Here is a 72089-nt window from a genome sequence, read left to right on the forward strand (position 1 = left end):
ACGTCTAAGAAACGCACATTAAACAGGCAAATGAAGGACAAAGAAAAAGAAAAAGAGGAAGTCCGATTTGTTTAGGGACATTAAGTTTCAAATTCAGCCTAAATATACGAGAAGAATGGAGGCACGGATGTCGCTGTGAGATTCGCAACTATTGTACCAGAGCTGAATGAGGCGAGCGGATAAACGTTTGTCTGCACGTTGCTGCAGCTTTGGCTGAAGTTCCTAGGGGGACAGTATAGAGTATCATATCGTATAACATTGAGACGAGTAATCTTTGTGTGCGTGTGCGTGACTGTGTGTGTGTGTGTGTGTGTGTGTGTGTGTGTGTGTGTGTGTGTGTGTGTGTGTGTGTGTGTGTGTGTGTGTGTGTGTGTGTGTGTGTGTGTGTGTGTGTGTGTGTGTGTGTGTGTGTGTGTGTGTGTGTGCCGGTAGACTCGGTACAACCGCATCACTGGACCTCTCCTTCGAATATGTTTTGAGTTTGACTGTGTCAAGTGTCACATCCATAAATAAGTCATGTGTTGACTTAAATTTCACAAGAACCAGTAGACACAGAAGGCACTTCATAGATACTAGGGTGTCTGGGCCTGGGATTTTAGAAGGGACTGAAGCTGATCTGGCCTGCGTTCAACTGTGCCTCAAAGCGACAGCCGGGGGCCTTGCAGCCAGATGTCTAGAATCGCACATCTGTCACTCTTACTATCTGAATTAATCCATTTAGACCGGGAACGCAGCTGTGTGTCCTTTTTAGATTCCTTTGGGCTATTCAAAAATAGCAGATCTACAAGCTCATAGCGCGGCACCGAGTGCCGCGCTATGAGCTTGTAGCTCTGCTATTTTTGAAAAATCGTGAAAATGTTGTGCAAATCTTTGAATATATACTTTTAAAGCGAACATTTGTAACTCAAATCTTTGCTTCTGGGGATCTCTGGAACAACATATTTTGAGATTATTATTTTTTTAAATATATTTTATATATTTTTTATTTTTGTATTTTTGTATTTTTATATTTTTATATTTTTATATTCTTAAATTTCTTATGTAAAACAAAAAAAAACTATTAGGATTTAGAAAAAATAAATTGAATCGGCCTCAGGTCTTAATGGGTTAAAGCCGCTCAGGTTATATGGATTGGCGATAGAAAAAGACAACATGGGGCTAGCTAAACAGAGAGGGGTGCGCAGTAAAAATCCTCAGTGCTCATATGTCCAGTCCACCCGTATGATATAGTCCGTTTGATATACATTTTGTACACGCTCAGATTTAAAGCTCAGAATTTGACCGTGTGTTGGCAGCATTCCCCTTCCTGGAGAGTGTCTTTTATCCTGAATATTAGTACAAGGACCATAGAGGGGGGGGGGTGTAGTCACATTTTTAACTCAAGAGTATGTAAATCTGTCAGCGGGTTCTGAAATACAGCCCCAATCAGGGAACACCTTGATACACCGTCCATACGCCAGAGCGCGTAACTCAACGTGCGCTTGGTTGGACTCGACAAGGTGCACTGAGAGTGGCGGTCAATCAGCTGACTACCACCAGGGTTGCCAGATCTGCTTATTATAATTTCCCCGCAAGATTTCTTTGAAAATAGCCGATCTACAAGCTCACAACGCGTCGCGATGCGACAAAGAGCTGATGTATATGTTAAAGTGCTCATGTGGCCCATAGTCGCTTCTTTTGGGCTGGTTTTCCTAGACCTGGTTGCTTGTTTCTCTCACAGAATCTGGCAACACTGACTACCACTGAAAAGAGTGGCGGGGGGGGCTGTACACATAACCCTGTTAAATGAGGTATAACAGACACACACACACACACACACACACACACACACACACACACACACACACACACACACACACGCACACACACGCACACACACTTGTTGTGAAGTGAATGTGATGTTATGTAGTTGTTTTTGATGCCGTAACGGATGGGCATTGAAAAGACACCATAATATAAATACATATTTCATTTAATTCAGGTACGCATGGACGCATGCGCACATATTACACACAGACAGACGTACACACAAACCGGTAGAGCAGACTCATGCACTCTCTCTCTCATAAATACACACACGTAAAAAGATGAATTTACACACTTTGCATGTTAATTGATAAAATAGACACAGGGTACAGGCATACACAAACAAATAAAATAATTCACAATGAGTTGTATACGACTGAGTTAAGTAGATGAAATACTTGAATAAAAAGAGAAAGGCTGCCCTATGAAGTCACTCACACGCACACGCGCACACACACAGATTTTTTTGTGAAAGGCTGCCCTATGAAGTCAAACACACACACACACACACACACACACACACACACACACACACACACACACACACACAAAGTGATGAGATGATTATATGATCCCTATGAAAGCAAAAGACTTGTGAAGACAGAAGTTGAGTTTATAGGAAGCTAGTGGAGCTCTGCCTGTCAACATGTCTTTGATTCGCTCGACAAGAGAGAGAGAGATCTGGCCAAGACGCTAAAACAGAAACACTACTAATCCATGAGCTCTATCAGCCAAGGAACAATGACACACTTGTTTCAGTGGCTCTAATGACTGAACACCATCTGCCGAGGCTGTGCCTTTTTTTTTATTATGTTTCACCTATAAAGCATCTGCTTATGTTTATATCAGGAGGGGGTTATGCTAACTCATTAATTAATCAGGCCCAATGCAGACGACTGAAGATGCCGGGAGGGTTTATTTCGTGCGATTCATTCGCATTAATTTAAACTGCTGCTTATGTTATGAGTACATCCACACTGAATGGAAATATTATGCGGCGATAAAGCAACACATTTATTTTTTCAAAACAAGGTCGATTTTTTTTACCGCGAGTAAAATCATCCAACTGTTTCAATGAGGCATCACCAAATTAATAGTTTTATGTGAAATAATCGTCACATTTTCGTGTAGTCACTCCTGGTGTGTAACCACCAGTGGTGTAAAGTAACTAAGTACATTTACTTAAGTACTTTTACTTTAGTATTTTCAAATGTCAATACTTTTACTTCTACTCCACTACATCTCAGAGGCAAATATTATACTTTTACCCCACTACAATTAATTGAAAACTTTAGTTATATTTACCACTTCAGCTTCACTGTGAGCTTGTAGATCTGCTATTTTCAAAACATTTTAATACATTTTAGACATAATGATAACTTGTGAAACTGGACATTCTGACATACTTTTACTCAAGTACATTTTGATTAACGGACTTTTACATGTAACAGAGTATTTCTGCAATGCAGTATTGATAGTTTTACTTAAGTCAAACATTTGAGTACATTTTCCACCACTGATAACCACCTTTAGTGTCATAATTAAAAGCCTAGTTTATACTTTATACTGTCAACGGTATCTTATGGCAAAAAATAGCCGATCTACAGTACAAGCTCACAATGCGTTGCATTGCGTTGTGAGCTTGCACTGTAGATCGGCTATTTTCAGTGCACAATACTGTTGAGTTTTTATCCATCTATCTCTGAATATGGTTTAGCTCTTGACTCTACTCGTACCTGTAGCTCTCCTGTGTTTCTTTCTTACTGTTGTTGCTGCTATGACACCTGAATTTCTCCACAGGGATCACAGGTTTATTTGTCAAAAACATTATAATAATTTAGGTTTACTTCATCTAAGTGATTATTTACATCAAATAAAGTTTAGAATGATGATCTGCTTTTAAAAAAACAGTCTGATAACTAAACATAAAAGTTAGGCACACTTGTTTTGTTTGTAATGCCTTTTGTAAACTTTTCTATAAAAAATATTGTAAGAAATCGTTACTGTGTGTATGTGAGGTTAATGACTTTAATCAACTATTCAGATTTCTGGATGGTCAAGAAACATAAAACTCTTGACAACATAAGAAATAATAGGAACAATAAGACATCTGGTTTGTGTGCATCAATATGATGTTCATTTGTGATTCCATTGTTTGACCCTTGCTCATGTCAACTTAATGTCCCACTCAATAAGAACCCAGGTATGATGCCACCCTGACTTTGAGAACCTCAAATGACAAAGCTGAGATACAGTACTACACCTATTAGCAGCAGAGATACTGAGTCATGCACACATCATATTAAATCTAATTAAAGATCTCGACTCCCTACCCAAACTCAAAACTAACCTAAAAGAATGGCTGACCTTAAAATACAACGAGCTCTATGCACAGCATATCTATATTGGAAAAACTTTGGGCCCCTTCCTTACTTCCTTCACAGGTGTTACCAATGATACTAATGAAGGCTCTGTTCCATTCTGGTCAAACAGAGTCAGGGTGCTGATATTGTGCATGTTGGCTCACTGGAGACACTCTGCTACACCAGTGGGTCTCAAAGTGTGGTCCAGGGACCCTCATGGTTCCTTGAGGGGGTTCCAAATGGCCCCTTGGGTTCCATTCGTACTCTCTCAGAGTTATGAGGGTCCTTGAAATTGAAAAGTGTGTGAACCACTGTGCTACACTAAATGGATTTCCAATACGACTGCTGTGCATAGAGCCTATTGAGCGTAGTTTAACTCCTTGAACACCTTGGTCTTAGCATCCTCTACCCACCGCCCACACCCCTCCTTTCTCTGTAAATATACCTTTTGATGCTCCCGGGTATTCTACAGATATGTATTTTATTCAATTGCATGTATTACTGATGAATTGAGTACAATGGACCACAATGGAAACCAGTCCCGTGGGGCTTTTTTGTTTTCCTTTTAGCATAACCTTTGAATGTACTGCCTGTACTATTAGCAAACTTTTTAATAAAGTATTCAATCAATCAGTCAATATTGTCCATTTTCACACAGCTCGTCGGAGCAAAATGTACGGCTCTTTTTCGTCTCATGGCGATATTCTGAATATTGTTTATTATTCATATTTACAAGGACAGTATTCAAAAGATTGAAACACAAACAGCTTATCTCAAATGAGATTTGAAATGACATGAGGAAGTGCATTTTAATGAGCAGGCCGTGCATAGTGGCGCACAGTAAGTGCACAGAGGAGTTGGTGGGGAAATGGGAACAATTTCCTAGATTGAACAAATGAATGGATGTATGGATGTATGGATGGATAGATGGGTCCTGATGTGGCTTCAAACGTACTTCCAGCAAGCAATAAAAACACTCATACGTGCGCACACATAATCACACACACACGCGAAACTTAAACCGCTCCTGTGGTAAACTTGCCTTTTCTATCGTTGAGGGCTGTGGCGAGGGAGTGGGGGGGGTGGGGGCTTACTGCACATCTGCCCCCATTTGTGGATGGTGGCTGCATGTATGTGTACTGTAATGTGTATGCTTGTGTGCATGGGTAATAGCCCCTTGATACACTCTCTGATATACTCCCCTGTATAATTAAGAAACTTACTATGTGGTTCCTCTGTTTTAGAGGACCAAAATATACTGCCTGCATGCACCGTATTGAGTATCTAAGTGTGTGTGTGTGTGTGTGTGTGTGTGTGTGTGTGTGTGTGTGTGTGTGTGTGTGTGTGTGTGTGTGTGTGTGTGTGTGTGTGTGTGTGTGTGTGTGTGTGTGTGTGTGTGTGTGTGTGTGTGTGTGGTGGTGGTTGGGGGCACATTGAGGGTAAATAGCCTAAATTCATCATAATGGCAGCAAAACATAAAATAAAACTAAGGAGAGACTGATCTTTATACCTCTAGCAGTATTCACTTCCTCACTGCCATGCATGTGCACAAGTGTGTGCGCGCACACGCAAACGCACACACACACACAAACACACACACACACACACACACACACACACACACACACACACACTTACGCCCCTCTCCCCACATAGTTAAATGGCATGCTCCCTTTAATAAGTACAGCCTGCCTAAATGCTTCCCTCACTCAGGAGTTGCTACCAGATCTCTGTGGCGTGAGTGAGTGCAGCAACGTGTGTGTGTGTGCGTGCGCACGCATGCTTGTGTGTGCGTGTGCATGTGTGTGTGTGTGTGTGTGTGTAGCTTCACAGTGGTCTATATCTGCTGGTTCAACCACGGGGGTCCTAGCGGAGTTCAAACAGTCCACGAACACACCACAGGCAAAGAGGTGTGTGTGTGTGTGTGTGTGTGTGTGTGTGTGTGTGTGTGTGTGTGTGTGTGTGTGTGTGTGTGTGTGTGTGTGTGTGTGTGTGTGTGTGTGTGTGTGTGTGGTACTAGTAAGGACCTTGGGGGTCTTGCCTCAGGCCACATAATAGCTCCTCATCACTAGCTAGCTGCCAGTAATAGCAGCCCTCGCAGCGGCTAATGGTAGCATCTCTCTAATGATGTCTCCATTGATCCAAGTCTACAGAGAGCTATTCTGAGAAGGCTGTGGCTTCTTGCCACCCGCTTTCTAGCTCTTGTCTCTGTCTTTACAAAGTGCCATGACTTGAGGCTGAGCCACTAGAAGTGAGTGTGGCCGGGGTTAGAAGTGGATCTGGGGTTTGAAGAATGGCTCATGATAATGATGAAAATGCCCGGCCTAATTGAAGGCTTCTCTACTATCTTTGGTTTTGACAATGTGTCCTGTTGGTTGCCATTCTGCGGGCCGCCCCATAATCATTGAGTGAGTCCCTAGGATTTCTTTCTAATCTGTTCAAAACCAACCGAAAGACAATGGCAGTCCTGTTATCTGTGACCATGAAGTAGCCAAACTTAGAGACTAAGAAATCATACTTGGCCCGTAAGAGCACGGCAGCAAAGGGGTTTCTAACCACAGAATTTAACACACTTAAGCCCTATATATGAAATTAGACGATCTAAAAGCTCAAAACTCATCACGATGCGATGCATTGTGAGCATGTAGTTCGGCTATAATTAACTCTGAATTCCTTTTAAACTTTTTGATATATTTTTACGATTTTCACCTACAATTGGTCAAAATGGGGGCAACAGGTTGAAAGACACCGATCCCACTTTATAACCATGTAGACTTATACTTGTACAGCTGTTTCACAGTAGTGACCTCATAGCCAGTCCATCTCTCGTACAATCGTTTTCCTCTGAGGAACACCTCACTAAATACAACTGAAAGGCTCAACCATACAGTATAAAACCCTTTGCCTTCTGTCAGTTTACTAATTAATAGTAGATTGGACTGGATGACTACTAGACCGATATCTAGGCTAAATTGGGCCCTTTAATTCAGTGGTTCTCAAACTTTTTCATGTCAAGGACCCCCAAATGTATAAATATTTGGCCACAGACCCCCATCTGAAAACACGTTGTGCCAGGGACCCCCAGAAGCAAAGATCTGTGTTCAAAATGTTCACTAATGTTCAAGATTTTAGAAAAATAGCAGATCTACAAGCTCATAGCGCGGCACTCGGTGCAGCGCTATGAGCTTGTAGATCTGCTATTTTTGAATAGCCAAAGTATAAAAGGTTAAAGTGTTTAAAACGATTGTGATGCTACATTAACTACTTTTGCTGGGGACCCCCCCTAAGGACCCCTGGGGGTCCCCGGACCCCACTTTGAGAACCAATGCTTTAATTGACTTAATGTTACATCCGGGGTAACTTATTTTCTTTTTCATTCAAATTCATAACGAGGGCAACTACAAACAAAGTCAAAGGAGACATCTGGATCCCCACAAAAGGCATTGCATTTGTATTCCATTACAATGTTCTAAATTTGTATAGGTCGTCTGAACTTTGCATTGTGTTTCCACTCTTAGCGAGGAGTGGCCCTGTGGACACATCGCTACCTGCTGGGGTTGTAAAGTGATATTACCAGTGTTAGGGAACTGCACTAAACTTTTCAAAACAACACTTTCCCAACATTTATCGGGCTCCCTCAACTCAGAAGTTAACAACCAATTTTCTTACACCCCCGAGGAGCTTTCAGAGTTTTCCCTGCCAATTATTCTCCTAGGCATCCTTCCAAAAATCTAAATGTAAAATATTAACACTCAAACATCCTGTATTCCCCCCTTGAAGGGGTTATATGAATCATTTACAGCATTATCTGTTTTGTTTTTTTGTCTGCATAGGACACTTTCATGGGTTCCAATGAAATGCCTGTGTGTGGTTGTAAGTGTTCTCATTCCAGTGGTGTAAAGTAACTATAAGTACATTTACTCAAGTACTGTACTTAAGTACAATTTTGAGGTACTTTAACTTTACTGGAGTATTTCCAATTGTCTATACTTTTACTCTACTCCACTACATCTCAGAGGCAAATATTGTAATTTTACTCCACTACAATTATTTGAAAACTTTAGTTACTAGTTACTTTGCAGATTACATTATAAAACATACATTAACCACTTTAGCCCTATTTTATACCTAGGCTATTTGGATATAGACGATCTAATGCGACGCGTTGTGAGCTTGTAGATCTGCTATTTTCAAAAATTTGCTTTTGGTACTTTAAGTACATTTTGATACCAATACTTTTGTACCTTTACTCAAGTCAATTTTTAATTCCGGACTTTTACTTCTAACAGAGTACTTCTACATTGCAGTATTGATACTTTTACTTAAGTAAAAACATTTGAGTACTTTTTCCACCACTGTCTCATTCCCTCGGTGAGTTGTGAAATCCCTTCCCCTGTGTTGAACCTTCCACTCCTGCTCCCCCCTCTGAAGCACTGTTTACACCTGGCTGGCTATCACCTCAGCTGGCACACTTCCACATGTGCTACCAATGATCTCGTTTAGACCTTGACTGATCATAATACTTCTTTACATGCAGCTCTGTGACTTTTCATTTTAACCACTTTAAACCGTTATTTTATACTTTGGCAATTCAAAAATAGCAGATATACAAGCTCATAGCGCGGCACCGAGTGCCGTGCTATGAGCTTGTAGATCTTCTATTTTTGAAAAATCTTGAAAGTTTTTGCTAATCTTTGAATATTCATTTTTTAAAGCAAACATTTTTAACTCAAATCTTTGCTTCTGGGGGTCCCTGGAACAAAATATTTTGAGGTGGGGGTCCGCGGCCAAATACATAATATAGGTTTTTCAGAAAACGGTTAGGATTTAGAAGATATTTGTAGAATCGGCCCTCAGGTCTTAATGGATTAAGGACAAATATCCTCACTTTTTACCGGTTCAAGTTAATCAAATACAAATACAAAAAGTTTAGACTTTAGTTCGTAAACACTAATCTGTGTGTGATCTTAAACTTATTTTTCTGGTTTTGTTATAACAGGGCCATAGAGAGCTTTGTGTGGTGAGGCTGCCAATGGTGGATTTAACATAAAGATTGTAGGTTTGATGACTCTCAAAGACCCCACAATAATCTTTATTGGTGAACATGTGTTGGCCATAAAAACACTTAGGTGGGCCATCTGAGAGGTTACAATATAACTGCTGCATGTGCTGCTGCTGCTGCTCTCTATCTATTTGTTTAAGAACAGCACCACCCTGTGGCACTATTGATCGCCACAGAGGCAATTACACTAGACAACAGCATCCCCTACTGGATAACAATGGAGCTGATCTGGACCTGGATGGAACATTTACAGTGGCCTAGGAACAGTGGTGGAAAAAGTACTCAATGTTTTACTTAAGTAAAAGTATCAATACTGCAATGTAGAAATACTCAGTTACAAGTAAAAGTCCAGAATTCAACATTTACTTGAGTAAAAGTACAAAAGTATTGGTATAAAAATGTACTTAAAGTACCAAAAGTAGAAAGTACTCATTATTCAGAATGTCCCATTTTACAAGTTTTCAAATGTATACAAATCCTTAAAAATAGCAGATCTACAAGCTCACAATGCGACGCATTGTGAGCTTGTAGATCTGCTATTTTCAAATGGCCGAAATGTATTTAGGGCTGACGTTGTTAATGTATGTTTTGTAATAATGATTAATCATAATAATAATAATACAAATCTACAAAGTAACTAGCAACTTAAGTTTTCAAATAATTGTTGTGGAGTAAGTACGGAAAACAGGAAATACTCCAGTAAAGTAAAAATACCTCAAAATTGTGCTTAAGTACAGTACTTGAGTAAATGTACTTAGTTACTTTACACCACTGCCTAGGAATGAGAAGTGTAGAGATCCTGGATTGTGAGGTCTCTTTTGAATTGATTTCAGAGTTGATTATTTGTAATGGAACATTGAATTTGGACTGAATCATCCTTTACTATGAGTAGCACCCATACCTGGATACCAGAAGTGTTGAAGTAGGGGATCTCAAACTTGACACTGATAGGAGGCTTGCCTTCCGTGTGCTCTGCCTCGACACTGGGCAGGCCAAAGTGGGCTCACATCAAGTACTCCTTACCACCCTGGGAGAGGAAACAGAAAAATAGACATTTAAAACACAGGCTTTACAGCTGTGTGTTTCAGCAAAAAACTAAAAGGAGAATATGTGAACAATAACACATCAAAAGACTTCACGATTTGACATCAAACACACACACGCACACGCACACACACACACACACACACACACACACACACACACACACACACACACACACACGCGCGACAATAGAAAGCACACATCACTTACAGGGTGTGTGAACATGATGCCCCATTAAGACCTGAGGTAGATTCTACAAATGCCTTCCAAATCAGTACTTCTCACACGTTCAAGCTTTTTCAAAAATGTTCAAAAATAGCAGATGTACTAAGCTTGTATATCTGCTATTTTGGAATAGCCAACTCAAAGAAATGACACAGATGCTTTCTGGTTTTAATGGGTTAATGGAATAAATGAACTGGACAGTGTTCAGTTCAGTTCCATTCCCAAGTATATATATAAAAGGGAATAACATTGTGTTTGTTGGTGTTTGTGACATACCAGGAAGGACTTGATAGACCAGACTATTTCACTGTTCTCTGGGATCCACTTGACGCTGCCTACAGTAGTTTTACATTGTGGTGAATCAGCATGGGTGGAAAGGGCACTGGGATGTGTATCTCTACATTGTTAGCTGTGGTGTGGACCTCCTCTTAAACGGAGTCCTAGCCTGGTGGAGGATTAAATAGAAAGGAGGAGACAATTAACAGAAAGTGTAAAATAGAATCAAACTAGAAAAAGTGCTCCTCGGAGCACAGGTCTCCGCCAGGTCAGGTAAGTTATTGTGGCCTCCTGGTGGCGCTATAATAGGCCAATGTGAAAAGGGTGGCATTTCTTCCTCTGCCTAGTGGGAATGTGCGTGCATTCATGATTTGAGGCATTTTGTTGCAAAAATGTGTTTTGCTAAATTAGACCTGCTGGTGGCGCTATAACAGGGCAAGGTGAAAAGGGTGCCATTTCTTCCTCGGCCTAGTGGGAATGTGCGTGCAAATTTTCACGGAATGCGCACACTGCGTTCATGATTTGAGACATTTTGTTCAAAATAGACAAATCCTGCAAACTTTGGAAGCCAACCTTAGCCAATCAGGATGGAATATGAAATATCAGACAGATCCATCTTGATCACATGACTATAAAGATACTGTGTACCGATTTGGGTGATGTTTGGATAAAATCTGTAGGAGTAAGGAAAAAAGGGTTTTGCACAAATCGGCCTCCTGGTGGCGCTATAACAGGCCCATGTGAAAAATAGGTTCTGAATTGGCACCCAGGGAGTGTGTGTGCACAGTTTCACAGCGACCGGGCCAACGGTGCCGGAGATTAGCCACTCGCAGACAGATGGACGGACAGACGGATGGACGGACGGACGGACGGAAAAACATACTCTCTCGCCATACCTTTCGGCCTGGCGGAGACGGGTGCATTTCTCCTTTCCGACATGTCGCCTTTCCGACGTTGACGAACCCTATACCTAACCCTAACCCTAACCATAACCGCACGCGGAAGCCACTAGTCGGAGTGGTGAGATGTCGGAATGGAAGGAGCACCCCGGCGGAGACAATAATGGGAAATTGAGGAGTCCAGAGATAAAGATAGAAAGAGACCGTGAGTAAGACATAGAGCAGGGTAGAAAGAGCATTGGCTGTCTGAAAACTCTCAAAATCAACTAATGATAATCAATAGCTGATTTTACTGAGTGCTGAGGGGTTTACCTTGATCTGCTGTGTGAGTGTTTCTCTATCACAGACTCGATCCAGATCAGTGGCTTCACCTGTTGACAATAAGCATTGACAGGCATGCCTGAAGTTATAACCTGCTGAAAATGTCAACCACCATCACCACTGCCATCACTGGCAGAAAAGTGAATTCAAAACAATTTCAAGAAGTCAGCAAATAGCAATACAAGCTATGACATGATTTAAAAAAAAGTGTATTTCAAATATTTCATGACATGCAAAGCACTAAATACAGTGACTTGTTTATCCGAAAGAATTATGGATTCCCCATACACAGCAAAGTTCTGTATATCTTTCACGATGCTGGTCAAACTAGAAATAAACTAGAAAATGCATTACGGTTGTATGCCTCTGCCAACCTGTTGAAGTTTACATCCATGTCTGGCAAGAAGACTTAGAAAGTATGGTGAAGATTTTGAAGGAATTCAAGGAAAGTAAAAAAAATTAAGTTAATCTTTTGGCATAATGTAAGTTGTCACTAATATCGACATGTATGAAACGTGTTTTGTGGGGTCACACACAGTGACTTTGACCTTTGACCACCAAATTCTAATCAGATCATCCTTAAATCCAAGTGGATGTTTGTGCCAGATGTAATGTAATTCCCTCCAGGTGTCCCTGAGATTCATGAGATTCGCGTTCATGAGAATGGGATGGACGTGAGGTCACAGTGACTGTCACCTTTGATCACCATAATCAAATCAGCTAATCCTCGAGTCCAAGTGGATGTTTGTGCAGAGTTTGAAGGAATTCCCTCAAGATGTTCCTGAGATATAGCATTTACAGCGTTGGGACGGATGGACGTGTACTTACAGTATGTGCAAAGTGAAAACACAATGCCTCCGGCCACAGCTGTTGCTGGCAGAGGCATGAAAATAAAACGAGGATTCCTGATTAATGTGCGAGGGATGCACTGATCATACTATATGACAACAGATACTGATTCAAAAGGTCTGTTATTTGCCAATAGTCTGTATTAAAAGGACCACTTCACTCATTTACAACCTCTCTGCATATAATTGGTCCGTACTAATACTCATTACAAGATGACACCATTTCTGTCTACTCGTGCTGTGTCTCAGAGGAGGACTGGGGACAGGACAGTTAAGAAATCTTAAAACTACCTAGCCTACCAGTGACATCATCGGTAGGTTTGGCCATTTCAATTATTTTTTTCCCCTTCTTTTTGTTATGAATGCAAGAAAAATAGCTTCTAGACTATTTCAGCGTGCTAACCTTCCAGGAAGATAAAGGCTGTAGTTTCGATTAGCTTTGAGGTGGAGAACCACTGAAGTAGGTGGATCTCAACCTTGACACTGATAAGGGGGCGGGGCTTGCCTTCCTTGTCCTCTGCCTCGACACTGAGCAGGTCAAAGTGGGCTCTCATCATCAGGTACTCCTTTCCAGCCTGGGAGAGGAAACAGAAAAAACGGAAATGAATGAATGAATGAAGTAAAAAGAAGAAAAATTAATTAAATGAAACAGGTTGACATAATTTCACCAGCAGTTTGACATCGTTAAACAACAGCTTAAAATTAAAATACTTTTAGCTGGGCTGGTAGTTAGTCAGTCAGTAGCTCTCGTAGATAGATAGGCCGAAAGACAAAATAAAGTTGCCTATTATTATTATAAAGTGACATGCAAGATTCTGGAGTTCAGTTTAGCTGTTTGTTGTTTTGATGGGGATGTTGTCAACACTGAAATACACAGTAATATCCCCTCTGTCATTAGTAGAACTCCATTAGTGAATTGTATCAACTGAGAACATTGAACATAAAGAACAAACTTTATTTCTAATGAGGGCCTGCTTTAGAAAACAGTCATAACAGCTGATAAAACGTCGGGATAAGTTAATTGGAGGCTATGTTGCGTTGCCTTTTACCTTGCCTTTGAGGTCGAGCACAATCACATACGCACTTGCAGACATTTTTGGCCAAAAGCTCTACTCCAGCTAACGCTCTGGACTAGCTGTAGAATACAACTCTCGTAGACGTATTTATGATTCTGACGTTTTCAATCTACGAGAGTTGTAGGGTTCACCCCCCATGGACACAGGAACTTTCAGCACTATACCGCGTACACATTGAAAATAAAGGTGCTTACCCCCACGCCCCAAATGTTAACTCTCGCTACGGGGTAGTAGTTTAATGTAATAATTCATATATTTCAATAAAGAAGTGTTTTAATGCCGATTCTGTCGGAAGTTCCCAATGGGCGGTAGTGACGCGCCCATCTGGTGAAACCCGGAATTACACTCAATGTAAACGAGGGTGAAAAAATGGCGTTCGGCCACAGACGGCATTAAAACACTTCTTTATTGAAAGATATGGATTATTACATTAAACTACTACCCCGTAGCGAGAGTTAACATTTAGGGCGTGGGGGTAAGCACCTTTATTTTCAATGTGTACATGTTTGGAGTGTCTACGGGGTAGGCCTATAGTGCAGAAAGTCCTTGTGTCCATGGGGGGTGAACCCTACAACTCTCGTAGATTGAAAACGTCAGAATCATTAATACGTCTACGAGAGTTGTATTCTACAGCTAGCTCTGGACCAGAGCTAATTGCTGTCGGTGTATATTACATTTGATGAATTATCTACAAATAAACGTACACTGGCCGTTAAGCTTTCATGGGCTTTTTAATCTTATTTAGTTGACCTTGTATTTAAACTGTACTTTCATGTGCTTTTCTTTTAAACGTACACTGGCTCTACTCTACAGTACTCACCCTGGTGCAATTTGCAAAAAGAGGGCGCTGATGTTAGCAGGGCAAGCAGGCAGCCAGCTGGCAGCTGTGTTACTCCACTGACCTCTGACCTCCAGGCTGGCAGGTTCACCCATGCGTTCACCTATCAACACCAAAATAAGTGACCGACTTTCGGTCAGTGGACTGGACTTCAGAATAAGAGCAGAGCTACTGACGGTAATAGTAGCTCTCGCATTAAAACGGTATGGTAATAGCTAAATGGCACACATTTCCCCCAATACATATTAGAACTACCTTAGAACTGGACCAGGTGCTAGTTGTAATGTAGTCTAAACGATGAATACAAAATTATACATTGGTCAAAATGTAAAATAAATAAATATAAATTGTAGTCATTTGTGACAATTAATGGCTGACGATTACACGTCCACAAGCGCTTCAACTTTTTTTTAACATTCTTTAATGTCTCTTATTGGGAAAACAAATCTCCCTACACATGTGAAAACTATCTGCTGTGTGTAGAGCTGGTCCTGAACAATGTGGTGCCCTTACTGCCCTCTGCTGGTTAAAATTGTAAGCTATGCAATGAGCTAGAGACAAACCCAAAGTTGCACATAAAAAGAAAAGAAAGTGAGCAAAGAAAACAATTCTTTTTAAATTTTTAACATAAGGTTTCAAGGAAGAAAAACATCTCTCAAGGTGTTCAAATTCCTTTATTGTTCTGCATTGTGTGGTGTTGTGACAGGGAAACTAAACTGAAATACATTTTTGCCTTAATTATGACAATTTTGTTTTCTGGGATTTGTTTTTTTAATATATATTTACAAAAGCTGAGGACTACAACTAAAAGACTTTCACGTCATGAGAAGAAATTACATGAAACAGTATCACAATTATTATCTGCACTGAAAAAAGCAACAACATTCAAACTAAGACATGTCAGCCTAGCCCCTTCTTCTGTGATGCTAAATGTTTCTCTTAATGGAACAAAGTGAAAAGAGAATTATGAAAAGTGAAAAGAAAACCAGAGTTTAAAACCCTTTTAAATAGGGTTAGGGGGTCTGTTGTAAACAAGGAAGAAAAAATAAACCTATGCCCAACACGTAGCAAGGAGTGCTGTGTTTCACTGTGGCTCATGTGTACAATGCACTACATTCTACTAGTATGAATGGCATTTCATTTGCAATACTTATGCCAAGTGAACATCAAAACCTTTCACTGCCTGATTCAGACATGCTCATGTTAAAAAGAGATTAAAATAAATCCACCTCGTTTGGGAAACTCTTTAAACCTGCATAGAGCAAAAGACTAAGAGTCTTATTGAACTATTCCATTGGTTCCTTATCAAACAAAGTTTCAAAGAATGAGTGGAGCGCTGGTGTTTTGTTCAAAAATTGACGGTGAAAGAGAAATTTGGATCCGGGTGAAGGGGTGTGGCTTGACACATGTTGATGACATCACTCTGTAGGAGGAGCCTCCGTAGGTTCCCGATTCACTGCAGCATAAAGAGAAGACATTATTACAGTCACATGTTAAAGTAAGTAAGTTGTGTTATGATAGGATTATTGACATCCATGAAATCAAGTAAAACAATAGTAATTTCTGAATAGTTTTCTGGCCTTTGATCTTTTAACTCAAAGTACAGGTCTGATTAATTATACGTATCTGTAGAAAACCTATTTTAAGTTGTGCACGTATACTGTACATTTCACATTTAGTTGTCACACCCTGCCCTCGTAAAAAAATCATCTCTATGTAAATAAAGACATTACAGAGGAAATCAAATTGAACAGGGAGTACAGAAAGTATGGAATAACAGCAACGGATGGGTTAAAGCACAAAAGGGAACAACCATTTTTAATGGCTACAAAAACACAAAATAAATCATATTATGTACTTTAAGGTCAAGATTTGATTCATTTGTATTATCTATCAATTATTTATTCTAAGTTATCTATCTATAATATTTAATTTAAAAAAAATCAAATAATGTGGATCTTGGGAACAGCATGGCTCCAATGTGGATCTCAGACTTCAAGTGGGCAGCATGCAACGTCAGTCATCTATGATGCATGACAAAAAATGTGGGCACGTTTTAAGCCCGATTGGAGCTCCACTGACGTCCATTATGAAATGAAAGTTAAATATTTCAAAAAAACATAAATCACATGTGGGGAATGGAGATACTCGTGTGGCCTACTGGCATAGTAGATACCGTTATATTGTATATAACGGCATGTATATTAGAATGTGTGTATATGGGTATATGCACACATTCGGGTGTATATCTGTGTGTAATAGTGTAATAGTGTGTATGTAAGTATGAAAACATGAATGTAAATATTGAATATTTTCGACTGTTCGATTATTACGAACAACGTAAGCAGTCTTGAATGTAATTATGAAATATTTTGAGTGTTCATTCAATACGAACTTTAAAGCAACATATATGAAGGATAGGCATAAATAAGCTTTGAGCTTCAGCCTATGCCTTTTCGATCAACCAGAATGAATTATTGGATTACAGTGCGTTATGTTTTGTGATGCTGTTGATGTGGATAAAAATAAAATAAACTAAGTGTGAAAAATAAATGTGGCGCTGATCGTTCCAGCAGTTTGCGAGATCAGCTCTAGACAGACACCACACACACACACAAACCGACCCCCCTCTTATAGACAGCTAGCATCCAGCAGAGCCATGCCGTAATAACCGCTTGCCAGTCTAAAAAGGCAAAGCTGTCTTACCTTCAGCTGTACTGTTTGTGTGCATTTTACTATTTTAAAGCTACAATAGAAGAGTTACCATTACCAGGTGCAGGTGCTATACCTTCCTCCCGGGCTTTCATGCGGGCCACAAAGTTGTAGCTTTTGTTCCTGCGGTAGTTCTCATAGGGGTCGTCTAGTGATACCCCGACTCCTTTATACTGGTCCCACTTGTCCCTGATATCTCCCCCCTTGATGGGGTCCTGAATGCCCTGCTCCTTCGCCCCCAGACCACCGGAACCACTCCAACCTACAGACAGGACACATACAAGACAGGGAGACACATAGGGATCTGATCAGAAAAAAGCACATACAACGTTAAGTGCGGTGGAGATTTCCGCAGCACTCAAACGGGAAGGCGGAACCTAAAAAATAAGAGTATCCTCATGATATGAGGTAATACGATGCACACACACACACACAAAGAGCATACCCATCTTCATGAGCAGCTGATGGCCTTTATTTTCCTCCCCAAGCCTTGAATCAAGAGGCAGCTTAGGGGGCGCTGCGCCAAGTCCTGATGTGGTGCTGGAGAGACATGAAACAAAACTGGTCACTACTTAACACATATCTAACACAACTTAGGAATGATCCCTTGACTCTGAGAGAAGGAATGGACGGATGTGACGTCAACCCAAAAAACTTCACTTCCGTCCACTCCTATGTTACGATTTGTAGAAAAACACATCTAGCTCAGATTATTTATTTTTTTTGGTGAAAACTAGCCTTATTCAACGGGCAATAGCAACAAAATGGCCGATCGCAGTAAAACAAAAATGGTTCCGGTGGATAGAGGAGACCCTCCCGACTCCCCAGACACCCTTTGTTTACATCTGTGTACACAACGTGGCTTCCGCGGCTCTCCAAAGACTGTCTAATATAAGGTAAAAAAAAAATGCTGGCAGCAACGGATGAATTAATAAAATAATACCTGGCAGGGAATGTGTTAAGAACAATACATGTAGGCATCATATAAACCCGGTTTAGCAGACACTTGATCATTCAAGCTTGCAAAGTTGAGAGTCAGGAAGTAAGGTGAACAAAGTTATGGAGAGGAAGATGGAGACGGAAAATGAAGAGGGGAATGATAACATGAATCGTATGAGAAAAAGAGAGAGAGAGCGCGCGACAGAGACTTACGGAGGAGATGTGCTACGTGACTTGGCTCCGCGGTGTCTTGGTGTCTTGGTGGGCGAGCCCTTGGTCTTGGTGGGCGAGCCCTTGGTGTTGGTGGGCGAGCCCTTGGTGTTGGTGGGCGTGCGAGAACGGGAACGGGATCTGGAACGTGTGCGACTACGAGATGATCTGGATCTACTCCTGGACCTAAAGAGATGAGAGAAAATATTCACTTGCATTATTTCTCTCGCACCAAGTAAGAGCACACACTACAGGTGCAACTGTAACTGATTTTCTTTGTACAGTGCATCATATTTTGCCATGCACTGAATGACCATATAGTCCTATGGAGCTAAATAGGGAGCCAACGATAGTGGTTAGGGATTACAACCTTGTGTAGCTTTGGGTAAAGCAGGGTGCTAATGCACGGAGCCTGCAGTGTTGGGGGCTCCTTTACCACTGGGGTCACCAATACTTATTTTTTTTTAAAGATATATTTTTGGGCTTTTATGCCTTTATTGATAGGACAGTAGGCTGACAGGAAATGGGGAGTGACATGCAACAAAGGTCATCGGGCTCGGGACTCGAACCCGCGATGCGCTGTCAGGCTACATTGAGCCTAGGTGCCTGGACCGCTACGCCAACCGTCCAGGCCTGGGGTCCCATGGTACTATGAGGAACCTTTATATGCAAGTGTTCCTCAAATAGCATTCATATGCAGCATTGACATGCTTGAGTGTGTGTGTGTGTGTGTGTGTGTGTGTGTGTGTGTAATGACCTGGATCGGGAGTAGGAGCGTGATCGGCTGCGCGAGCGAGAGGAGCGCGAGCGTGACCTGGAGGACTTGGAGGAGCGAGAGCTGGACCGAGACGAGGACCTTCCTCTGCTACGAGAACGACTCCTGGACCGACTACCTCCACGCCCACTGTAGAGAGAGAGAGAAGCATGGAGATCAACAAAAACTCTGAATTGCTGCATCCCAGCGCTAAAAAACGAATATGTGTGCTTGAGTGTGAGAGTAGAGTTACCTGTTACGCTTCTCTTGTCCCTTTTTCCTTCTGGCTCTCATCTTGGCTCTGAAGAACTCATACAGGCCATTCTGCTCCCAGCCCTCACTGAGGAGAGGTGCAAATCATAGCCAGCATTAAGCCCACTTATCTAACACGACACTTTACTTGGCTAGAGATACTTCAAGGGATAGTTCACCCAAAAAAATATGTTTTTTTCTATCACTTAGTCACCCCATGGAGACTTGAATTCATGGATATTTCTTTGTTTTTGTCGCATTCCTAAGCCAATGATTTGATGACCAGCGGACCGGTAGGCATCGGTTTCGGTAGGAGACACAAAGAGACTCTTTGTGTCTCCTACCGGAACCGCTGCCGGTCATCAAATTATTGTCTTAGGAATGCGATAAAAACTATAAAAAATATATACATGAATTCAAGTCTCCATGGGGTGACTAATCGATAAGGAAAAAAAGTCATTTTGGGTGTGAACTATCCCTTTAACTGTTTATGGAAATCAACTCAGCTGTGGTCAAAACGCCCCATATATATATATATATATATATATATATATATATATATGTATATATATATATATATATATATATATATATATATATATATATATATATATATATATATATATTCTGCTTTCTACAACTAATACAGTACATTGCCTAGGTTAAATTACAAATGATTTGGATTAGTCCATATGCGTAGGCGTGTGTGTATGTACCTGTTGCGGGGCCTGTCATGGGACGGGGGACTGTAGAAGGCCTCTACTGCAGCTAGCAGCCTGTCACTGGGGGGCATGGGAGGAGGCAGTCGAATGTCTTTCGGATCCAATGACTTGTAGTCATTATCCTCAAGCTGAGCAACAGGAAAAGAGGAGAGAAGATTATCAACCCTAGCTACAAAACCACATGCTGATTATTAGTTTATCTTTATATGAGACACCAGATCTTAACCCATTCTATCCGGGAACGCATCTGTGTCAATTTAGCTATAACCATAATTTTATACTTTGGCTATTAAACAAGACCAGGAGACCTGGTTCTGCCAGACCCAAAATGAAGTCCTAGTATGTAACACACCTACAAACCACTTTATAACTGAAGTTCATGATGTCATGAATAGTTCGTGACGAAAGGGGACGTCACAAACTTTTTTTTGGCTGGGGCCGGAGGACAAATGGCCCCTGCCCATGTATGGACGAAACAGGTACAAAGCCTCATGTAAGCCAGACCCCTTGGGTCTGGCAAAAAGGGGGACAGACTTTTTTGGCTGGGGCCGGAGGACAAATGGCCCATGCCCATGTATGGACGAAACAGGTACAAAGCCTCATGGTACAAAGCCTCCATACATGGAGGAAACAGGTACAAAACATGCACTACGTCACGGCTAAGCCGGACTTCACATGACGTGTCAGCCTGTGTATGCCCATGTATGGACGAAAGGGGGACAGACTTTTTTGGCTGGGGCCGGAGGACAAATGGCCCCTGCCCATGTATGGACGAAACAGATACAAAGCCTCATGTAAGCCCGACCCCTTGGGTCTGGCAACAAAAATAGCAGATATACAAGCTCATAGCCCAGCAAAGAGTGCCGCACTATGAGGTTTTAGATCTGCAATTTTTTGAAAATCTTTGAAAATCTTGTTCGCTTTATATTTTAAAGCGAACATTTGTAACTCAAATCTTTGCCTCTGGTGGTCCCTGGAACAAAATATTTTGAGATGGTAGCCAAATACATATAATTTTGGGGGTCCCTGACATGAAAAAGTTTGAGCACGACTGATATAGAAACATACGTTTTTTTCAGAAACCTGTGCAACTGGCTTACCTTAACCAGTGGAGCCATGAGGCCGGCCGGCAGATCAAAGTAGGGCACGTTGGGCACCAGACTGGGGTCGTCATGGGCCGGGGGCTGCTGTCGATGACGCATGTGGGGCGACTGGCCATTGAAGCCATGGGGTGGCGGGCCAAAGTCTTGGTGCTGGTTTCCACCCCAGGGAGGATGGTCCATGTCCATGCCCGGAGGAGGAAGCCTTTGGTTGGGATGGTGGTGGGGTGGAGGCCCCATGTCTGAAGGAGGGGGACGTTTGATTGGACAAGATGTAAATTACAGCGAGTAACACTAACTTGATTTCAAAAGGTACTGGAAAATAGCAGTGGTGTAAAGTACATTTACTCAAGTAGTGTACTTAAGTAAAAGTTTGAGGTATTTGTACTTTACTGGAGTATTTCCAATTTTCAGTACTTCTACTCCACTACATCTCAGAGGCAAATATTGTACTTTTACTCCACTACAGTTATTTGAAAACTTTAGTTACTAGTTACTTTGTAGATTTGGATTATTATTACAAAACACTTCAGCCATATACATTTCGGCAATTTCAAAATAGCCGATCTACAAGCTCGCGATGCGACGCATTGTGAACTTGTAGATCTGCCATTTTCACATGTTTTTCATTTGAAAACTTGTGAAATGGGACGTTCTGCATAATGAGTACTTTCTACTTTTGGTGCTTTAAGTACATTTTTGATACCATTACTTTTACACAAGTACATTTTGAATTCAGGGCTTTTACTTGTAACAGAGTAATTCTACATTGCAGTATTGATACTTTTACTTATTTTTAAAAAATGTAGTACTTTTTCCACCACTGTAAGAGGAAAAGGTATAGTAAAAAAAAGTGTCACTTGCCAACTTCGCCCTCGCCTCCGGGATATCCCCCCTCAGCATAGTCAAAGCGACCGTGTGGAGGGTATGGCGGCCTGTCAAAGTGGTGTCTGGGAGGAAAGTCGTCTTGCATGAAGCGCGGCGGAAAGCGTCCAAAGTTGTGAGGTGGTGGAGGGGGCTGGTTGAAGGGAGGGGGCTGCTGGTGGGGAGGGAAGGGCCCTCTGAAATGGGGAGGCCTCTGTGAGAGAGGAGTCAAGAAATACACAAAATCACTTTTTGTTTCTTGTATCACGAAACCAACAAGTATCACATTTATTGATCTTGCAAAAGATCAATAAATTATTTTTTTGTATGAGAGTTGAGACTGTCTGAGGTTGACTGTCCAATACAAAATAAATGAAATAAAAGCCTGCAGTGTGTTGCACTGTGGCAAATAGTAGTATTACAATAACATTTCTCAGATTGTTCACTGTCTATGCACACCAAATATCATGCTGCACATACTATTTGTAATCTCAATTGTGCTGTGTATATGTTATGTGCACCAGCTTGCCAAATCAAGTACATGTACAGTAAATGTAGTCGCTTAATTCTAAAAATCACAAAATGGTGGTGAAAAAGTTAAAGTAGGGCAGAACGAGCCACGCCAAACATACACCACTTGCCTGCATGCGAGGGGGGAAAGGAGGTTCCCTCTGGCCCCAGGGTGGGGGCTGGTCCCCCCATGGAGGCTGCTGGTCATACTGAGAGTTCCAGGACGGGGGACCCTGGTCGGAACCGCCCGGCCCACTCCAGGGACCTCCTTCTCTGGGCGGGCCTCCGCTCCAGTTCCCTTGGTCCCGCTGATCGTTCCACATCCCCTCGTGGCTGTTCCAGGGTGGGCAGCCGGGGGGAGGCTGGTTGGGGTCAAAATTTGGAGGCTGAGGAGGAGGAAACTATTATGGGTTAGGCGACTCGGTTAATGAGGTCACAAGATGCAGTCCACATGGATTAAAGCAAAATAAAATCTCACGACTGATAAAAATGTTTGTTTCCAGGCCATTTCCTAATATGCAATTCGTGAAACAGCATGAAAGGAACACACGCACACGCGCGTTGTGTTTCATAAACAATTAGCACAATGTATAATTATGATGTTTTGGTAGCTATACAACCAACCAGTTGAAGAAATTGCAGATTGATGCTAAAGTCAGCCATACTAGCCCTGACAAAAAAAAGGTAATTTAAAACAAAATGCCAGACGCCAGAGGGTTAACCTTTGCTTTTATGAAATATCTGAGATCATTAGGATTTTCTGGAGGATTGAACCACTTGTTTGACCAGTTTGACCACTTCAAGTACTGTTTAAGCTGACAAAAAAAGGTAATTTAAAACAAAATGCCAGACGCCAGAGGGTTAACCTTTTCTTTTATGAAATATCTGAGATCTGGGAACGATGTACAAAAAAGAATTTCACCCACTTTTTTACCTTGTAAACCTGTGATGTGACAATAAAACTGATTCTGATTCTGATTCTGATTCTGATTCTGAGATCCTTAGGATTTTCTGGAGGATTGAACCACTTGTTTGACCAGTTTGACCACTTCAAGTACTCTTTAAGCTTAAAATAGCGAATAACCGGAAATAGACAATCTACAAGCTTAAAACACACGCAGTGCAATGCGTGGTAAGCTTGTCTATTTTCGGTGCATGACATGCTTCCATAGAAGACATGCTGACTTCTATGGAATCCAAATGACTGAAATCAGTCGTGGCGACTGAGAACTTGAATCCATGAGTCCAACCAGGATGGCATGTGAGAGGGCAATTAACGCTTATTTCTAACTTGGTCTTCAGACAAAAAATATATATTTTTGAAGGAAATGCTAAATGTCGGAAAATCTGGTCAGGCAGAAATCAGTGGGGAATTGCATCATGAAAAGCAAGGAATCGAGGGGGAAGACATTTGTAGTTGTACAACCTACGGTTCAAGAGTTATAGGCCAAAACATGAAGCGGGCTAGTATAGTGCCACCATGAGGCTGGTTTGAAACATTTCGGGTGGAGGTTCTTCCTTGGCCTACTGGGAGTGTGCATGCAACGTTTCACGACAATGAGACGGCATTTTTGTGTAAAACAGGCCCCTCCCGCAAACTTGTGTCACAAAGCTACTTACCGGCTGGTTGGGATTCCAAGGTCCCATGTGCTGGGGGTCATACCAGTTAGGCTTAGAGGAAGGGATGTCTGGGGGCCCACTTGTGTTGCTGGGATCCTGCTGTCTAGACGAACCCCCATCATACTCCCCTGGAGGAGGGACTGACATGGATGCCTTCACATCTCCTGTTCACAGCACACACAAAAATACACAACACACACAAACGCGTGCACACACACACACAGATGATCAGAAACAGACAGGATGTGGAATTCCACAAAACTGGTGGTTAAGAAGAAAATCATCCTTTTAAAAAGAACATAGCGTGTGCGTTCGCCACCACAACTATTAACCCAATCCGTCCAAGGGCTGTGCGTGACACTGACATTCTATTCACGCTCTAAACACATTCATGCCGCTCTGTGCATTCTCACCGGCTTGCGTGGTCATAGGCGAGGGCTTTTCGACCTCAGCGGCGGTGGCAAGTTGTTCCACGGCGGCGGCTTGTGCTGCCGCTGCTGCCACTGCCGCCACTGCCGCCTGCTGTTGCTGCTGCTTCAGGGTGGCCACAAACTCCTCGTGCTGAGTCTTCAACACCTGGATCTGCTGCTGGAAGGCCAACTGGACGGGCTGCACCACCGCTGCATACTCCGTTATCAGAGATGCCTAGAGAGAAAGACACAGAGAGAGAGAGCGGGAGATAGATATACAACTAGAAAAAGTGCTCCTCGGAGCACAGGTCTCCGCCAGGTCAGGTACGTTATTCTGGGCTCCTGGTGGCACTATAATAGGCCAATGTGAAAAGGGTGCCATTTATTCTTAAGTCTTTCATGGCAATCAGACACTGCATTCATGATTTGATTCATTTTGTTCCAAAAATGTGTTTTACTAAATTAGACCTGCTGGTGGCGCTATAACAGGCCAATGTGAAAAGGGTAGCATTTCTTCCTCAGCCTAGTGGGAATGTGCGTGTGAAAATTCACGGAAATCGCAAGCTGCGTGCATAGTTTGAGGCTTTTTGTTCAAAACGGACCAATCCTGCAAACTTTGGAAGCCAACCATAGAAAATGAGGATGGAATATGGGAAATCGGACAGATTCGTGTTGATCACATGACTATAGGGATACTGTGTACCGATTTGCATGACGTTTGGATAAAATCTGTAGGAGTAATGTAAAAAAAAATGGGTTTTGCACAAATCGGCCTCCTGGTGGCGCTATAACAGGCCCATGTGAAAGAATTGGGGCAGAGGTTCTGAATTGGCATCCAGGGAGTGTGTGTGCATAGTTTCGGAGCGACCGGGCCAACGGTGCCGGAGATTAGCTGCTAACACACAGACAGGACGGACACACGGACGGACGGACGGACAGGGGCGAAAACATACTCTCTCGCCATGCCTTTCGGCCTGGCGGAGACAATAACAACCCCCCATGGGAAACAGAACCAATAGCAGAGACCACTGGTGGTGCTGGGGTGGCGGTGGAACCGCAGATTTAGGTGAGCTTAAATAACCCGCCCAAATTGGTCATCTGTTTGCCACGTCAGTGTATGGGTCTTGCATAACACTGTATACACACCCACATAGTAATGAGCTAGCAGTGAAACCTCTCGAGTATATACTGCCTGAACTAACCTCGCAAGCTACGTATCATTTGAAGCACTGAAAGTGAGAGCGTGTTAATAGGGAAATGGACTTTTTCCAGAATCTTGAGTCCCCTCACCTGGTACTGGCCCAGACCCAGAGCTGGGCTCTGGAGCTGTTGAATTGTCACGTCATCAAAGTAGCCATTCTTCTCCCAAAGCTGCAGCAGCTAAGAAGAAGAGAGGAAAATCAGAGAGGGAACACTGTTACTAATAGAAAAAAAATCACACCCAGTGTGAAGTGGGCGGTGTGGTCACAGTGGTCATCACAGTGATGGAAGAAGTGATGGAAGAAGTGATGGAAGAAACCATAACTTAAAAAAAACACATTTATGTTTTTTTTAAAGTTATGGTCCTATTTATAGGGCTATGCACATGTGTCATGTTTCCCTAGCCAATCACAGTCCTGAATAGAATTTTCTATCGTTTCCATTGTGGAGAGTGTTTTCAATTAAATAAATACAAATAGTGGAATGCAATGAGCCAGCTGCATCCAGTTAAAACTTAAAATCAGTGCACGGTGAGATTTTGTTGTGTTTGAAAAGGACAGTGTGGAGGACAGATGGCATGCCAAGTGTTCCTCCAGCCGAAATCGAACCGTTACGATTATGTGGTCGAAGCACTAACTACCCGTGTGTGATTGTGTTATGTAGTTACCCTGGTGATCTTCTGTTGCTTGTCTTCCTCTACGGCGAGGAAACTGGTACAGTAGATGGGAACCACCACCTTTTGCAGCGCTGCCAGCAAGTCCCTTTGCTGCTTCCGTTGGCTGGAATGGCGTTATCAAATAACACTGATTACAAGATAATTTTACAACGTAGCTAGTTGCTGTAGAAAACAAACAGCTATTCTGCTTGATTCCAGTTTTCTGTGATTGGGAGAAAACATTACCTATACTGACGGGAAGATGTTTTTTTGCATTTACCAGTGATGGAGGACATCATTTGTCAGATAGATGAGATGCAAACGGAGCTCAAAGTGCGCCGAGTCAGCGATAATGCGGTTGCGAAGGTGTGCCGTCATCAACTCGCAGTGCGCTGGCGTCTTGGCGTTGGTGAACATCCAGTTTTTCCCACCCTGAGAACAGACAGACACGCATGCGTCACAGACAGACAAACATATTGCTGCATATTGAGAGAGATCATTAAAAATGGGTAGGTTTCATTTATTGCATGTGAACCTTATAGGTTATATATAGCTGAAGGTGCTCTTTAATATCTATTGTGGGCTTACAGAGATGGCATCTTTGGTGCAGGTGTCTATGATGGGTTGCAGCAGGTTGTCAAACTCTGTGACATCCAGTTGCGTTTCCAACGTCAGTTTCTGTGTCTGCTGCTCCATGGCCAGAGCTATAGCTGCTGTCACTTGCTCCTACAGGACATAAGAGGCAATATAACCAATCGATAAATAAATCAAAGTCATCCTATCAACCGTTTGCTCATTTGGGTCACATTTCACTGCTTGAAAGAATATGATCTATTCTGTCAACAGTATTTATGTTTGTCAATATGCTGTTTAAAGTCTGACAAGCAACCATTTTCTTATGGATATGATATACAGCTTGACAATTCCCAGGTATGCTGAGAGACAGGCATTAAAATAAATGGGCTGATTCTCGTCGGGAAGATGTCCTTTCTACCTGTCTGAGAGTGAGCAGATGTTGTTCTTGTTGCTGTAGGTTCCATTCGCTCTGCTGGACGAGTTCCTCGATGGAAGGAGTTGCAGGGGGCGGGATTGTGGGCGTAGCAATAATGGGCATTGGTGGAGGGACGTCAACCACTTCTTTAGCACCTAGGTTGTACATGTCTGAAAAAGAGCAGTAGGCAGGCTTAGTCTGGCATAGTCTTGTTAGTGGTTAAGATTTCAGGATCAATATTCAAGGCCTTGTGTAGGGGTGCTGAAGTAATGTAGATGCCACAGGATTATGTTATGGTCATGTCATGTTATGGCCATGTTGTCTTGTCAAAGGCCATACAAGCAGCTTCAAATAAAATTCCCCAAAGTAGTCAATAATAGTATACTGAATACACTATACAGGCTTACATAGGGCAAGTGGAAGACATTTACAGGAGCAAAGCAGAATACTGATCTAAAAGATTCCATACATGCAAGCAATTTAATCGTTTTCATTCTTGAGGACTATACTGAAATAAAGAAACAAGGGTTTTAAAACCAGAACATGTGGATTAGACCAGTCAACTACAGTTGGGCTGCACAATTACAAAAAAAGGACGTGGAAATCGCAGGCTACTGCAGTTTCCAACTGATAGGATGATCCAGTCTTTATATTAACTAGACCGGTGCCTGTTGGGTACCAGCCTACTCGGGAATGATTCAAGTTGGGCACGATGCAAATAGGGAATGCAATGTATGCGCCCACCCTGTTATGCAATACCCGTCATACCCGTTGTCAGAGAGTACCCATTGTAACCGTCTGTTTGTCCGTGTCCCATATGTAAAAGCCCTTGTGCACTGGTAAAGGTCTGTGGAGAACGTCTAAAGATTGCCAACTGACTGTGAAAAGTGGACTGACTAACTAGTCCAAATGGCAGGTGTGTTAATTTGCCATATCAAGTTCAGGCTGGGGTTGCCATGGCAATCAATTGGCTCCTTTGGACCACAGGCCTTTTGTACAATTGGCGTTATCAGTCGGATTGGCAGTTCTGGACAACCGCTTATTCAACCAATTCCACGCCGTGCACTCAACTCCCTGGGGTCGTCTGCGACGTCACGTGGGTGCCGAATTTGAAGTCGGTTGGTCGAATTGGTTCATGAGATACGTGAACTACAGACGTACGTACGGACATACATATGACTGTATGTGTTGTAAGATTAGCAAGCAGAGAAAACTCCTGGGCCCCCATATTGTGTGCCGCCTTGGCCCTTATCTCTAAACGTATTAGCCATATTTTACTATTTTGAAAAACATTTTAAAATAGTTCAACTAGCCGATCTACATCGAAACGTTGTGAGCTTGTAGATCGGCTATTTTGAACTATTTTAAAATGTTTTTCAAAATAGTAAAAAAAAATGGCAAAAGAGTTTAGGGATAAGGGATAAGGTGGCACACAAGATAGGGATGAGATGTTTTTTTTAGATACATGCAGTGCATTCATATTATCTAAATTGTGCAGCCCTTCACTACAGCGATACTGTGTCCGAAGCAACAAGAATTAGAAACAAAACAGATTATGATGAATCAAACAACAAAGCCTTGCTTAAAGAAAGGTCACCAGTTGTCATTTGACTTTGCTCAGCACAGGGATCACAATTGAGAAGATATCCCTAAGATATCTTCCATCACATCAAAAAACTATATATATATATATACACACAGTGTGTGAGGTGTGTGTATTACACACACACCTCCCAAAACTGAATTAAAACATGAAACGATGCAACAGAAAATGAACAAAATAAAAAGCCTTCAAGCATCACTTCGAGGTGTGATAATGTCCAGCAAATATGTGCATAAAACACACTGTGACTTTACAAGTGTAATTCAAATTCATCTTGTGAAAACTGGTTCCCAATAAATACCTTCTGACTTATATTCCTCAAGATCGTGGGTAGAGGGATCTATGTGGAGAGAAGCAAACTTTAACGCATTTCAGTGGCATTACATGAGTACGGTCATAGCACTATGCCACAGCAGGATTGCTAAACAACCAGTCCTCAGACCATTATCAGTCACAGTACACAAACTGAAAGCTTAGCAAGGAATTTAATGGATATTGATTGAAGCACAGGTGTTTTAAGAAGGGTTTTGTTTCGTCCCACAATCCACTTTCCAATTCTTTCATTTTTCCCCCATTGTTGTTGTCTTTTTACACCTATAACACAGTCTGCTTGGGTGTCTGTGCACATAGTATTCCTACATTAATTATCCCCACAGACAGAGCAAGCTTAGCTAGCACTACAGAATCTATGCAGGACTGGCCTGCTCTAACTTGATGATAGCTGCCTGTTTAAGCATAGCACATCCGATCACATATTGTTCAGGCAATGCTGGAATCTAATATAGAGAACACAGACAGAAACATAGACAGGAGAAGCCATGGGAAACCTTTTTACGACAACTTGTTGTGGAAAGTAGGCCAGCAACAACAGCCAACTTTCAACAACAAGGTCAGATAAGGCGAGCCTTCAATCTTGAAGGCTTGTAGATCATTTGAAAAAAAAAGAACTGATCTACAAGCTATGCAACGCATCATTGGCTTGTAGAGCTGTTAGTTTTGGAAAACAGCAACTGTCGTCCAATGGAGTTTAAATTAAGCTTTTAGATTCCCTTTGGCTGTGGCAAGCTCCATTTGGTCCTGTGGTGAAATAAATGGCTTGCAACAACACACAGCAGTTTGAGGCTGGGCTGTTATTCAGCTGCAGGAGAAAGTGGAAGTGTGTTTAATATGTCACACTCGCTGCTGCAGCTGGTGTGCTGTGCTAGATGAAAAAAAACAAAAGTATAAATAGAAATGCATTTGTTATAAACATGAAAATACTTAACACCCTGAAACTGAATTTGCATATTTTTTTGGACAGTTCAGTCTAGAATAGATGAATGAACATCTAAAGATTTTCCAGAGCTCAAATCAAGAAGAATGCAGGTCTTAACATGTGTACTCTGATCTTGCTCTTGCAAGGAGCTCTGGAAAAAAAGCAACTGCTAAATGCCTACATAGTCAATTGTAATTGGTCAGAGGGACAGAATCAAGGATGATCTGAAAAAGAGACAGGTACATATTTAAGTTTGGAGGAGTAATTTTTGGTTGGCAGTTCCAGGTTTACCTCTGGCTGACATCACATGTAAAGCTTTGATTCTTCAGTTCATTAGTTTCGGGAGATCATTATTCATTATACTAAATCTGACTGAACTCTCCAAGATCACATGGATATCGTTATGTGAATGCAGTTTGGGGGCAGACTCTCTTTTTTGACTACATACGCTGCTGTTGCGCAAAAACAAGCTTGCACTTGTAGTAACCAAAGTATTCCCCTCCAAAGAGAAATGAGAACTTTGGGTTGTCCTTCTGTTTCTCCATCGTCATCTTCTCAAACTCGGGCCCATTCCGAGCCACGAACTGGGCCAGCTTATCAATGACATTCCTCAGCTCTTGATCTGCACAGAGGAAACAAACAAAACAAATTGAAAAAGACAGGCACAATCTCAAATGGCTGTACTCCCAACTATCCTTTTACCTAGCAGTCAGTGTTTACTTAATCCCTCTAAATGCCTCTGATTTTTTTAAGTTTTCAAAGTTTGGCACTAGTCTAGTGTAGTTTATAGTGTACAGTACTTGTGTAAATACTAAATAACGTGGGGTGGGATAAGGTCATCAACCTCATCACACAGCTGAACTTGGCAGCACAGGAAGTAGAACCTGATACATTATCACCTACATAGAAGAAATCATTGCATTTAATATACATTACTGTTGTGATAGTGTGGTGACTCAGACTTGATAAAACACATATATGATTGTCTTGATCCAAGGCTCCTTCCTCGGTGGTCAGTAGGAACACACTGAGGACACTAGCAGGAGCACTCATCCACTGTCATTTCGACTATGCATGCACCTTATGGTACTCTAGAACCTCAAAAGGCATTAAAAACAAAACTGCAGACCTCTCAAAACAAACTGGTCAGGTTACTACTTGGCCAATGGCCTCACAACTACAACTCATGATCTAACCCCTGCTCATTTTGCTAGGGTGGGATGGCTAGCACCAGTCCAGAGGGATTGATTGATTGATTGATTGAATACTTTATTTAGAAAGACATGGAAACAATTCACAATACAAGGTCCTCTAAACTGGATCGCTCATAAAAGCACAGTGGCTTATTTAAAATGAGATCCCCATGCACTCAAATCATGGTGACATTTAAGAAGACATCCAAATATACACTACTATGCAGAACGTCATACAATCAGCTTACAGGTTACTGGTATGAAAGACAAGAAATATGTAAAATAGACAGTTTTAGGAGGAGGGGAGGGGGGTGGGGTAGGTTAAGACTTTGACAGGGGCCAGTTTGGAATTGCAGCCTCCTGAAGGTGATTCTTTAGGGCAGTTTGGAAAGTGAGTAGGGTTTTACACTCCTTTCCACATTTTTGTTGTATAGCATGAGAAAGAGTTCATTCCCTTGTTTGTGCCAAATCTGGGTTGAACATGATCACTTGTTGTTAACTGGCCTACTTGTTGTTAACTGGCCTACTTGTTGTTAACTAGTTATACGAACGCTTGTTTTATTGTTTTATTGTTGTATTGTTTTATTGGATCTTGTTTATTCGATACACGTATTTGTTTTAGCTCATGCTCATTTGATTTAGCTATTTTGTCTCATCTGTTTAAGAAAGAAGGTAGCTGATATATTGCACTTTTACCTTAGCGCTAGGTATACTCTTGGTTGCTTGTTTTTGCAGAAAATGCACTTAAAACTTCTGGTGATTAGTAGTTTTCGTTCCCTACCTATTATTGTAAGTCGCTTTGGATAAAAGCGTCTGCTAAATGACTGTAATGTAATCAGTGGAGCTGCACTGATCACTGAGCTCCACTGATCTCACTGAACCCAGTTTCGTCTCAAACAAGGGGTTAAATTCGTTCTACTAATGCCACCAGCGTGTGGAATTCCCTACCAACAGTCATAAAAAAGTGCGACTCCCTCCTTCAAAACACAGGTTGCAAATTGTAACTGGCCCCTGTAAAAAGTCTAAGCTCATCACCGGAAATGACCCAAAACTGTTTACTGAACATATCTTTCTTTCATAATTATGTTTTTGGCATATTATTGTGTATTGTTGTTTGTCTGACTGTACATGTCCTTAATGGAAACAAGCCCTGAGGTTTTATCTGGGTCATGATCCTTTTAGCATTCTTTAGTATAAATCTGTGCCACCGTGCCTTGTTTTTGCAAACTGTTAATCAGTGGTCTAAAGTAAATAAGTACATTTACTCAAGTACTGTACTTAAGGACACTTTTGACTTTAATACTTTTACTCCACTACATCTCAGAGGCAAATATACATTTTGATTATTATAGTAGGGGGTACTAAGTGAAAAATCGTTACGCGGCAGATAAAAGCATGAAATTTGATACAGATGTCCCTTGGGTCATCCTAAAACATCCTAGAAGGGGTGCCCAAAAAAATCTTAAACAGGAAGTGACTTATGGACAAAATCCAAAATGGCCACCTAAACTGTTGACCGTTGACTCAAAAGACACCAAAATAATCTCCAAAAAGCATAAAATGTGGCAGACATGTCCTTTGGGTCATCCTAAGACATCCTAGAAGGGGAGCCCAAAAAAATCTGAAACAGGAAGTGAGTTATTGACCAAATTGAAAATGGCCGCCTAGTGTTGTCGATTGACTCAAAAGACAACTAAAGAATCTCCAAAAAGTATAAAATGTGTCACACATGTCCCTTGGGTCATCCTAAGACATCCTAGAAGGGGTGCCCAAAAAAGTCTTCAACAGGAAGTGAGTTATTGACTAAATTGAAAATGGCCGCCTACAGTGTTGGCGATTGACTCAAAAAGCCTATAGAATCTCCAAAAAGTATACAATTTGGCACATATGTCCCTTGGGTCATCCTAACACATCCTAGAAGGGGTGCCAAAAAGAATCTGAAACAGGAAGTGAGTTATTGACTAAATTGAAAATGGCCGCCTACAGTGTTGAAAGATGATGCAAGATACCTACAGAATCTCATAAAAGCATGAAATGTGGTACAAATGTCCCTTGGGTGATCTGAACGCATCCTACAAGGGGTGCCCAAAAAGGTTTTAAACAGGAAGTGACCGCCTAAAAGCAGTTGACACAAAAGAAAACATAAGGGGACGTCATAAAAGTGTATAATTTGGTACGTACATTGAGTGCTTCTTAATATATCCTAGAAGGGGTTATTTATTTGTTTGCTTGTTTATTAAACTTTTTAGGAAGGGACCATGTTGAAGAAATTCTAAATGGCTGTTTAAACAGTTGACCATGGCAGTCTGCATATTATGCAGACTCAATACGACAGGTTATGCAGTGCATAACTTGCCGTATTTTGTAGTCTACCTTCTGTTTTCATTTCTACATCACTTATTTATTTTACTTTCTGCATAATTTTTTTATTGTACTCTTTGAATCTTCTTTATTTATCTAACTCTCTGCATATTCTCATTTATTTTACTCTGCATCTTATCTTACTCTGCATATTCTTATTTTACTCTCTGCATCTTATTTATTTTGCACTCTACATCTTCTTGCTTGTTTTACACTCTATCTTCTCATGTATTTTCTTCTTGATCATTACTGTTTTTTTGTGATTAGTGTTTAGTAACTACATGTATTCATGTGTGCCATTTCGCAATTACCAGCACATTGGCATAATGCTCTGCAAGGTAACCCAGCATCCCGGCATCTACACTTTCTCGAACAGAAGGGCTCAGCTTTGCAGCCACACTTGAGTTCTCTACAAACTTAAGCAGCCTCTGGCAAGAGTGTCCATAAAGGTGTCCACGAATCAGCGACTTTAATTTATTTGTCAGGAGATGGTAGAGATTGCATAGCTTTCAGGCTTCTGGACCAAATGCTAGATTGGCTGCTCGATTTGAATATTGTAGCAGTGCAGCCCGTGTGGGAGGAGTGTTTTCCATTGAGAGACTATTCAAACTTTTTTTGGCACCCCTTAGGATGCATTCAGATCACCCAAGGGACATTTGTACCAAATCTCATGCTTTTATGAGATTCTTTTGTATGAGTGTCTTTTGCATCATCTGTCAAGACTGTACACAGCCATTTTCAATTTAGTCAATAACCCACTTCCTGTTTCAGATAATTTCAGGCACCCCTTCTAGGATGTCTTAGGATGACCCAAGGGACATGTATGCCATTATGAGATTCTTTAGTTGTCTTTTGAGTCAATCGACAACACTGTAGGCGGTCATTTTCAATTTTGTCAATGACTCACTTCCTGTTTAAGATTTTTTTGGGCACCCCTTCTGGGATGTCTTGGGATGACCCAAGGGACATGTATGCCAAATTGTATGCTTTTATGAGATTCTTTAGTTGTCTTTTGAGTCAATAGATAACACTGTAGGCGGCCATTTTCAATTTTGTCAATAACTCAGTTCCTGCTTAAGATTTCTTTGGGCACCCCTTCTAGGATGTCTTAGGATGACCAAAAAGACATGTGTGCCAAATTGTATGCTTTTATGAGATTCTTTAGTTGTCTTTTGAGTCAATCGACAACACTAGGCGGCCATTTTCAATTTAGTCAATAACTCACTTCCTGTTTCAGATTCTTTTGGGCACCCCTTCTAGGATGTCTTAGGATGACCCAAGGGACATATGTGCCAAATTTTATGCTTTTTGGAGATTCTTTTGGTGTCTTTTGAGTCAACGGTCAACAGTTTAGGTGGCCATTTTGAATTTTGTCCATAAGTCACTTCCTGTTTAAGATTTTTTTGGGCACCCCTTCTAGGATGTTTTAGGATGACCCAAGGGACATCTGTATCAAATTTCATGCTTTTATCCGCCGCGTAACGATTTGGCCATTTTTTGTGCTTAGTACCCCCTACTATTATCACAAAACATACATTACCCACTTCAGCCCTTATTTCGGCCATTTGAAAATAGCCGATCTACAAGCTCACAATATCTGCTATTTTCAAAATATTTGTATACATTTTGAACTTGAGTACACAATGAGTACTTTACTTTAGGTAAATAAGTATATTTTGGTAGCAATACTTTTGTACAAGTACATTTTGATTACCGGACTTCTACTTTTACTCACTACGTAACAGAGTATTTCTGCATTGCAGTATTGATACTTTTAAAAAGTTTGAGTACTTTTTCCACCACCACTGTGTTAATGATAATAAAGTATTCAATCAATCAAAAAAGAAAAAGGCTAATTGCGCGCAGTGTTGTGCACTGTAAAAGGCAGATCTACAAGCCTCTCCACGCTTCACCCAGCGGCGAGTTGAGATCAACAGCGAGCAACAGAGTGTATAAACTATAGATATACCAAAATAATGTGTGTGAATGAATGGATTGATTAGCCAGTTAGCTCAACTAGCACTGCGTGCATGCAATGCATTCACATCCACTGTTCCAGTTAGCAGGATGCCTAGCTAGCTACTAGCCTAGCTAACGCTCAATGGAACTCTAACAACAACGTTACTACGGTCCGGTCCGCTCTGCTCACCTTCTGGAGCTGTAGGGATGTCCATGTCGGTCTGCAGTTACAGCTGAACCCGCTGAACGTCAACAGACTGCACTGATAATATGATAAATGTCACTTATTATGGGATTTAAATATTGCCCCTAAAAATATGTCCAACATTTCCAAATGAACGTATGTACTCCGGAAGAGCTTTGTTTGTGAGGTGCTTGGACTTGGAGATGGTTGCAGCGCCACCTGTGGTCAGGCGGAAAACGATTTTTTTGTGGGTGTATTGGCTGCATGGCAATATATACAGTGGTGGAAAAAGTAATATTTTGTTTTACTTAAGTAGAAGTATCAATACTGCAATGTAGAAGTACTGCAAGTAAAAGTCTTGAATTCTAAATTTACTTGAGTAAAAGTTCAAAAGCATTGGCATCAAAATGCATTTAAAGTACCAAAAGTAGAAAGTACTCATTATGCAGGATGTCCACATTTCACATGTTTTCAAATGTATAAATATCTTTTGAAAATAGCCGATCTACAAGCTCACAATGTGTCGTTGCGAGCTTGTAGATCGGCTATTTTCAAATAGCCGAAGTACATATAGGGCTGAAGTGGTTAATGTATGTTTTGTAATAATAATCAAAATCTACAAAGTAACTAGTAACTAAAGTTTTCAAATAATTGTTGTGGAGTAAAATGTACAACATTTGCCTCTGAGATGCAGTGGAGCAGAAGTAAAAGTACTGACAATCGGAAATACTCCAGTAAAGTAAACAATACCTCAAAATTGTAATTAAGTACAATACTTGAGTAAATGTACTTAGTTACTTTACCCCACTGCTTGTATTGCTCATGATAATCAGCTTACCAAGGGTTATAGTTTGTATATCCACATCATGAGAGTGGGAGTGGGTCTGTCCGGAACAGAAACAGTGCTGTGCTGTCTGGGAAACTGTCCAAAGTCCTGCCTAAGTACCAGACCTGTAGTTTCTGCTAGACTTTTAGCCGCCCTTGCCTAGACTTAAAGGTAGAGTAAGTGATATTCTTTGGTTAATAAGTGTTAAATATCTCTGTATTCTGATAGTACTCATAGAATGTTTGTTCAGTAAAAGGAGTCTCCATGTCTCTCCAATTCTTTGGTAAACAGAAAATGAGTTTTCAGGTCGGGCCACCTATTTTATCCAATCAGGAGAGAAAACTCACACAGGATACAGATTAAATAAGTGAAGTTGGAAGTGATGACACAAATAAATGAGCAGACTTTTTTTTTTTGCTGGAACACTATACAATTTAAGCTAATTGGCTGATGATTGGTCATGGTCACCCACCTGAAAATGTATTTTCTGTTTATCAAAGAGCTGGAGAGACAGAGAGACCCTGTTACTGAACAAACACTAACATTGAGTACTATCAGAATATAGTGCTTAAACCTTTTAACAAAAAACTTTTTGTTCTAACCAAAAAATATCACTTACACTACCTTTAACCCTGCTGTTGTTGCAATTCTTTATCATTTCTTTGTTATTGTTGCCATGCTGCTAATGTTGAGGAACCAAAACCAAATACTTGTACTCTTGTGTATAGGATAAGAATCTATCATTACAAAATCCAACCATAGACCCTTTTCCAATTTGTATAGCTCCATCCAAGTGCCAACGCTAAACCCACCTCTAACACATTTCTTCTAACCCATTCATTATCTAACACAGCTCATTCCCTGTTTTATGTTTTAAAACCCATTTAAACTCACCCATAAACATTGAGGTGCATTGTTAGCATTCACTGTACTACTACAACATTTACAGATGCAATTTGCCCTCCATAATGGTTCCTAAAACACGAGATGCTGTCAGAAATACAGAGGCCTACAGACAGACTTGAATACAGTACAGACAGATTTGCACAATTTCCCATCTCAAACTAAAGTAATATCTGTACATTGTGATGTGATGTATACACAATAGTCTCTCTTCCCACATAACATGGAGAAATTCTAGGGGTAACATTCTAGGGTGATATATTTAGTTAATACTGAAATGAATATGCTACACTACAATTTGAATCATAACGTTTTGAAAAGATAAATACTAAACACCAGCTCAGTTTTAAAAAAAAATCCTTTCTTTAGTAGTAATAGAGTAGGCAAGTAGCAAGTAAATGTAGTAGTGAAGCAGTGAATTCATCATGTGTGTTGAGTTTTATACTTTTGGATGTAGATATACCATCATATACAGTATACAGGAGTGGTTTTCAAAGTGGGGTCCAGGGACCCCCAGGGGTCCTTGGGGGGGTTCCAGGGGGTCCCCAGCAAACGTAGTTAATACAGCATCACAACCACTGTATCCATTTGGCTATTCACTCGTCTGGGGGGGCCCTGGCAAAAAAAAACATTTCAGATGGGGGTCAAATACATATTCACTTGAGGGTCCTTGACTTGAAAAGGTTCTCAAACCTTTTCAAGTTATTGTAATCACTATTATTACTACTACTACTACTGTTATTAGACTATTATTATCTGTACATTGCGATGTAAGGTACACTTAATAATAGTCTCTCTTTTAGGGGCAACATTTTAGTGTTCTGACTGCGCAGTGGTGGAAAGTGACTAAGTACAATTTTGAGGTATTTTTGGGCGGTGAAACCGCCCCTATAAGTGAGATTTGGAAAAATGTACAAATATCTTGGGCAGTGAAACCGCCCCTGAAAGTGAGGTTTGGAAATTTATACAATTATCCTGCGCTGTGATTGGCCAATCACAATCTATTCAGGACTGTGATTGGCCAGTGTCACATGACACATGTGCATAGCCCTATATAAGCAACCATAACTTAAAAAAAACCATAATTTGTTTTTTTTAAGTTATGGTTTTGTCCATCATAAAGAGTGTTTTCATCATAAAGACTTTCATAAAGATTGTTTCAATAAATATATTTATAGTTATTTAGTTATATAGTTATTTATTTTTTGTACATCATTGGTTGACTCCATTCAGTATTGTGGTTAGCTAGGAAGACACCGCCCACTTCACACAGGGTGTGATTTTTTACTTCACTTGAGTATTTCCAAATATCAGTAGACTACTTCTACTTCTACTCCACTACACCTCTAAGGCAAATATTGTACTTTTACTCCACTGCAATTATTTGAAGACTTTAGTTACTAGTTACTTTGTACATTTTCATTATTAATACAAAACATACATTAACCACTTCAGCCCTATTTAAACATTACAAGCTATGCGATGTGTTGTGAGCTTGTAGATCTGCTATTTTCAAAAGATTATTTTTTACATTTCAGACGTATAACTTCTGCATAATGAATAGCCTACTTTTACTTTTGGTACTTTAAAGTATATTTTTATGCCACTACTTTTGTACTTTTACTCAAGTACATTTTTAATACTGGACTTTTACTTGTAACAGAGTATTTCTCCATTGCAGTATTGATACCTTTACTTAAGTAAAAACAAAAAATGAGTACTTTTTCCACCACTGCTGACTGCCCCTGGTTTGAGTTTTAGGAAACCCCTTCACAGCTTTATTCCACTGAGCTAAATGCTCCCTGTTCTATTTTACTGCAATATCCCTCCGCCACGGCATGTAGTTCTCACACATAGACAAACTTCAGTGGTTCTTCAGCAACATTTTGGGCTACAATTAAAATTACAAATTTCATCCTCCACCAAAATAAAAATATTTTCGACATATATGTGTTGTTTGTTATTTATTATTACGCCTTTGTTTACCGGAAACCTAGCCATGGATCACACGACGGTCGTCTGTCAAGACCGTCATGGATTAACTTCAACCTGGTGTTTGCACGTTTTCTCTTTTTAACCCATACATCTACATAAACGTTCAAATTTCAAATATAAAGTGCGTAACCCATGGCCACGGATGTTAAAATTATGTATGGGCTCTCAAAAGTGCCCGAATCATCCGTATTATTTAATAAAAAGTATTTTTATCTAATTAGTGGCCATTTTCTTATAGAGTTATAATGCATCAGAGTGCAATACACCTTCCAACCGATGGGGCTGCGTTGTTGAAAGCATTCGGAGGATGAAGAAAATGGCCACCAATCGGAATAAAATGCTTTTTATTGAATAATACGGAAGATACTGGTACTTTTGAGAAACCGTACATAAAAGTAACATCCATGGCCATGGAGGAAAATATTTATATTTAAAATTTAAATCTTTATGTAGATGTGAAGACCATAAATGAAAAAGGTCAAACACCAGGTTGAAGTTCATCCATGACAGTCACGTTTCAGGGCTACCGGAAACCGTAGTTCCGGCTGGTTGAGCTGAAGTGCCTGCTGTGTGTGTGAAGGATGTGCTTCCTCTTTAATCGGGCTCTGTAGCTTCGGTCAGGACCATGTCAACTAGCGATTCTGCGGATTACAACAGGTAAGTAAATAAAAACACAGCATAATGCACACATTATGATGTGTTTGCATTAATACTATCACAGTGAAACAGTAGTGCTGTGCTCATAACGTGTTTTAAGGACCATGGACAGTAGCCAGGCAATAACATATTCTATTCATTATTATTATTATTATTGTTATTATTATTTTAAATTATTATCATTATTATTTGTATTATTATATTGCATGAATACTATCATAGTGAAACAGTAGCGGTGCTGTGCTCATAACGTGCATGATGCACAGACACTGTGTTTTTAAGGACCATGGACAGCAGCCAGGCAATAACATATTGCGTACAGCTTGTTAATGTAGTGCGTATTGCTGTCATCTCCTTAACGTTAGTTTACATTCAGCCTGGTTCTCATAGAAAAGATGAAGAGCTTACTGAAATGGAGAAGTGTGTGAACTGAATCTTTTCTCTCCCTTTGATCTGCCTTTGTTTAGTTTTTTAGTTTTAGTTTTTTCAATGTTTTTTTATTTAGGTTCTGTCAGTTCACATTCGTTGCAGCATACCATTTGTGTAGAACCACCCATTTTTTAACATGATCTGCCTTTGTTAAAGTGTATTCCCATCTGTCTACAACAGAGTTAGGTCATGGTAATGTTGGGCTGTGGTAGGAGGATCTGTCAGTGTGTGTATCGTTTTAATGGCTTTTTATGGCTGCTAAGAAATTCATAAGCCACTGTTGTCCTGCCCCTGCAATGTACTCTCTGTACTGTATGTGTCCAACTAAGCCTTTATGCCACTTATGTCCTTGTTTGTTTGTCCTGGAAGCTCTAAAGACAGAGACCATGATGGAGGCCCTGATGGGATGGAACCTGATGGTGTCATTGAGGTGAGGCACAACAACATACACTCTTGTAAACATGACATATCAAATGTAAAATGTTGTGATGTTTAAAGTAATAGAACATTTGATTATATATTCAAAACAAAATATAATTAATATGATTTTATTTATCATGAACCATATGATTTTGTACTCAGCTCAGCTCTTTGGTATGAAACCAGTTATACAACTAGCTGGGACGTAAACACACATATACAGTATACACACACACACACACACACACACACACACACACAAGTTCACCTTCTGGGTAGAATGCAGTGTGCTTTTCTGAAGCAGAGCCCTGAAGAGCACACCTGCACACCTGCACAAACCTGTTATTGCTTACCCTTACATGCGTGTGTGTGTGTGTGTGTGTGTGTGTGTGTGTGTGTGTGTGTGTGTGTGTGTGTGTGTGTGTGTGTGCGTGTGCGTGTGCGTGTGTGTGTATTATACTGTATAACATGGTCATGGACCCATAGCTCGAACAGACGGTGGGTGGAAATGCTGGTGAACTACAGTAGTATATATTGATTGATTGATTGACTCTATGTTCACTGATTCAAAGATCCAGTGCAGAAATCTAGGGCCAATATTTTATTTTGTTATTTTTATTATTATTTATTTTGCTTTGGTACTTGATTCTAACTCTAACCCGTTACCTCTCCTATGTTTCATTCTCACTATTGCTGCTACCATGACACCTGAATTTCCCTCCGGGGATCAATAAAGGTTTATTTTATCCTTGTCCTATACTGCCCCTGGGCTTGACAAACACGACTGTAATGCACCATGAGTTGGCGCAGGTGCGATTCCTCTGATTGCCTCCTTGGCTGCGGGTTGTCAGCTCAATAGCAGAAGTATAAAAAAACACCAAAGGAAGTGGAAAGAAATGGCACTACAAATGAAGCCTTCATCAGAGCTCTGAAGAAAGCTCTGGCTGAAACACGTTAGCCTGATGTAGCATAAATAAAAAATGTGCATCTGAGTCAAAGTCTTGCTTTTACATTTTTGGGGGAATGTCTCTATTTCCACTTCTTTTGGTGATTCTTTAGGGTTACTTGTTACTGATCTATAACTTTTACTCCAATTCCTTCTATATATGTTTACACATTTTACATTTCAAAGCCACTCTTATAGCATACTGTATTAATATTGCATCACAGCTACAGAATAAAACCCATAGTGTTAATTTAACTCTGTGAGAGCGTAGAAATAGAAAAAAAAATACACTCAGAGTCATAGATGCATAAATTACCTAATGCTGAGGATTTTACTGAGTAGAAGCAACACAGGTAAGCAACTGGCTTAAAATATTATTAAAGTACTGTATTTACTCTTGTAATATGCAATAGTTTTCTTCTTAAATACTAGAGTAGCCGTGCAGTGTGTGTAAGAAACCAGTTATACATCCAATGTAAACACGTCGACACACGTCTATACATGGGGGGATGGGAACCAAGCCCTGAACCTGGGGCCTTGCTCCCAGGGAGCAGCCCGTAAGGAAACATTGACGCAAATTAGACCTTCACAAATAATGTCTTGCATTTGGTGTTATGAGATGTTCGCATAGATGATGCTAAAATTATTATATTAAAATACTCTTCATGAGATAGACAGCCATTCAAATCCAGGTGAAATGTATGGTCCCTAATTGATTTTTTACCAATTAAATGATGGGCTAATATAGATGAAGTGCAAGATAAAGTTGATTTTCAACCTCTGAAACTTGCACTGTACAGAAGGACACTTGATTTGATACAGTATCAAGTGGCTGTCCTGTTCTATACACCGTAAAATCCTCTTCATTTAACTCTGAGACTATACAAAGGTAACCAAATGGACCTGAGTTACAAATGGATAACTTAGTAGCCAACACCCGCTGCCAACAGCTCACCTGCCACCCTAAGCCCCCAAGAGGCAGTGGGGGCAGTAGCATGCCACTTGGACACAGGCCGGGGTCTGATCAGCCTCGGTCGGGTCGCCTGGATGATGTCTGTTGCAAGACCCAAAACACCCAGTGAATCCAGGAAACAACACTGATGATGTGTCCAAGTTTGTGCATCAGTAGATGTTTTGTTAACTAACACTGAGGATTTACACTGGCAGATAGGGAGAGAGATCATTTATGTAGGGATCATACATAAGGTTTATGATTTAATTCAAATTCAAATGTGAAAAGATGTTTGGCCACTGGACACATTCTGTGTATATTTGTATTTTTCAGAGCAACTGGACTGAGATCACAGACAACTTTGATGACATGAACCTGAGGGAGACTCTGCTCAGAGGTATCTACGCCTACGGTTTTGAGAAGCCATCAGCCATCCAGCAAAGGGCCATCATTCCATGCATTAAAGGTAAAGAAACATGTGCAATACATTGTACAAATGCACAGAGCATTCAGTTGGAACTGTTCTGCCAAAAATGTGTTTGTGTGGAGTCGAGTAGTGAGCAATGAACTGAGGCTAACGCAGCATTAACCTTTACACACTGGCACTGGAGATTCAGTCTTAACTGTGGCTGGTTGATGAATAATACTGAATGAATAATGCATTGTTGATAGGATTAACCACATCAACCCTAGTGTGCCTTTTCTGGGTAATGTCATAATAGATGAAGATGTATTGAAAATAGCAGATCTACAAGCTCACATTGCGATGCGTTGTGAGCTTGTAGAGCAGCTATTTTTGGCACAGAGATTATAGACCTCTTTACCATCTTTTGGGAATTATCTTGTGCATAAAGATACAGTAGTTCAACTGTTTTCCATTACTCCAAATGCTAGTACGCCTGAAACATGCAGTTACTTGCAAAACCTGCACAGAAAAATGTTTGGTGTCTTTTTTTTGTGTGTGTGTGGGGGGGGGGTATCCACACCCACTGTGATTGTTGCTCTATATTCCATTCCCCCACTCCACTCCCAAGGCTATGATGTCATTGCCCAGGCCCAATCAGGAACAGGGAAGACGGCAACATTCGCCATCTCCATCCTGCAGCATGTGGACATTATTGAAAAGGACAAGGAGTCCTACACGCAGGCCCTGGTCCTCGCTCCTACCAGAGAATTGGCACAGCAGGTAGGCCACAGCATCACTCAGTTAGGCAAACAGACAATAGCACAACAGATAGTCTGTCTAAAGGTCTCTATAGACCAAGGTCTCATCAGGCAATCAGGCCGCCGAGGAGCGTCTTTTTGTGCAGTGTGTCTCTCACGCTGTTTGCGATAGTCAGACATTAGCCAGGTCAGATCCGCTGTTTGAGTATGTTGAATCAGCAGCAAAGCTTCTCAGAAAGGGAAAGCATTTCACCTGCAATTGCCCCTAAAAATAGATATGTTCGAACCATAAAAAGAATTTGGTCAGCATGTACCCAAGAGAGAGAGAAAGGTAAAGTGAGGCAGTGAGTGAGGGTGAAAAGCGAGAGAGAGACTTACAGGAAATTTACAAGGGCTGTTTGATTGAAATTCAAGTCAGGAGTCGAATATAATTAGAATATGAAAAACCTGTCCCTTTCTTCATAATTATGACAACAGCAAAAGTTAATATATGTAACATAGTTTACTCTGTCGCTACAATGTGGGCCTGTGGCTGTTTTAATAAATAACTTTTTTTTTTAAATCAATAACATTTCTCCGGCATTTCTGCTTTTTTGCTGTATAAAAGAATTACCAAACCGGGACGCCTCTGTGTCGTATCCAACCGAACACCGAATTTTGTAAAGCGTTACTTACACCCCTAACGTTTATATTGTTTGTTACTTTATATCACAGATTCAGAAGGTGATCCTAGCCCTGGGTGACTACATGGGAGCAACATGCCATGCCTGCATCGGAGGAACCAATGTCCGTAACGAGATGCAGAAACTTCAGGCCGAGGCACCACATATCATTGTCGGCACACCTGGGAGAGTCTTTGATATGCTTAATAGGAGATTCCTCTGTAAGTACACAACCAATTGAACTACAACACTAACGCACACGCACACGCACACGCACACGCACACGCACACACACACACACACACACACACACACACACACACACACACACACACACACACACACACACACACACACACACACACACACAATTAAATAAACATACAGTATAGAAGTTAATACTGTTCGTGTAATGCCATTGTGACGTATGATTTATTCAGTCAAAATGCTTTTCTTCAACTAATCTTTTTTTTGTCACACAGCTGCAGTCATTGTATGTTTTAATTGTGCAAAGCAGGTAAAATGATGATGCTGAAACAACACATAAACGTCTGCTTCTGTACGAGTGGGTGAAACTGGCAATGAAGAGGCTAGAATAAATATACCAAGGATTTGTTGGTGATGTCACTGTCAATATGGAAGTGCTTCAGATTCATGGGGCCCTTGAACCACAAAACGTTCTGGCTCTGGCTCTACGTTATCTATTGCTTGAGCTCGACGCCTGTTCTGTATGTTTTGATTATTCTGGAAGATATACCTGGCCTAAGACAATGTTAAAAACGTTTGAGACGTGACACTCTTGCTCCTTAAGATCCACCAGATCACCCTTACCTTCCACAAAGCTTTGAGGATGCATGTCTACCCTGTCCTCGCAGACTCACATCAGCGCCAGAATGTGCTTGTAGAAGACGTGTTGAGAGATTGCCTATCATCGTCTTATGTTTTCTCTTTATGCCCATATTTCTGTAAAAGAAAATACTACGGTTGTGAACGAGTACTTGAGTTCTCCTGCCAATCTGTTGTAACGGAGTAACATTTGTTCCAACTCAGGGTTTCTGTGGATCATAGGGAGCTGGGGCTTTTTGGGGCATGTGAAATTGATACACTCAACTCCCAAAACGGATGAGAATTAATTTTTAATCGATTAGGTAATGGGTAATAGGGGGAGCAGTCCTCTAGACCCGCCCGGTACTAGTTTACACTTGAACAACTCCATAACAATAATGACACACCCCTTATATGCCAGTATTTTGGATGAAAACTGTACAAGACGTCCCCACATCCTACTTTAGTACCCATTGAAACGTTTGACACCCTGCTCATGAGGTGACAGATTTTTGTTTTTATCAGCTGAATAAGAATTGTATTCAAGCCAGGAGTGTGTGGCAAGTGACTTTACTTGAGAGAGATGACATTGGGCAAAATGCAGTGCAGCTGGTTACCAACAAACGGTTTCCTCTCATTCTATTGCTCAGCTCCTAAGCGGATCAAGATGTTTGTCTTGGATGAAGCCGATGAGATGTTGAGTCGAGGATTCAAGGATCAGATCTATGAAATTTTTCAAAAATTGCCAACCAGCATCCAAGTGAGTTTGATTTTTCACTCAAGTTGGATTTTCCTTTATTTTCCCTCCATTTTCTTTTTCTAGCCTTCTTTTTCAGCCTGTTTATTCATGGTATTGGATGGGGGCTTGAAATGGGCTTTGTCGGTGGCTGCATGATAAAACGTTGGGGAATAGTTCCAGTTGTATTTCCTTTTGAAAAGGCGGTCCTGGATTTCAGTAATGTGTATGGATCTCATTTGGGGCTTTTGTGTTTGGACGTAGAAGAAGAGTTGGCACGGACACTGTTTCTTATGCTGTCTTCTGCCATTGTGGTGATTGTTCATGGGATTTATAAAGAAATGTTGCAGAGGAGAACGAGCATGGGCCATTGTGTGTGTTCCTCTTTTGTTGTTGGCCTCCACAACAAGCTGTCAATGTACAATATGTAATTGAGATTAAGGCATGCCCATGAGTTGTACTCATAAGTTGTTGCTGTCCTTTTTATGGGAGAATGCTGCTCATTTGAACCATTGCATTGCTATGCTAAAGTAACATCTAGTCAGTTAGTTTTGTGAACTCTCCCAAAGACAGAAGCCAGTTGACTAGAGCTGGTGACAAGCTATTTCTTCTGAATGTGCTTGCAGGTTAGCATGTGGTTTTGGGAAGTAGTTGATAAAACACTTTTTATTGGACTGTCTCAGACAAAAGGAGTATTCTACAGTATGAATTGTCAAACTTGTAGTGCTACTGTAGATTAAATTATTAGTGTTCTACAGTGTAGAGCCCGACCAATATGGACATTTTTAAACCAATACTGATTTTGTAAATTGTTTTGAGCTGGAATGAAAATGTGTGGATTCTGCACTGATTGCAAGGGTAAGGTTTTCTGAATCAGATTTCACATTTCAGAATCAGAATCTGTTTTATTTGTCACATCGCAATTTTACAGGTGTAAATATTTACTCTGTGGAATAAATGTATATTTTATGAGTGCCCATTTGTCATTGTAAAACGAAATGCATACACTGTATATCAGTCCTACATATCGGCATAGGCAACATGTCGTCCTTAATCAACAATAACAAAATGGCCCAGAAAGGCAGATACCGGGCCATTGTGCCTGTATATTGGTCAGGCTCTACGACAGTGTTACTGCTGGAAAATTAGATCCATGTGGAGATGGGAAGTTTTTTTCTGTGAATTTCATGGCTCTACATTTTTTAGTTGAGGAGTACAACCTCCTTAAAGGGGGAAAATGTGATTGCTAGAACAATTAAAGTCACTGGACTTTAGCACAGTTCTTTACCAGTCCTAATAACTCCTGTGGCTGTCCGCTAGGTGGTGCTGTTGTCAGCCACAATGCCTGCTGAGGTGCTGGAGGTGACCAAGAAGTTCATGAGAGATCCCATTCAGATCCTTGTCAAGAAGGAAGAACTCACCCTGGAGGGAATCAAGCAGTTCTACATCAACGTCGACAGGGAGGTGAGAAATTATAAAGGAAACAAGGAGGGAGTGGAGGATGGCTTTTTAAAGAACAACCAAGAGAGCAAATTGAGCTGTTGCATATTATTTGTTTATTTGTTTATTTAAACGGATCCCCATTAGCTGACGCCTTAATGTCAGCAGTCTTCCTGGGGTCCAAAACATTAAAATACATTTAAAAAAGTATATAAAATATCACAGTGTATTACAAAGAAATACAAAAAACAGCAACAACAAAAAATACATTTAACAAAAGTCGAGTATCACATAAAAAGAGATACCAACAGGGATACAACAGATTTAAAAAGTAGCACTATCAATCTGGTATGTAAGAAAAGATGTTATTGTATGTTTTGAGTGTACAGTATATGAAATCGAAGTTTCCTTTTAAAAAAGGCCTTTTCTTTGGTGTTATGAATCTCACTTGGAAGACTATTCCAAAGTACAATTGACCTATAACATTAGCTTCAGTAGAGATGAGGTGTTTTATGTTCAAGCCAACCGTTGATATACACTACAGTATTATATGGGGGAGATACTGTGATACTCTGATACTTATTGATTTCAATCAGACAACAGTAACCTTCCTGTTAAAGCACTCTGCTAAAACCATTCTGTCTTGAATCGGCCCTCATCAGTCTGGCCGGTGGGATGATGCCAGTATTAGTACACCAAATTGCCAGATCAATCTGGCAGTCAGTAACTTCTCTCCCTCCTACATCTGTGTTTATTACTAGGATTGGAAGCTGGACACTCTGTGTGATCTGTATGAAACGCTGACCATCACCCAGGCTGTGATCTTCCTCAACACGCGCAGGAAGGTGGACTGGCTGACGGAGAAAATGCACGCCAGGGACTTCACCGTCTCTGCACTGGTGAATGATTTAACAACGTGAACCTTATTCTTAGTCCCTATTCGAGGCATATCATAAAATGAGAACATTCGGTGAACACTTAGTGAAAATAGCTGATCTACAAGCTCACATCCCGTTGTGAGCTTGTAGATAGGCTATTTACAGAGAAGAGATTTGGTGAAGATTAAAAAACAGGAGGGGACCAAGTATAGACCAATTATTTGTTAACCAATGAGACTGGACGCACAGGTGATTGTTTCATGCAATCAATTCCCAACACATTGTTTCGGGTGCGCTGGTTTCAGTTCATTCAATTTCCTCTTGTGTGTTGGCTAGTGAGGCGCGTCCTAGCGAGACATGACAGAATGGGTTTCATTCGGTGCCGGCCTGTGCGCGCATACTGGTTCTTATCAGTGTGACGTCGTCTGTTAAGGGGTCTATAGTAGCCTGGTTCGAGACGAATCTGCCATTGCAAAAAAAAAATGCCCGTGGCAGATTAGGTCTGGCCCCTCTCAATAGAGATTTTATTTCTCTCCCTCCGAAGTTGTGAGGGACCAATCAGAGCCCAGTATGTAAATATAGGGCTGGTGTATCACCAGAGGCATTTTTTTAATTTGCCCCTCGGAAATGCAGGTTCCACACAGAGATTCCAGACTAATATCTACGCAGTGATATTAGTCTGGCCATGCCAGGCTACAAGTATAGACCCCTGGGTTTAAGTGGTTAATGTCAGTTTAGTGAATTGTCTCAATTTGAATTATGTCTGTAATTTGCTCCATGCCAGTGTCGGTGCCTAGCACCAACTAGTGAGCTATAGAGGAGCACATAATAAACTAAAGTCAGTAACAGTTATGTTGTATTTTCAGCATGGAGACATGGAGCAGAAGGAGAGAGATGTGATAATGAGAGAGTTCAGATCCGGATCCAGCAGAGTCCTCATCACTACTGATCTGCTGGTACACTTCTGCTGGATTCAACTTCACATACACAAACACATAGAGTTTGGGCTGCAACACACAGATTATGAAGATTCTCTCAAATTGAAATGTGGACATCTACATATACACATACACGTATAATTTGCTCTGCATTTTAAACGTGAAGAAGTTAGAAGAAGATCATATTTTCAGCAGTCCTAATGTTATATTTGGTTTGTGTGCAGGCTCGTGGCATTGACGTGCAGCAAGTGTCTTTGGTCATTAATTATGACCTCCCCACAAACCGAGAGAATTATATCCACAGGTGAGGTGAAATGTTTACATTCCATTATGAGAAAAAAACCTACATCTACAATAGTTTGGTCTGTATTTATAATCTCTCTCCAAACACAAATAACAACAACAACAAAAAAGGTTGGTCAGCTACCTGATTTACATAAGTTTATGTAAATGTGTTCCTAAAATGACTTTGGTTTTCCTCCCCTTCGTTACAGAATTGGACGTGGTGGCCGTTTTGGTAGGAAGGGAGTCGCCATCAACTTTATCACTGAGGATGATCAGCGTGTTCTACGTGACATCGAGACCTTTTACAACACATCTGTTGAGGAGATGCCGATGAATGTGGCCGACCTGATTTAGATGTCGACTCGAGAGCTGTTGTTTATTTTGGTTCCTTTTTGAATGCGGCACCCACAATTTTTTGCAGAATATACACAAGCATTGTGCTTATCTTATTGGAAGCAACTTATTGAATCTCTTTTTGTCTGAAATGCTGGAAGAGGATCAGAATTTCAGATATTGTCTTGGCGAAGCTAGCGACTGATCGTCGCAAGCTCTGGTGAAGGTGCGACGATAAATGTGTGGTTGTTTGTCTCACTCCCCAGGTTTATTACAGAAGGGAATAGGACTCATTTATAAAGGTGATGGGTTCTCACTGTTGGTTCTCTGTTATGTATTCTTTTCCTAGGCCAATACAGGCACATATAGTAGACATTCTCTACCATTTGATAGCTTACTTATGGACTAAAAGATACAAATGCTGTGTGAAGTCAGCAGATTATGTAAAGCTGACGTATATAAGGTTATTGTAGGAAAAAGGGGTCAGAAGCAAAAATGACCCCTTATATATTCAGCACTTACTCATTGATACTTTTGTTTTGTGTGCAATGTATACAGCTTATTTAATCTCTTTTCCAGACAAATGGGGACCGAGTATTTATCTGTGACAAGCGGCTCCACAAAAATATAAGCTCGACATTGAATTGTATTGGATGGGTTTGAAAATAAAAACAATCATGGAATGTGGTTACTTATTTCTCTTTCCTGTCTCAGAATGTCAATGAGGTTTATAATGTGACTACATTCTAAAACACACACAATTCACACTGTATTATTGGTATCCTGGGCATGGACATGCTAAATAGGCTGGTTACTAGATTAATTTAGACTTTGATAAGCCTTGGAACGCCATTCACAGCGCAAATTAACCTAGCCAGTCATCCATGGTCATAATAGTTTTCTGTTCTCTAGGCCAGTGGTTTTCAAACGTTTTCATGTCAAGGATCCCCAAATCAATATGTATTTGGAAGCTAGGGACACCCCCAAATGTTTTACATTTTATGCCAGGGACCCCCTGGAACACCTTCAAGGACCCCTGGAGAACCACTGCTTTAGGCTATGTGTCTAATGTGAAATTATCATGATTTTCTTTTCTGTAGCCTATGTGTATAATCTAATGTGACACAATTGTTAAAATCTATCTTAAATGCCATTTTAGTATTGTTCAATACTTGTTAAATTACAGCTATCTGTATAGTAGCCTAACACTGCTGAACTAACAGGACAAAGATGGGAACATTTTTGATGTTTTGAAGGACTACCTGATGAAAATGCATCAGTAATTTTCTTAAATGTGTCATTCTGACAGAAACTTTTGAAATGGATTTAAACCCTAAACTTGAATGACGATTTGCTTAACACTGACAGAGGAGACAACATTGACAACGTAGAAAGGATTTTATAGGCTACTGCCCAAAATTACAAAATAGTGTACAATGACTTGTTGGTCAACAGCTACATGAAAAAGTACAGCAACATTGGATTTATTACTGATCAGAAGGCTGAGGTTTAAATTGATAATTTAACATTTAGGTCTGTCATGTATGAAAAAGCAATGTTTGTCTTGAGTAAACACAATCTGGTACTGCTCAAAGAAACTGACCGGTGCCTCCGATCATGAGCCAATAAGCTAGCCAACAAGCTTTGCAGCTTGTGGTACCAGTTCTAGTTGGTAAACAATCTCTGTGGTATACAACTTTGTTCAGTTTATTTATTTTTTGTATAAGTAAAGTCTATATACATTAAAATGTAATACACTGTTGTTTATAATGGAATCAATGTAGTTTTTTTTAACAGGCCCAATGTCTGGAAGTCTTCAGAGGTACGCCAGGAAATGTGATGTTGGTTTGGTTGAGACAGGAGTGTACTAGTTGTTCTGAGAGGCCTGCTGCATGATGACAGAACACAGACTCAGCATCTGCAGGTACTCATCTGCTCCATCTGCTAGGCACTTATCAACCTCCTGAAACAGAGAGAAAGATGGAAGAATGAGGGCAATGCAAACCAAGTAAGGATTCAGTTACAAGGAAGCAGCCCACCAGATGAACGATATTTGATATAATTCATTATGTAACACTAAAGCCTTAACCATTTTTTAACTTTATCCCCGCCATATCCTTCTAAATGGAAATGGATTTTGCAACCCATCATGACTTGCCTTCAAGGTATTAGCTGACTGTACAGAACAAGAGAAGCTAGTTGACGAGAAAGGGTGCGTTATATGAGAAATAAAACTGAAGCAGAGTCATACGTTTCCAGGACAGAGATCTGTTTTCCGAGGAAAACCTCACTGCACTTGTGACCAAATAAGGCAAGAAAATGTGAACAAAATGTGGGTATTGCCAGGTCCACCACAAACTGAGTTCAGTCAGACAACTCTTAGATTGGATTAGAATATATATTTATTAGCAAGCTTGAGCATGGAATAGAAAGCATGAGGAAGCATGGTTTGGCGTCAGGCCTCTGAATCCATTCATTCCCTGTAAGGATAACATTTTAATGAATGTTACATGCCAAATAGCATTTACAGGGAATGAATTAAACCCCCATGGGGATCTAGAAACAGAGCCTACAGGTGGATGCCGGGGAGGCGGGTGGGATGACTTTCATGGGCAGCAGCAGTAAGCAGCGAGCAGCAGCAGGTAAGCAGCGAGCAGCGGTAGCAGATCTCAGCAAGCAGCAGCAGTAACGACACACGTCGGCTCAGCAAGACAGGGCAGCCAGAGTGAGCAGGTAACAGCACAGTACCTATAACCACCCGATCAGGAGGAAAGAGCATGTGACCTAGTCACCTGATCGGTTGCCCCAATCCCTTGAGTTGCCTGGCCTGAACTAGCTCCATAAACTGCGCCTCATTTGTCAGTGGCACACATTGGCACAGCTTGGTAAATGGTAACCCATCTCTGGATGATACTAGGACCAGTATTTATCTGATTTCAACCTTTCAACATTGCCCTTGATAGCCATCTTAAAATGTGAGAATAATTATAGTCAATAAAGGTCATTTAATTACACTGACACTACATATCTTTTCGTTAGACTGACAGCCTGGACCAACAGTGACGACAGTAATAGGGATGTTTTCATATTTTGTGTGTTGTTTATTAATTTAGTAAATTTTTGCACTGTAGTTTTGATCAGACCAGAATACTCACTGCCTTGAACTGAAGTGATTAAAATTGCTAAATTAAAATATTCAGTACTTTCTGGGGGTTTCCCAAAATCTCGCTAGAATCACTAGAACTCACAGACAGAAGCACTCTCAAAATACCTACCGCCATCTTTTCTGCAACGGCTGACTTCTGCTTGTCGTTCAGGTCTTCACCTATGACCTGCTCATGGAGCTGACCCAGGATCTGACTGGCTGCATAGCCTTCATCCACCATATTCTGTTGCATTGTGGGAGAGGTGAAGAGATACAGTGTACACAGTTTAGAGAAGTAAAGAGAGGGAAATTGAAGACATACAGTACATTAAGATAAAATCAAGAAAACAATAAATAAAGAAAATTCATTTTCATGAATATCAACTGACTCAATCTTCACCACAGGAATGACATTAAGAAGTTAGGAATATGAATAGATGGGTACTTACTCGCACGGCAATCTCTAGCTTCTCAAACGTTCCCTTGTAACAGATCTGTAACAAATTGTCAATCATCTTGGGAGGGACTACCTATGAGAAAGACGAATAATGATTAATAATCGATTGAGTGTTTGTATCAAGGTTTTGATGATCCATGCCATTTGCCTAGGGATATGACATCAACAGGGCCAGGTAATTAAAAATTAAAGTTTACAGACTGAGTGATAACACATGTTATAGAGGATAGTGACTAGATCCTAGATCCAGTACTACAGGAGTAGGTCTCACCCACCCCAGCTATCTCGATAATAGCACTCTCTGTGATCTCCTTGTCCATGTTGAGACGAGCCGCACTCTGGAGGAAGGTGATTGCTTTTCGTAGGTCACCTTCCGACACTTTCACCAATGCTGCTATTGCCTGGAAGAGAAAGCTAGTCAGCATAACCAATGTAGATTTTTTTATTATTAGAGTACAAACAATATTAATCTCTCATTGGACATCCTACATTCTCCCTGGAACAAAACCAGGGTGGTGCAGTCACAGTGCTTACCTCTGTGGAGTATTTAAGGTTCTCCTTCTGACAGATGTCCAGCAGGCGCACTTCTTGGATCTCATTTGATAAAGGTTTAAAACGGAACTTGGAACATCTGGAGGTCAGTGGCTCAATGATCCTAAGAACCACACAGAGACACACCACGGTTAGCCACAGTAACACAGAGTAGGTTGCGTGCGCGCGTGTGCGTGTGCGCGTGTGTGTGTGTGTGTGTGTGTGTGTGTGTGTGTGTGTGTGTGTGTGTGTGTGTGTGTGTGTGTGTCTATCAGCACAGTCTAGAGGTAAGGTCTGATAATTGACCTGCTGAGAGTGCCCATTATGACAACTGTATAATTTAGAGGAGAAGCTTGAATTTTAAAGCTGCAATCTGTAGGTGTTATGTCCTACACAAGATTCAAACCCGGGCCTCCCGCATGATGGGAGATCTAACATCTACCGCTAGGCCAAGAGGAAAGATATTGGGGGGATATCAGGGGAGATATATCACTTCATGAGCTTCAGGCAGAACCACTTGTTCCGGATTGCAGCTTTAATTATATTTCATGCACATTCATGGCTATAAACTGTGTTGGCCCTGTCATCACCAGTTCTTGTTGTGGACCGATAAATGATTCAAATTGCACGTATGGGTATTGTGCTAGCATAGCCTACCTGCTAACATAGTTACAGAGGAGGCAGAAGCAGGTGCTAGCCTACCTGCTAACATAGTTACAGATGAGGCAGAAACGTGTGGTACGTGACTCCTTCTCCATGGTTCGTCTCAGAGCGGCCTGGGCAGGGCCCGTCATAGAGTCAGCCTCATCCAGGATGATGATCTTGAAAGGAGGGCATGGCTTTCCACTGGGCAACAGCAACATAACAATATAAACATAAATTCATGACTGCAACAGCTAACAAAACAAATATTACTTTGTTGAGTGTAAAAATGCAAATGGATATTTGATCATTCACATCCAGTATTTGATTTAAAACAGACAATCTACTGATATAAGCCACATGTAAGCAAAGCATGTCACAATTTAGTCATCATCTCTTGTCTGTGTGGAACATGCTTTTGGAATTCACAATAACAGTATTGTATGTGTTTTCAATCAAAAGATTGCTTAAATTCTTTTTACCATTAACTGTGACTGAATTCCACAAATTTCCCATTCCTGTTAGAAAAGAAGTTAGATTATGACATATTGGATACCGGTACTCACTCTGTGCGTCTCCCAGCCACAGTGAGCTGAGCGAACCTCTTGACCTTCTCTCTGACCACCTGGATCCCTCGTTCATCAGACGCATTCAACTCCAGCACCCTCTGTTTGTAAAGTTCTGGACTGGAGTGGAGGGACAGAGGAGTGGACTCATGGACAAGAACAAAGACATACTGTACATAACAAACCACTCCAGCTCCACCACTCCGGATCAGGAAAACTAAGCAATCCCTGAGATTATTTAGAAGTTTGTTTTTGTACAGCAAGTGCACGACAACATAAACAAGTATCACTACAGAACAGTCCTCACCCGTAAAGTTCTCTGGCAGCTGCTAGGATGGTAGAGGTCTTTCCTGTTCCAGGTGGGCCATAGAAAAGCAGATTTGGGAGCTGGAATTACAACACACACACCATAACTATGGATGTCAATCAATTGGTTATTGTGTGGATAATATACGTGAAAGGAACATTTCAAAATCAAGAACAATGTTAATTGATTGGCTTAATTTTTGCTATTAGACAGTAAAGTCCCAGTAAATGTGCTGTTGGTGCATGTAAATACTTACATCTGCCCCTTCCAGTGACTTCTTCAGTACTAATATCACCTCCTCTTGAAATGCCACATCATCCACACACTTCGGCCTGCTGGAAGGAACACAAATAAGGTCTGTCAGTAATAACAGTAATAGTTTCAATGCATGAATGTACTGTAAGCATACTACACACAGAAGCATACCACTACATACCATCAACTTATGTTTTAATACTTTACTTTAGTACGGGTTTGATTTCACCATGAAGTAATTAAAGGAGGTAGCAATTCTAAATGATGTGACCGGCATATTTTGTAGGCATTAGGCACTGTTGTTAACTTGTTCACACTTACTATTTCTCCACCCAGGGGACAGGCTTGGCTTTCTTCTCTGTGCTGGTCCCTGGTGCTGCCTTGTCTTTCTGAGGTTTAGTAGCTTGGACAGATGCTCCCTTTAAAAACGCCTGCATGGCTTCTGTCTAGACTAGAGGGAGCAACAAATACACCAATAGGCGTTTTAGATCAAAATATGATATCACAATAACAAGGCCAGGAGATCCCTCCACGAAATGTAATGTCATATGGCTAAATATACTGTAGAACATAAGCAGTGTATGGAATATCTGCCATTCTAGTGCTTGTATGCATGTGCTCGGTCACAGAGCCTCTGTGTAGGACATCCGCTATTACTACACGACCATGTAATCCTGAATCCTCATGTTGAGTATACTTTGGAGAATCAATCAGCCTTCAAAACACATTTGACGGCTGAATGTCGCCGTCTGGGTTACATACGTAAACACTTTAAAACGGTACCTGATAATTAAATGACACCATAGTGTGTTATGCCATTGGTTCTGTGCAAGTTAGCTTCTGCAATTCCAGATGTACTACTGCCAGTATATAGCTCTTTTCTGAAAGCCTGCAGAGTAGCCGTGGAATGTATTTGATTTGAATACCAAATCGTGGTTCATCATGGTTGTCTAGCCAGCAGTTTATCTGTCATAAGAAGCACCGCATCGCGCCAGCTAGTTAGCGACTACATACATACAGTAGTTTAGAATCAAAACGCCACGTAAAATACGGACTGTATACTTACTGATAATAATGAAGGCAAACCGTGATGCGAATAATCCGTTAGATCAGCCAAACGATGCGATTATTATTATATCACTTCTTGGGACGAATATATCCGACACTGTACTGTTGTTGACATGTGAAACTGCACAAAGATTTCGCGCCCTGCCGGAGAAGATAACTTCCGCTGACGACATTGTGTTTTGTCCAATCATAGGCGCCGCGGGTGCTGAAACTGTCCTATAGCTCCACCCCTAGCTCTGGTCCAACGCGTTAGAAGGAGTTCTCTACTTTCGAGCCGTTGCCCGCACACCCCCGGTAGCGCAGGCTGCGCAGCCTCTCGTCTCTAGTAAAAAAATAATAATAATACACAATACTACTCACCAAAACAAAGACGGTTTCAAGATGTTGAAAGCCTAATTTCTTTAGTTTACACTCTGAGACCCCCACCCCATGTCTAAAATACACTTTTGTGGCCTGAAAAGAAAATATTCCACCGGATGGAAAACATGTTTTAGTTGCTCCACTGCGCCCCCTACAGATTTGGTCAATAGAATTGCTCCATTGACAAGATCTGTAGGGGGCGCAGTGGAGCAACTAAGTAAAAAAAAACACACAGAGTTACTCCACCCCCTCCCTCCCATCAGCCCTGACCTCTCATCCTTTCGTTTGTTGTGGCTAATCTACGTAATAGGTACTAGGGTGTTTTTATTTATATTTTATACATTTTCCATTGATTCACTTTCTTTGTGTGTTGAATTCGTATTAGTCAAAGGACTAGTTAAACAAAGAACGACCAAAAAAAGCTAGACAGTGAAACAATTAAGCTAATAATAATTGTTTAATGTATCAACAAACAAAAGCCACGTTAAGGTCCTTGCACACTGGTGCGTCTTTTCGTTGCGTTTTATTTTTTTTCATTGTTTTTTCAATTTTTTTCATTGTTGTAAAAAAAACGCAACGAAAAGACGCACCAGTGTGCAAGGACCTTTAGTCTTTGATCGTGACATCATGGTGTGGCGGTGAAGCTCTGTTCTGTGGTTTGTTGTGGCTGTATCTACCAGCTGTCGTGTCATCGATTCGATGAGGTATGTTGGGAAAGCCTTCAAGTATAGGCCTAATCTAATGCTTAATTTATAGGAAAATAGCCGACCTACAAGCTCACAACGCGTCGCGTCGCGACGCGTTGTGAGCTTGTAGGTCGGCTATTTTCGGTGCGCGACACCGCTCGTACGACTGAATGTAAAGCAGGCTTATAAGTGGTCCTGGCAGAGAGCAGAGAGGATGGGGCGCAGATGTCTCCTGGCTAATGGTAGTCCGTGGTGGTCCCAGGGGTAATAGAAAGATGATAATGCCCTGGTCTCGCATCAAAAATGCGGAACAGAATCTTCACAGGAGTTGGTTCTGGTTGGCCTCTGTGTCTGACTGACAACACTGATGAATGAACAAATGCAGACAAATCAAACAACAAAGAGAAAGAAGAGGAAAAGGGTGGCTGGTGGTATTGTTTTGTTTAGTGCGCCATGTGTCGACTTGAGAATAATAATAGTGGTGTTGGCGGCATTCAGTGTCTTTTTCAGGGGCGATAATAGCCTACAATTGACTCTAAAGTTGCTGGTTATAAATTTAAGGGATATTTCACTTGCTAATGAAATAAACATAAAATATATATATTAAAAATAAATGAAAAAAAGTCATGGAAAAAATCACTACTTTCATTACTTTTATTCATTTATTTTTTGTATATTTTTCAAATGTTTATTTTATTTAAAAGTGAAATCCCTTTAAGTTATTGTGTTGATAATTGCTGATTTACAACAGTAGTAGGCTGACTGGCCTGATACATTCTAACCATGATGATAGTTTCAATAGAATTGGAATAATATATACCACTAATTCCATTCCACTGACAGTTTGGCTCCAGGCACCAGGTTTTCTCAGTAAGACCTATTAACCCCCCCCCCTCTCTCCCTCTCTCCCTCTCTCTCTCTCTCTCTCTCTCTCTCTCTCTCTCTCTCTCTCTCTCTCTCTCTCTCTCTCTCTCTCTCTCTCTATGTCTCTCTCCCTCCCTCCAGGCAGGTATAAGCGCCCTGTGATTCGTTTCCTGGTTAGTGACTCAGCTCGTCTATCAGAACAAACAGAGCATCATCAAAGCGACAGTGGTACCCTGCCCTCCTCCCTGAGCCAGAGGAGTCTCCCTCTGGTGTGTTATTGACTGACACACACAAACAACAGCAGCAGCAGCTTTTTATTATACATTTCCCATTTGTGGAGAAGCAACCTTTTTTATTTTTTATTCAAGGATCGTCTGAGCTCAAATATTGCCTGTGGAGTTTGTCTTTTTCCATTTGTAATGTAACAAAAAAGGTGTATTTTGAATGGAGCTGGAATAGGCAATTTCTGGCAGCATCATGGAGAGGATTGCCTGCCTGCCTGCCTGACTGACTGACTGACTCACTGACTGACTGTGGCTGACTGATTGGCTATTTGCTAACTAACTGACTGACTGACTGACTGACTGACTGGCTGGCTGACTGACTGGCTGACTGGCTGACTGATTGGCTATTTGCTGGCTGACTGACTGACTGACTCACTGACTGACTCACTGACTCACTGACTGACTCTGGATGACTGATTGGCTATTTACTGACTGACTGACTGACTGACTGACTGACTGACTGACTGACTGACTGACTGAATGGAGCTGGAATAGCCAATTTCTGGCAGCATCCTAGAGACATTTGCCTGACTGACTGACTTGTGGCTGACTGATTGGCTATTTATTTACTGACTGACTGACTGACTGACTGACTGACTGACTGACTGACTGACTTATTTGCTGGCAGTGGCTGGCTGTGGCTGACTGACTTATTGATTGGCTGCCTGTCTGCAGGGCTGGCTAATTGGGAGTGGTGATGCTTAATTGTGTTTATTTGGATTTGGAAGGAATCCTCCCCTAGGAAGATATGTGACGTAGGACAAAAGATAAGGGAGTGAAAGAGAGATAAAAAGACAATAAGAAAAAGTCAAATTAACAGAAAAAAAGGAAGTGAAGAACAGAGACCATACTAAAAGTGAACTGGAAAGAATAGAAGTGAATAAACAAAGAGAAATAAGGAGAAATATTGATTGAAGCGGAGAGGAGACCAGAGAGGAGGCGTGGTAGAGGACGGGGGAGAGCGAGAGCGAGAGAGAGAGAGAGAGCGCGCGGGCAGAGCGGATGCAACACACACACCCTGAGATGCTGTGCTGGCTGCGAGAAGACGAGATGTCGGTCCAGGAGCTGCTTCAGAGGGTGGAGTGTGTCATCACACATATCGGTAAGTCACCTGACTGACACCTGCCCACATCCACGGCTTAATCACCTCATCCTCCCTGGGTTTCTCTTTCCTGCTTTTTTAATTTAAATTTTTCTTCTAAAGATTAGATTTTCATATCACATTCAAATGTTTAGGCGACTATGGTTTACTACGGGTTACTATGGGTACTGCTACTGGTACTACTGGGAAATCATACAGTATACATTTCATAGTGAATCTTTCTCTGTTGGTTTTGCAATGCAATAGTTTTACAGTTTGATTGTTTGTGTGTGTGTGTGTGCGTGTGTGTGTGTGTGTGTGTGTGTGTGTGTGTGGGTGTGCGTGTGTGTGTGTGTGTGCGTGTGTGTGTGCGTGTGTGTGTGGGTGTGCGTGTGCGTGTGCGTGTGCCGTGCGAACGCACACGCGCTTGCATGCCTGTGTTTGTGGGTGTGTAGTGGAGGGTGTTTCACAGGACATTGTCAAAGTCACTTAATTTCTCTCCTCAGCACCATGGCCTGAATACTATAGCGACATGTGGAGGGCTATGCTCCACATGGGCAGGGATTCATAGAGAGTATGCTATCAGTACAAAGTTAGGGTATTTTTTAGGCTACCATCCTCGAATAGTATAATTAAATGTCTGCTTTGCAGTGGTTTTCTCAGATCTTCATCACAGTAGCCAGGGGGTGGCACAAGGTCACCGGTGTACATGCATGGAACACCAGTGAATACATGATGAAATGACCTTTTGGTTCTGCAAATTGCTCTCTCTTTACTGGGATTTTGTATTTGTTTATGTTTTATTGCTTTCACAGAACTAAGAGCTTATTAAACCAGGATTACGATTGAAAAATTGACAATCTTAATAAGTCTTCCTTACCATTTATTATGTGTCAATTTAAATGCTGTCTCTAAAGGCACACTTGTGAATGGTAATACAAAAAACATATTTATTTGATCTGATGATCTTGTAAATATTTCATGGAGTACAGTACATTGTTAGTCATTACTAATACTATAACCATGCTGAGCTGCAGAGAGAACAAGCGGTGCATTTCTAAACTCAGACTCCCTCCTCTTATACTGTATCTACCTTCTTTAAATCCGTCTCCATCCTGCTATCTCTACCTTTGTTACCTGCATGTCCATCCTGCTATCTCTACCTTCTTTACACCCGTCTCCATCCTGCTATCTCTACCTTCGTTACCTGCATGTCCATTCTGCTGTCTCTACCTTCTTTACCTCCATTTCCATCCTTCTATCTCTGGTATTCTTTAACTCTGATTCCATCCTGCTATCTCTACCTTCTTTGCCTTGCACCAACTCTTCCCTTTTTTATCTCTCTTTCTCTTCTCTTCCAGACATCTAATTTCCTCTTCTTTTTTCTTGTATTTAAACATCCCTCTCTCCCATTTTCCTTCATTCCTTTCTTCTCTACTCCATCTTTGCCCCAATCCCTCTTTTTTTCCTCATCTCAGCATTTCTCATTTCCTCCATTCCCTCTCTTCTTATCTCCTGTGTTTCTAATGCCCCCTTTCCTCTTCTCTCTCTTTCCCCACCTTCCTTTTCCGCTATTTAATGTAATCCAATCTAATCTTATTACCCTCCCTCCGTACCTTCCTCTCTTGTACTATTTTCCTGTGCTCCCTCTCTCTCTCCTCACCTTCCGTTGTCTCCACCGCCCCATTCCCCTCTTCCAACATCTCCTCATCCCTTCTTCCTCCTGCTCTCACCAAGTATCCAGCGTCCGGGTCTTTCCAGCATAGCAGGGAAGTAGGTTATTGTGCCACGCTGGAGATTGTCACAGAGCAGAGCCTCCATCATTGCACTTCCTGCAGTTGCAGAGAGGGGGAGGGGCACGGTGCAGCGGGTTGCCATAGAAACTGCATCAGCCTCTGTGAGCCCGAGCAGGCCCGGCATTGATTCATTGCAAGCCCAGCCTCGCATGGGATAGTGTCTGCTAGGGTACTCTGTTAAAGGGGGGGGCAGTGGCTCTGGAGATCCCGGAATCCTTCTGGCTTAGTGTCCTTGAGCATGACAGTGAACCCACACTGATCCCTGGGCACTTTTCAATAGATGCCCACTGCTCCTAATAGTTAGGATAGGTTGAATGCAGAAGACAAATTCCAGGTATCTGCACATGTCATGTACTTGGCCCAACAACAACTAAAGGTGACACAATCTATTTACAAGATGTGGGTTATCCCAGCTTTTCATTCAGTTTATGCTAATACATGTAAGTCCTTCTCCTCTTTCTGTATCTCTTTCTGAATCACATTGTCTCACGTGCTGCCTTTCTCTCTTTATTTATCCCTCTGCCTATTTCACGCCTTCTGTCCAACACATTTGGGGCCAAAAATAATGCTGTTATCACGCCAGCAGGGTGCTCACTTGTTCACTCAACTGAACTGCTTACCAATTTTTTTTTCTGTGAACAACCGCAGCAAAGCTGCAGGGTCTGCTTTCTCCAGCAGTTGCGAGAATGTCCTTTCTGTAGAACACCAGCACAGCTAAATGCATATAAGGGAAATATTGATCTCTATGCATACCTTTTCAATTCTAAAGGTTGTTTGAGTTTAGTGGACTTGGATACACTTGCAATTCTGGTCACTCTATTGAATATAAGAGGTCTGTTTCATTGTCTGGTTGGAACTTCAGTGTCATGTTGCATGGAGAGGGTTGTTGGTAGGCTGACATGATGTGATGTAATCGATCTAATTTGATGTCCATTCGCCTTGCTGTATCCTAAATCACTGAAGACACATTGTGGGAAGCGCTCCCCCATGTCAAATATGCAGCGCACGTACGTACGCACGCACACACACGCACACACACACACACACACACACACGCACACGCACACGCGCACACGCACACGCACACACACACACACACACACACATACACACACACACACACACACACACACACACACACACACACACACACACACACACACACACACACACTGTACAAACTCTTTCACATATGTTCTTTCCCAAGTGCTCAAGTGCAGTAGACCAGTACGTTGGCGTTGAGAGTTGCTGTCAAGAGACATCACTTTTGTACTCGGCAAAGTCAGAAATCTGTATCTGCTTTCTCAGATAGCTAAAAATATCGCTAGAAATATCATATATCTATATTCCATTTCTAGCTTGTTTCTAGCTTCATTGTTTTTACAGTGTGGCTCTGCAAGAGAGAGTGACAACTATACTGTATGACAGGGTCTGTGTGTGTGCGTGTGCGTGTGCGTGTGCGTGTGCGTGTGCGTGTGCGTGTGCGTGTGCGTGTGCGTGTGCGTGTGCGTGTGCGTGTGTCTGTCTGTCTGTCTGTCTGTCTGTCTGTCTGTCTGTCTGTCTGTCTGTCTGAAACTAAAAACTTTGTATGTACGCTCCCAGTAGACGGTAGAAGTACCTCCACTACTCTAGTATTTAAGTGAAATATAAAATATTAATTTGATAATGGAAGTCAGTAGGGCTGAACCCTTTTCCAAAGTTTGACTCATACGTCATAGATATGTTATAGATGACCAAGATCCACACTGGAGCCCTGCTGTTTCTACGTGAATCCCAAGATCAACATCATTTCCTAGTTTTTGTGCATGAGCACATAAAAGTAATTAAAGCACTGCAACATGGCTTTCAAAAGCTGGCTTGTGTGGGAGGATGATAAGGGCAGGTGTCAGCAGAATAAAGCAAGATTTATGCTTAGTCATACAACGTAGCAGATTTACAAACACGTTGCGTTGTGAACTTGCTGCAGGGCACCATTACGGACTATAAATTAGACATAACTCAGGCTCTGGAGTTATCTTGATCAGCACTGCCACAAGGGGGAAAAAAACACTGTTCATTTGGATTACAACCGAGGAGTTCTCTCAAGGAAATAACTTTCACTGGCCCTATTTCACTATTAAATAACTGATCAAATCAGAGTTTGCCTGGAAACGGTAAAACAACATTACGTACTGGAAGCTGGGGGAATAGAGAAGTAAAGAAGCAAGATAAGCATACTGAGGCTATTCAATAATGGAAAGTATTTTATCAGAGGCCTGACTCAGCATACAATACGCAGAGTATTATTATTTTCTTCTTCTTTTATTTCCCTCCCCAATTTAGTCGTTGCCAATTCCTCCCATGTGTATATTACATTACATTACATTACATTACATTACATTACAGTCATTTAGCAGACGCTTTTATCCAAAGCGACTTACAATAAGTGTATTCAACATATGTAGGGAACGAAAGCTACTAATCACCAGAAGTCTTTAGTGCATTTTCTGCAAAAACAAGCAACCAAGAGTATACCTAGCGCTAAGGTAAAAGTGCAATATATCAGCTACCTATTTCCTTAAACAGATGAGACAAAATAGCTAAATCAAATGAGCATGAGCTAAAACAAATAAGTGTATCGACTAAACAAGATCCAATAAACAATACAACAATAGAAAACAAGCGTTCGTACAAGTAGTTAACAACAAGTAGGCCAGGCAGAGAGGAAGGGTAGTGTTTCCTGAAGAGGTGGGTTTTCAGCCTGTGGCGAAATATGGGCAGTGACTCTGCTGTCCTAACATCAGTGGGAAGTTCATTCCACCACTGTGGGGCCAGAACAGAAAAGAGTCGTGACCGTGTGGATCGGCCAGAAGGACCCTTGAGTGACGAGGCAATCAGTCGCCCTGAGGTGGCAGACCGAAGTGGTCGGGCAGGGGTATAGTCGCTGTCACTGCCAACTCCTACTATTGCTCTGGGGAGTGTGTCTAGGGGCAGCAGTGGCTCAGGAGGTAGAGTGGCTGCTTGGGAAACAGAAGATTACGAGTTCGAACCTGATGGGCTCCCAGAGAGTTAATGTCATACTAGTGTCCTTGAGCAAGACATTTAACCTCTAATTGCTCTCGATGAGCAGGTTGGTGCCTTGCATGGTTTCCTCCGCCGTCTATGGGTGAATGTAATGCACTTGGATAAAGGCGCTATATAAGCGCTATATAAGCGCTAATATCAGTTCCCCCCGCCACCTCTATATCAGTGGTTCTCAAAGTGTGGTCCGGGGACCCCCAGGGGTCCTCGGGGTGGTTCCAGGGGGTCCCCAGCAAAAGTAGTTAACATAGCATCACAATCATTTTAATTACTTTAACTTTTATACGTTGGCTATTAAAAAATAGCAGATATACAAGCTCTGTGCCGCGCTGTGAGCTTGTAGATATGCTATTTTTCAAAAATCTTGAACATTAGTGAACATTCTTAACACAAATCCTTGCCTCTGGGGGTCCCTGGCACAGCATATTTTCCGATAGGGGTCCCTGCGGCCAAATATTTATCAATTTGGGGTGAAAAGGTTTGAGAACCAAGTGCTCTATATCACTAAAGTCAAGTGAAACCTTACAGCGATGTGACTCACAGCTAGAACCCAATCTCATCTGCTATTGTTAGCTGATGATGACATCATATACATGACACAAACATGGATATATGGCTAATTTACCGTAACATCTGTGTGTCACAGTAATGCAGCAATTCATCATGGCACGCAGCTTTTATAGATGTCAAATTCAAAATGGCCACTATGTCCTATTGAAATCTATTGTCAGGATGATTAGTGCTGACACCAATAAATCAGAGCTCATTGCTGGGAGGGACAATAGTATTCTTGTTCAGTTCAACCTTCTTTGAACTGAGCCTCCCCTTCCCTCCTAAGCCTGCGTGGACCCCCTCCACTAGTGGCAATCAAAGGAGGGTGTGTTACTGCAGTCTTCATGAGTGACCCTCGGAGTTTCCAGTGGAGAAGGTCAGGTTATATAGTGCGGCTGGAAGCAGAGTGTTGCTATGTTTTGTTGTTGCCCCTAGTAACCGATGGAACACAGAAGAGGACAATGCCTCTTGTGTCCACAGGGAAATTGTTCGGACATAAACATGCTCCATATGGACATATAGGCATATAGGATATTAATAAGAACAACAGCCCCATTTCCTCAGTTTGAATGAACAGAATGGTAATGCAGTATTTATAGTAAATTATCAGTGAGAAGAGATGTTGCCAGTGATAGTGGTTGCAGAGTCAAGTTGTGAAAATGCAAGTTTTATATATATATATATATATATATATATATATATATATATATATATATATATATATATATATATATATATATATATATATATATATATATATACATATATATACATATATACATATATATATATATATATATATATATATATATATATATATATATATATATATATATATATATATATATATATATATTTGAGTTGCAGGAATATATTTGTTGTGAATTTGTTTGCTGTTAGAAAACCTTCAAATTGGCCCGCTCCGGGCACCTCGGCTACAATGTAGACTGACAGCGCGTCACAGGCCTTTGCTGGGTGTCACTCTCCATCTCTCTCTCCCCATTTCCTGTCAGCCCACTGTCCTATCAACAAAAGAAAGCCCAAAAATCCACCTTTAATTTTTTTTTCAAATTAACCAAATGAACCTTAGCATCCCTATTCTGGAAATGACATAATTGGCGAACATTTCCGGAAAACAGCAGATCTACAGGCTCACAGCGTGTCGCAACACGTCACGTTGTGAACTTGTTGATTGGTTATTTTTGGTGCAGAGAGAAAGAGGAGGGGGGCAAGTACACACCCTGGGGGACACCTGTCAACGAAGCATATAGGGTTTAAGTGGTTAATTGCAGACATGAATAATGTGCTGGGTAGGGGCTTATATTCCCTCTCCTCTATAGCACTGGTTAGCTGTACCAGAGTTGACTGACAGAGTGAATGAAGGGCAGCCGTGCAGCATTGCAGTCATCCATTCTAATGGGACTAAGAGGATTATTAGCTATGCCAGCCACTTAGAGAAACATACATCTGACTGACTGGGCGTGGGTGCAATTAACGTAACCAACCACTGTGTATGATTTGTTCATGTTTAAATTTGACATAGGCTATACACTACAGTGCATTTACAACTATTTACTATATGGCTAATAGAGATTCTCCCACAAACATACACCCACACTGGAATGGGGGGTTGAGAGAGAGAGAGAGAGAGCAGAAATAGGGCTGGAAAATGCATTAACATGTTTGGGTAATCGGTGCAGTATGTTGGCTTCAGAGGCATCAAGTACTAAGCATATTTTCAACAGATGTGGGGAATCTGCTCTGGATGCTATGTCAAAAACATAGTCTCCACTCTCTACAACATGCAACATCTGTACGTGTGTGTGTGTGTGTGCGTGTGTGTGTGTGTGTGTGTGTGTGTGTGTGTGTGTGTGTGTGTGTGTGTGTGTGTGTGTGTGTGTGTGTGTGTGTGTGTGTGTGTGTGTGTGTGTGTGTGTGTGTGTGTGTGTGTGTGTGTGTGTGTGTGTGTGTGTGTGTGTGTGTGTGTGTGTGTGTGCATGCTTGTGCATGCTTGCTGCATCCGTGTGTGTGTGTGTGTGTGTGTGTGTGTGTGTGTGTGTGTGTGTGTGTGTGTGTGTGTGTGTGTGTGTGTGTGTGTGTGTGTGTGTGTGTGTGTGTGTGTGTGTGTGTGTGTGTGTGTGTGTGTGTGTGTGTGTGTGTGTCATGTTTGCATTTGCATGCTTGGTATGTGGGCACACATTTTTATATAGACTAAATTAAAGCAGACATTTTACTAGCTGAGTAGCTAACCTTCTGTCTTTCTGTTGAGCAGTTGTATCTCAGACAGACAAGTAGGATAAAGCACTTTGTTGACACACTGTTGTCAGGATCTGAAGTCAGATTCAGATTATCCATTGTCTGTCCTACAGCAATCATGGTTTGGATCCATAAGTTGTGTCAACTAGACACCAAGATGGTCACTATCTGTGCTCTGTTTTCTGTCAGCTGGCTCAGCAGTCTGTTGTCTGCAGCCTTGAACAGGTGACGAGTCACTGTCTGTTACAACTGTCATTCACAGACATGCATACTCTTTGAAGGAATATACCAGAGGCATAGTGGGGTACTTTAACCTTTTGACATTTTTCTTTACTTCAATACTATCGGAAAAAAAGGTTTTACATTTTCTTCCACAGAAAGACATAAACAATTTGATCATTTCCAGTCTAACGGGTACTGTAGTATCTCATTATCTTGTGGGTAGTGATGCTTGTAGGTGATAATGGGAGGAAATGTTATAGAAATGCTATATACATCACCTTTCAGCAAACTGCAGTACTAAAGCAATTTAGTTTTTGCTTATACAAGTTCCCTGTTGGCAAAAATGACTGGCACGTGTTCAAAATGTCTTGCTACTAGTGACATTTATATGAACAAATGTACTGTTAGTGGAACATATTCTTCAGTCGCAATACAATAATAAAAAAAACACTTGGAACTCATTCAGTTGCTGCATGCCAATAAAAGTGACTATTTTGCCCAATATTTTGGTTTAAAATGATCTTTCGTTAGTTAGTCAGGAAAACAAACACTTTGGGGTGATTATGGTGAGCCAAACATCTTGTGGTCACAGTAAAGTAAGACACAGATTGTATTAGTGGTTCAGGTCCATTCTTATGCAATAACTGCAATAACATGCGGGCCCTGTGGACAGATTGATTACATTTATAGACCTTTGTACAGTAGCTCTTCGCACAGACTGAAATAACTCATCCGCAGTTATGTTAGTACAACAGCTAAGAATGTGTGTATGTTTTGCTGTGTTATTTCTGGCAGTAGTTGACACAGCAGACACTGAGAACTTAAAAGTAGTGCAGTGTTTTTGTCTCAGACACAGAGGTTAAGGTGTTCAAAGAGAAATACCAAACCTGCGCGGTGAACAATGGGAAGGTCAGCGGGCGGAGCTTTTCCAGCTCATCCTCGTCCCAGACAGCTGGGACAGATGGCTTCCTTCCTGTTCACTTCCTGGTTCACTGGTTACATCATGTCGACGAAATATCACTCTTGTCGTGAAGCAACAGAACAGGGCACAACCATGAAGATTCAATCCATGGCGATAGATAGCTGCCACACTCTCTTGTTTTCAAACAGTATATAAACTACAGTATGTAGTTTAACATTTTGAATTAATATTGTGGTTCATGCTTGTCTTCCAGGGGATATTGTATCTTTTCAGTAAATTGAGTGCCTTTTGTCCTTATTTATTGCCAGGGCTATTATTTGTACACCAGTGTACACTCCCAGTACTCTCCCAGTATTTTTAAAATTATGTTAAACTTCGTCTTCTGTTTAAGATATCATCTTTGTAAGGCGGAAATGACCTTTGACACCAAGACACAGGATCTGACCTGATGGTCAAGTTTCAATTTATCCCCTGAGCAAGCAGGTAGGCTCTATTAGATCAATGGTAAAAAATGTCAGCACTTGAGCAGGAAACCGGGTTCAAATCCGGGGTAGAAGAAGAACGTTTATTCTTTTTAATGCACTTTATTCTACTTCTATGCTCTAATTGTCTCGCCAGGCCGAAAGGCATGGCCGAGACTATGTTTTGCACCCTGTCCGTCCGTCCGTGTGTGTGTGTCCGTCTGTGATCAGCTAATCTCCGGCACCGTTGGCTTGATCGCAGTGAAACTGTGCACGCACACTCCCTGGATGCCAGAGCAGAACCTCTGCCCCGAATCTTTCACATGGGCCTGCTATGGCGCCTGATTGGCTAAGATTGGCTTCCAAAGTTTGCAGGAGTGCTCCGGTTTTGAACAAAACGCCTCAAATCATGAACACAGTGTGCGATTTCCGCAAATGTTTTATATTACTCCTAAAACTTGTCCAAATCAACACGCAAATCAATACACATTTTCTCTATATAGTCAAGTGATCAAGACGGATCCGTCAGATTTTTCATATTCCATCCTGACTGGCAAATTAGGAACATTGCTGGCCCACAATAACCTACAGTACCTGACCTGGCGGAGACCTGTGCTCCGAGGAGCACTTTTTCTAGTTCTCTATCTTTTAACTGCATTGATGGGCCTGCACAATTAAGAGTTTCACCCATGTTACTTGTGATGTGATGTGACAATAAAGTTTGATTCTGATTCTGATTCTGAAGTTACATAGTAACGCAGCTTTAAGTATAAAATAGGGCATTCTGAAAAAAGAAAGAAAAAAATCACACCCAGTGTGAAGTGGGCGGTGTGGTCACAGTGGTCATCACAGTGATGGAAGTTCACTTAGAGAAAAGTAATATTGTGGACCAACCATTGTACACCCCTAACTTAAAAAAAAAACATAAATGTGTTTTTTTAAAGTGCATAGTCCTATTTATAGGGCTATGCACATGTGTCATGTTTTACTAGCCAATCACAGTCCTGAATAGACTGTGATTGGCCAATCACGGTGCAGGGTTAGGGGGGTACAATGGTGGCCAATCACAGCGCAGGGTTGGGGGGGTGCAATCGAATGTCGATGTCCAAACCTCACATATAGGGGCGGTTTCACCGCCCAAAAACACAAGATGAAATAGGGAGATACTCGGTTTCTGCCCGACAGCGACGATATATGTATACAGTATAACACATATAACACATGTTACCTACACAATGTTTTCCTGCATGTCAAGACGAGGGCTAATGATAGCAGGTATTGTTATTTTCTCTTTCCATCTGAGCATACATCCCAACAAGTATGTCCAACAACAACACAATGCCCCTCCATAACTCCCGAGTGTGACAGCCCTATGGCCCGCTCGGGGCCTGTTGTTTTCTCACCCAGAACCCCACTAGGCTTTGTTGCTCTGACGTCAGAGCTGTATTCTCTTCTCCTCTTCCTCTTCCTGTCTCCGTTACGTGAGTATAGGGGGTTCAGTGAGGGGAGTGGGTCTCTACTCCATATCCTTCGGAAAGTGTTTGTCTTTCTTTTCTCTCAAGCCCTCCGTTACTTGGACACAAGCCCATGCAGCTGACCAGCCTGAGTCTCACCAGCTTATCCCATTAATACCTGGGACGCATCTGTGTCATTTTAGATTTCTTTGGCTATTCAAAAATAGCAGATATACAAGCTCGTAGCGCGGCACCGAGTGCCGCGCTACGAGCTTGTAGATCAGCTATTTTTGAAAAACCCGTGTTTTTTTTTTTTTACATTATTTTCAAAAAACTGTTAGGATTTAGAAAACATTTTTAAGAATCACCTCAGGTCTTAATGGGTTAAACTGCTCGTTCTCCGCTGGACCAGGCTGCTCCCTAGTAGCAGCAGTACAATAGAACAATAGCGTTGTGACCCTACTGGGCCAAAGAAGGAA

The 72089-nt window shown here is 41.3% G+C and overlaps 3 protein-coding genes across 8 annotated transcripts; 1 reads left to right on the top strand and 2 right to left on the bottom strand.

Moving 5' to 3' along the window:
• Positions 1–15413: 15413 nt before the first annotated feature.
• Positions 15414–36407, bottom strand: cherp (calcium homeostasis endoplasmic reticulum protein). Of its 3 annotated transcripts, none has more exons than XM_080431909.1 (20): positions 36259–36407; positions 31004–31177; positions 29602–29640; positions 27701–27867; positions 27295–27432; positions 26987–27138; positions 26719–26830; positions 26142–26231; positions 24855–25086; positions 24442–24605; positions 22953–23207; positions 22312–22525; positions 21448–21689; positions 20342–20475; positions 19627–19713; positions 19377–19523; positions 18623–18805; positions 17916–18010; positions 17547–17732; positions 15414–16214 (listed from the first exon to the last, which is right to left on the bottom strand). In XM_080431909.1, the coding sequence occupies exons 1-20, from the start codon at positions 36281–36283 to the stop codon at positions 16177–16179; spliced, it is 2874 nt and encodes a 957-aa protein (XP_080288035.1). In that variant the 5' UTR covers positions 36284–36407; the 3' UTR covers positions 15414–16176. The 3 variants fall into 3 exon arrangements, with proteins under 3 accessions (XP_080288035.1, XP_080288034.1, XP_080288033.1); XM_080431908.1 differs by having other exon boundaries at positions 17523–17732; XM_080431907.1 differs by having other exon boundaries at positions 17523–17732; positions 22944–23207.
• A 5061-nt stretch (positions 36408–41468) lies between these two features.
• On the top strand, positions 41469–51213 carry LOC308087079 (eukaryotic initiation factor 4A-II-like; the record flags this gene model as incomplete). Its single annotated transcript, XM_080430740.1, has 10 exons — positions 41469–41492; positions 43714–43846; positions 44415–44566; positions 45259–45427; positions 46682–46791; positions 48088–48231; positions 48969–49106; positions 49952–50041; positions 50248–50327; positions 50518–51213. 10 exons carry the CDS (start codon positions 41469–41471, stop codon positions 50660–50662), a joined length of 1185 nt encoding a protein of 394 aa, XP_080286866.1. The 3' UTR covers positions 50663–51213.
• Positions 51214–52024: 811 nt separating this feature from the next.
• rfc4 (replication factor C (activator 1) 4) lies at positions 52025–57745 on the bottom strand. Of its 4 annotated transcripts, none has more exons than XM_080431065.1 (11): positions 57611–57745; positions 56866–56990; positions 56546–56624; positions 56290–56369; positions 55983–56102; positions 55477–55620; positions 54778–54898; positions 54519–54644; positions 54236–54316; positions 53917–54030; positions 52025–52604 (listed from the first exon to the last, which is right to left on the bottom strand). In XM_080431065.1, exons 2-11 carry the CDS (start codon positions 56979–56981, stop codon positions 52509–52511), a joined length of 1077 nt encoding a protein of 358 aa, XP_080287191.1. In that variant the 5' UTR covers positions 56982–56990; positions 57611–57745; the 3' UTR covers positions 52025–52508. The 4 variants fall into 4 exon arrangements, with proteins under 4 accessions (XP_080287191.1, XP_080287190.1, XP_080287193.1 ...); XM_080431064.1 differs by having other exon boundaries at positions 56866–56995; XM_080431067.1 differs by having other exon boundaries at positions 54236–54312; positions 54515–54644; positions 56866–56995.
• Between the last annotated feature and the right edge of the window lie 14344 nt (positions 57746–72089).

This window comes from Gymnoscopelus braueri (assembly GCF_963280865.1).
Source record: "Gymnoscopelus braueri genome assembly, chromosome: 6".
Classification (NCBI taxonomy): domain Eukaryota; kingdom Metazoa; phylum Chordata; class Actinopteri; order Myctophiformes; family Myctophidae; genus Gymnoscopelus; species Gymnoscopelus braueri.

Excerpts from the sequence above, each read along its gene's own strand:
- cherp (XM_080431907.1), bottom strand. The coding sequence starts at position 36,283 with ATGGACATCCCTACAGCTCCAGAAG. Across the intron at positions 20,476-21,447 it reads TCATGGCTCCACTGGTTAAG|CTTGAGGATAATGACTACAA; the intron begins GTAAGCCAGTTG and ends CCTGTTGCTCAG. Across the intron at positions 18,806-19,376 it reads CGCTCCTACTCCCGATCCAG|GTCCAGGAGTAGATCCAGAT; the intron begins GTCATTACACAC and ends TCATCTCTTTAG.
- rfc4 (XM_080431065.1), bottom strand. The coding sequence starts at position 56,981 with ATGCAGGCGTTTTTAAAGGGAGCATCTGTCCAAGCTACTAAACCTCAG. Across the intron at positions 56,370-56,545 it reads AGTCACTGGAAGGGGCAGAT|CTCCCAAATCTGCTTTTCTA; the intron begins GTAAGTATTTAC and ends TTGTAATTCCAG. Across the intron at positions 54,645-54,777 it reads ACCTTAAATACTCCACAGAG|GCAATAGCAGCATTGGTGAA; the intron begins GTAAGCACTGTG and ends TTTCTCTTCCAG.